Below are 72089 nucleotides of genomic sequence, written 5' to 3'. Positions count from 1 at the left end.
ATCTTCTGGCATAATATAGTCTAAAGAAATGTGGACTTTCTAAACATCCCACAGAACATCACACTGATCCACTCTATTGACAATATTATGCTGGTCAGGACAGATGACCACGAAGTGGCTAGAATATTGGAGGCCTTGGTGAGCACATGCACTCCTACAGATGTGAAATAAAGATAGACACTACAAAGATTCAGGAGCCTAGCACTTCAGTTACATTTTTAGGGTCCAATGTTCAGGAGTGTAAAGGACGTCCACTCCAAAGTAAAAGACAAATTATTGCACCTTCAACTTCCTAGAGTTAAGAAGAAAGCACAATGCCTGATGGACCTCTTCAGGTTCTGGAATCAGCATATTCTGCACATAAGAATACTGCTCAGCTCATACGCTGGGTGATGTGAAAATCTGCCAGTTTTGAGTGAGGTTCAAAGGAGCAAGCTGGGCTGTGGGGCAAGCAGCCCAGCCACTTGGGTCAGACTCTATGTTGGAAGACTATATGCTGTTGGTACCAGTTGTGGGAAAAGATGCCATGCGGAGTTTGTGGCAAGCCCCAGTGGGAGAATCACAACACAGGTCTCTGGTGTTTGGGAACAAGGCCCTGAAATCTGCAGCAGAGAATTATATGCCTTTTGAAAAACAATTCCTGGTGTAAGTTCAGGTAGAGACAGAACAGCTGATGATGGAACCGGTTGGAAGTGCCCATCACGGGTCCTGTCAGAGCCAGCAAGTCTAAGTTTAGGCAGTCCTAGTAAAACACATTATAAGATGAAAGTGTACATCTGAGATTGGGCATGAGCAGGATCAGGGAGTGTAGCAAGCTGTATGAGCAGACGCCCAAAGCACCCATGACTGCTGCACCAGTGCCCCTCCATCAGCTCATGACTATAGCCATACAGGGATCGTATATAACCAGCTGACTAAGGAAAAAAATGTCTGAGCTTGGTTGATGGATGGGTCAGCTCAGAATGTGTGTGCAAACTGAATATAGATGGCAGCCTCACTTAGGGGTGACCTTGACAGTTAGTGGCAAGAGAAAATACTTCCAAGGGGTAGAGCTTGGAAAGTACATCTGGTCATTCACTTTGTGTGAAAAAAAAAGTGGCCTGAAGTTAGAATAAATATAGACTCATGGGCAATGAAGAAGCAGTGGAGTAGAGTAGCTGGAGCAAATGGAAGAAATGATGAAGTAAAAGAGCTGAAAAGAAAATTTTAAAGGGCAGCTTGAGAAGACAAAGTAAAGTATTATAAAGAAATGTGCAAAGACCTGGAGTTAGAAAACCAAAAGGGAGGAACGCACTCAGCATTTCTCAAGATGAAAGAACTGAAGAAAAATTTCAAGCCTTGAGTTGTAATATTGAAGGATTCTATGGGGAAAATATTGAATGGTGCAGGAGGCATCAAAAGAAGATGGAAGGAATATGCAGAGTCACTGTACCAAAAAAAAATTGGTCGATGTTCAACCATTTCAGGAGGTAACATATGATCAAGAACTGGTGGCATTGAAGGAAGAAGTCCAAGCTGCACTGAAAAACAAGCCTTCAGAAATTAAAGAATACTAATTGCGATGTTTTAACAAATGGATGCAACACTAGAAGTGCTCACTCATCTCTGCTAAGAAATTTGGAAAACAGCTACCTGGCCAACCAACTGGAAGAGATCCACATTTGTGCCCATTCCAAAGAAGGGTGATCCAACAGAATACAGAAGTTATAGAACAATATCATTAATATCACACGCAAGTGAAATTTTGCTGAAGATAATTCAAAAATGATTTGCAGCAGTACATTGACAGGGAACTGCCAGAAATTCAAGCTACATTCAGCAGAGGATGGGGAATGAGGGATACCATTGCTGATGTCAGAGGGATCTTGGCTGAAAGCAGAGAATACCAGAAAGATGTTTACCTGTTTTATTGACTATGCAAAGGCATTCAACTGCGTGGATCATAATAAACTATGGATAATATTGTGAAGAATAGGAATTCCAGAACACTGAATTGTGCTCATGAGGAACCTGTACATAGACCAAGAGGCAGTCGTTCAAACCGAACAAGGGGATACTGCATGTTTTAAAGTCAGGAAAAGTGTGCATCAGGGTTGTATCCTTTCACCATACTTATTCAGTCTGCATGCTGAGCAAATAATCAGAGAAGCTGGACTACACTGATGAAGATCAAAGACCACAGCCTTCAGTATGGATTACACCTCAACATAAAGGAAACAAAAATCTTCCCAACTGGACCAATAAGCAACATCATGATAAACGGAGAAAGGATTGAAGTTGTGAAAGATTTCATTTTATTTGGATCCACAATCAATGCCCATGGAAGTAGCAGTCAATAATCAAACAACATACTGCATTGGGTAAATCTGCTGCAAAAGATCTCTTTAAAGTGTAAAAAGCAAAGATGTCACCTTGAGGATTAAGGTGTGCCTGACCCAAGCCATAGGATTTTCAATCGCCTCATATACATGTGAAAGCTGGGCAATGAATAAAGAAGAATTGATGCCTTTGAATTACAGTGTTGGCCAAAAAAAAAATACTGAATGTACCATGGACTACCAGAAGAACGAACAAATCTGTCTTGGAAGAAGTACAGCCAGAATGCTCCTTAAACAGGAGGATGACAAGACTTTGTCTTACCTACTTTGGACATGTTATCAGGAGAGATCAGTTCCTGAAGAAGGACATCATGCTTGGTAAAGTGGAGGGTCAACAAAAAAGAGGAGGACTCTCAACATGATGGATTGACACAGTGGCTGCAACAATGGGCTCAAACATAGCCACAACTGTGAGGATGGCACAGGACTGCGCTGTGTTTTGTTCTGTTGTACACAGGGTCACTATGAGTTGGAACAAAATCAGTGGCACCTAACAACAACAACAACATGGGCAGTGGCAAATGGCCTAATCCAGAAGTTGGCTAAGTTTTTCTTAATGCTGCCAGGTAGTAAATAGTTTAGGCTTGCAGGCCATACAGTCTCTGTCACAACTCTGCCACTGTAGCATGAAAACAGTCGTAGGCAATACATAAATGAATAAGCATGGCTGTGTTTACAAAACCAAGTGGCCAGCCTGCAGGTCTATAGTTTGCCTACCCTGGTCAGAGGAGTTGGAAGGAAAAAGATTGGAAGACTAGAAACAAGGATGTCTCAGATAGAGACACATGGATTTACCTATGGAAGTCAGCCTAAAGTGTGAAGATTTTTGTATCACATTAATGCCCAAAAAAAGGCATACGCCATGGAAGAGGCACTAAACAACCAAATATTAAAAATGACTCAGTCAGCTGACATCAGCTAGTCTCTGTCACTGCAACCCTGAAATTTGTACAATGGACACACAAACAAAGCTATGGTGGCAGAGATGAAAGTTATGCATGGGCCCAGCACATGGACATCTTCTTACTAAGGCTGATCTAGCTAGTGCCGTTGCTGAAAGTTCAACCTGTTAACACAAAAACCAGTTCTGAGCCCCTAATATGACACCATTCCTTAAGGAGACTAACTAGCCATGTGGTGGCAAGTTAACTATATTGGAACCCTGCCATCCTGAAAGTGCCATTCTTATAGAAGCAGAAATATATTGCTGGTATGGGTTTGCCTTTCCTGCCTGCAGGGCTTCAGACCACCACAATCTGAGGTCTTATAAACTGTTTCCTTTTGGCATGGGATCCCACATAACATCACATCAGGCCAAGGGAACCACTTTACATTAAAGCAGATGTGGGAGTCAGCCTAAGACCCAGGGATTCACTGATTGTATCATATACCACACCACATAGAAGCTGCCAGCCTGAAGGAGCATTCAATCAGCCTATCAAGGCACCACTGTAGTGTCTCCTCAAAGGCAATATTCTGAGTAAATATATTGAATCAATGATCTTTATATGATGACGTGTTCCCAATATGAAAAATCTATGGGTCCAGGAACAAAGCAGTGGAGGCAGAAGTAGTCCCACTTACAGTTTATTATTCCTAATGACCCACTGGGGGACTTTGGGCTTCCTACCTGTCTCAGTTACCTAGTGCTGCTGTAACAGAAATACCACAGGTGTTTGGCTTTAAAGAACAGAAATTTATTTTCTCACAGTTAAGGAGGTTTTGTTGTTGTTAGGTGCCGTCGAGTTGGTTTCAACTCATAGTGACCCTATGTACGAAAGAACGAAACACTGCCTAGTTCTGTGCCATCCTCACAATCATTGTTGAGCTTAAGCCCATTGTTGCAGCCACTGTGTCACTCCATCTCCTTGAGGGACTTCCTCTCTTTTGCTGACCCTCTACTTTAGCAAGCATGATGTCCTTCTCCAGGGACTGGTCCCTCCTGACAACATGTCCAAAGTACATGAGGCGTAGTCTTGCCTACCTTGCTTCTAAGGAGCATTCTGGTTGTACTTCTTACAAGACAGATTTGTTCGTTCTTCTCCAACACCACAATTCAAAGGCATCAATTCTTCCGTCTTCCTTATTCATTGTCCAGCTTTCAATGATTTTCAGCAAAATTCTACTTGTGTGTGATATTAATGATATTGTTCAATAATTTCTGCATTAAGTGGGATCACCCTTCTTGAGAATAGGCATAAATATATATGGATCTCTTCCAGTCAGTTGGCCAGGTAGCTGTCTTTCAAATTTCTTGGCATAGACGAGTGAGTACTTCCAGCACTGCATTCGTCTGCTGACACGTCTCAGTTGATATTCCATCAATTCCTGGAGCCTTGTTATTTGCCAATGCCTTCAGTGCAACTTGGACTTCTTCCTTCAGTACTATCGGTTCTTGATCATATGCTACCTCTTGAAATGGTTGAAAGTCAACCAATTCTTTTTGGTATAGTGACTCTGTGTATTCTTTCCATCTTCTTTTGATGCTTCCTATGTTGTTTAAGATTTTCCCCATAGAATCCCTCAAAATTGCAACTCGAGGCTTCAGTTCTTCTGGCCTGAGAAATGCCGAGCGTGTTCTTCCCTTTCGGTTTTCCATCTCCAGGTCTTTGCACATGTCATTATAATACCTTACTTTGTCTTCTAGAGCCACTCTTTGAAATCTTGTGTTCAACTCTTTTACTTCATCATTTCTTCCTTTTGCTTTAGCTACTTGGCATTCAAGTGCAAGTTTCAGAGTCTCTTCTGACATCCATTTTTACTTGGATCCACAATCAATGCCTGTGGTAGCAGTCAAGAAATCAAATGACATATTGCGTTGGGCAAATCTGCTGCAAAAGTCCTCTTTAAAGTGTTGAAAAGCGAGGATGTCACTTTGAGGACTAAGGTGCTCTTGACCCAAGCCATGGTATTTTCCATTGCATCTATGCATGCAAAAGCTGGACAATGAATAAGGAAGACTGAAGAAGAATTGATGTCTTTGAATTACGGTGTCAGCAAAAAATATTAAATTTACCATGGACTACCAGAAGAATGAACAAATCTGTCTTGGAAGTAGTCAGAATACTCCTTAAAAGGGAGGATGGCAAGACTTTGTCTTACCTACTTTAGACATGTTATCAGGAGAGACCAGTCCTTGGTAAAGTGGAGGGTCAGTGAAAACGAGGAAGACCCTCAACAAGATGGATTGACACAGTGGCTGCAACAATGAGCTTGAACACAGCAACAACTGTGAGGATGGCGGAAGATTGGGAAGTGTTTTCTTCTATTGTACATAGGGTTGCTATGAGTCAGAGCCAACTTGACAGCATCTAACGACAACAACAGTCTTTACAGGAGCAAATCACCAGGTCTTTTCCCCCGAGTAGCAGCTGGTGGGTTCAAACTGCAGACCTTTTGGTTAGCAGCTGAGTGCTTAACCATTGCACCACCAGGGCTCCTTGTTGGTTACATCAAAAAAAAAAAAAAAAAAAACCATTGCCGTGGAGTTGATTCCAACTCATAGTAGCCCTACAGGGCAGAGGAGAACTGCCTCATAATGTTTCCAAGGCTGTAAATCTTTACAGAAGCAGCCTGCCACATCTTTCTCCCATGGAGCCACTGTGTAGGTTCGAACTGCCAACCTTTTGGCTAGCATCTGAGTGCTTTAACCACTGCACCACGAGGGCTCCTTATCTGTTACATTGTTGTTATTGTTAGTTGCCGTTGAGTTAGTTCTGACTCATAGCGATCCTATGTACAACAGAATGAAACACTGCCCAGTCCTGCGTCATCCTCAGAATCGTTGCTGTTTGAGTCCATTGTTGCAGCCACCATGTCAATCCATCTTGTTGAGGGTCCTCCTCTTTTCCGATCACCTTCGACCTTACCAAGCATGTCCTTCTCCAGGAATTTGTCCTTCCTGATAATATGTCCAAACTATGAGGGACGAAGTCTCGCCATCCTTGCTTCCAAGGAGCACTCCGGCTGTATTTCTTCCAAGACAGACTTGTTCGTTCTTCTGGCAATCCACAGTACTTTCAGTATTCTTTGCCAACACCATAGTCCAATGGTATCAATTCTTTCTTCAGTCTTCTTTATTCATTGTCCAGCTTTCGCATGCATATGAGGTGACTGAAAATACCATGGCTTGGGTCAGTTGCACTTTAGTCCTCAAAGTGACATCTTTGCTTTTTAACACTTTAAAGAGGTCTTTTGCAACAGATTTGCCCAAATCCAATACATGGTTTGATTTCTTGACTGCTCCATGGGCGTTTATTGTGGATGCAAGTAAAATGAAATCCTTGACAACTTCAATTTTTTCTCGGTTTATCATGATGTTGCTTATTGGTCCAGTTGTGAGGATTTTTGTTTTCTTTATGTTGAGGTGTAATCCATACTGAAGGTTGTAGTCTTTGATCTTCATCAGTAAGTGCTTCAAGTCCTCTTTACTTTCAGCAAGCCAGGTTGTGACATCTGCATATCACAGGTTGTTAATGAGTCTCCCTCAAATCCTGATGCCCCTTTCTTCTTCACATAGTCCAGCTTCTCTGATTATTCGCTCAGCATACCGATTGAATAGGTATGGTGAAAGGATACAACCCTGACGCACACCTTTCCTGATTTTAAACCACACAGTATCCCTTGTTCTGTTTGAATGACTGCCTCTTGATCTATGTACAGGTTCCACATGAACACAATTCAGTGTTCTGGAGTTCCTATTCTTCACAATGTTATCCATAATTTGTTATGATCCACACAGTTGAATGACTTTGCATAGTCAGTAAAACACGGGTAAACATCTTTTTGGTATTCTCTGCTTTCAGCCAGGATCCATCTGACATCAACAACGATATCCCTTGTTCCACATCCTCTTCTGAATCCAGATCTGTTCATAGTAGAAGCTTAATAAAGTTCTGTGAGGGCACAGTGCAGATGGTCAACTGCTATGAATTTAGAGGGTTTTATTGAAGTGTTGTGTTTTAGTGTAAGATTTGTTTCAAAAGGCAGACTGATATTGTTCTGGGAACTTGAATGGTAAAATAAAAATGATCACATACGGCTATGAGTGTGATCGATGTAGCAGAGGTTGGTGCTCTAGCCAGACATCCTTCACTGGGCAAGTGTACACATCCCCAGCTATGAGCGATATAACTGACCCCATTTTCCAGGGAATTTCCCTCGGCTGACTTACTGGGGTAGTTATAAAACCCCTGGGGCTTCCCACAGCCAACGGTTGATGGACTCTGGGTTACAACAGCTGTCCTCCTTGCCTCAAAGGAAGGACAATTCTGCAGCACGGTTCGTGCTCCAGACCCCTCCCCTGTGCATCAGGCCAAGGGCAAACTTTTCCTGAGACCACATCCCTACTTGCCTCTTTACCCTTCTTTCTTTGCTTTCCTCCCTCCTTTAAAGGCATTTGGAAAGCATCCATCAATAAATTATGGTCCTCTGAATTCCTCTCTTGCTCTGCTTCTATGGAACCTGACCTAAGATAGCCAACAATGAGGAAATGTCCCTGAGAGAGGCAGAATCCAGAGAAGTGAACATCACGCTGGCTACAGGTCCATGGGGAGACTGAATTCCTGCTTGAGACAAAGGCTTTGCCTTTATTGACTCTTCTTGACTGAACAGATCCTAAGGGCTGGTGTTAGTCAAACTGTTTCTCAAATTGGGTTCTTCATACTCCAGGGATATGCAATCCCATTATAGCAGTTATTGGAAACCATAGGATAAACCCACATCCTTTCAGAGTGACAAATGTACTAGAAGATTTGGGGGAAATATTTTATATTAGAACAAATGCACATCTATTATTAAGTGGAGCCCTGGTGGCGCAGTGGTTAAGAGCTCAGTTGCTAACCAAAAGGCCAGCAGTTCGAATCCACCAGCTGCTCCTTGGAAACCCTATGGAGCAGTTCTACTCTGTCCTATAGAGTCATTATGAGTTGGAATCGACGGCAATGGGTTTGATTTGGTTTTTTGATTATTATTAAGTAGAGTACAAAATGGGCAAAAGAATTTTAGATAGAGGGGATACTGAGCCTCTGTTAAAGGTGATGGGAAAATTTGGAAGCGGATAATGGTAATGGTTGAACAACATGATAAACATAACGAATGTCATTGAATTGTACACGTGAATAATGATGGAATGGCAAACCATTTGTTACATGTTATTTACAACAATAAAAAAACTATGTACATTTTTGTATTCTATTTGATTTTGTTGTTTATTGTAATGATGTTTTCCCCCAATTTTCCAATAAAAATGATCCTCCAGGAAAATGATGAAACACAAGATCTCAAAAGGCACATCTCAACTGAAGCAGGCAACCGAGGGGCCTCAGGGTCTGAGGTTCTTCTGCTGTAAGGGGGTACTTTTGTGGGAAAATTTGATGAGCTGTAGCAGACAGAGTTGGTGATGGTCACTTTGAACAGGAGAGGGAAACAGGCTCAGTCCCGCAGACGCCAGCAACAAAAGAATGGAAGAGCCTGGAGCAAGCCTGGGCCTTCATGGTTCCATGGTTCTTAGTCCTTCTCCTTATAAAAACCAAACCCGTTGCTGTGGAGTCAATTCCGACTCATAGAGACCCTATAGGGGCGTTCTGTGTGCTAAGCATTTTATGTGCATAAACTCACTTAATCCCAGCAGCACTCTGTGAAGTGGGGACTGTGAGTAAGTAGCCTCATTTTGCATATGTGAAAAGTAAAGTTCAGAGAAGTGAAATAACTCAGCCAAGGTAACTGTAAAAACAACTGAAGTCAAGCAAACATGTGAGTATTCTCATCTATTTCCACATTCTGTGTCTTGTCCACTCCTTGTGCCCCTAGAATGTAGGACGTATAAAAATAGAGAACCAGGAACTTGATATCAATAGAATAAAATGCCATTAAAGTAAAAGAAAAAAAAAAAAAAAAACCTGACCTCTTGCCTGAATTAGAACATTCCATTTCCCACCTTGTACTCCAGTGTTCATTTTATACTTTTATTACCTTGGTTTCGTCTTTTTTAGTTAGATATTTTAAACTGAAAACTTTGACTTCCTTCTTTTATCATTCTATATACACTTCTCTCTTATCACTTATTTAAATTTCTCCCTGTGTATAATCTCTTAGGCCTGGTATGCTAGACAAAAATAAAAGATAAGTTTGAAAATATCAGAGATCTGAACAAGCAGGTTTCACAAGTATAGAAGTTATAAAGAATCTCTTTCTAAAGGTTACATTTTATTTATTTCTTTATTAAAACTTAGCTAAATTTCATGTATACTGTTAATCTGGCTCTAAAAAAGATTTAAATGTTGTTTCAAAAGCCAAAAACCAACCCGTTGCGTTTGAGTTGATTCCAACTTACGGCAATCTGATGTGTTACAGGGTACAAATGAGCTCCATTGGGTTTTCTTGGCTGTAATCTTTAAGGAAGCAGATCACCAGGCCTTTCTTCTGTGGTGCCACTGCATGGGTTCTAACTACCAACCTTAACGGTTAGTAGCAAAGTATAAAGCACTTATGCCACCCAGAGACCTCAAATGCAGTTTCAGGGTCTCCAACACAAGCTCAAATCTATTGCCTGGAATTTTTCAGGAGAAACTATGAGACTGACTTGCCCCCACTATCCCATTGATTTCATCATTTAAAAACTTGTTTAGTACTTTCTACTCTGCTGAGTTGCTGGGCATAAATCCAGGGATATGAGGCATGTATAGTCAGACTCTAAAGATGATTTCTATTCCTTTCTGACTTGTAGTTGACTAAGTCTGTCTCATGTATCAGTGAATGCAGAGTATTCTAGCTTGCATTCTGACATGGGATCTGCTATCACAGTTTCTTGTATGTCATTAAATACTGTGCCCCAATGGATATAAAATATTATTTTTCATAGGTTAGCCAAGATCCTCAGAATCTTTGCGGAAACATGGGTTCTGACATTTAATTTTACATGCATAAAGTACAATAGTTGCACATAATTAAAATCATTTTTTAAACAGATGATTTAAAACACTGTAAAAGTCTTTTCCTTGCCTTTCTGAAAAGTGTCCAATAATTTCAATGACTTTCCAGGGTATCATTGCTTATAATATAAATTGTTTTTATTTTCTGAAATTTGTTTTTCAATATGTAAACTACTCCTAAGCTGTTAATTAAATTTAGCAGAAACTAAAAAAGTTTTCACAATAAAATTTATGCAATCTTTTAGAAATAAAGACATCATATAAGGCTAACAGATTAATTAGGAAGCAGGCTGCAACAATGTGGCAGTTTTAGAGAATCACAAACCAACCATTTTTGCTCTAATTCCATGCATTACTCCAGCAGTCTAGGCCACCTAGAGTGTAAAGCAGTGGTAAAGAAAGTGGTGATGAGGAATCACTCCGCAAATGAATACTTTCAAAGAGAAAACTGAAAAGAAAGAAAGAAGAGGGAGGGAGGAGAGGGAGAAAGGAGGAATGGAGGACAGGAGGAAGGGAGGGATGGAGGGAGGGAAGGAGAAAATGAGAAAAGAAGGGAGAGAGGAAAGGAGCGAGTGAGGGAGGGAAGGAGAGAGAGAGGGAAGGGAGGAGAGAAAAAGGGAGATGAGGGAGGGGAGGAGAGAAAAAGGGAGATGAGGGAGGGAGGGGAGGAAAGAGAGAGAGAGAGAGAGAGAGGGAGGGAGGGAGGCAAAAATCCAAACAACCAAAGTTTCCTTTAACCTCAGTTCAAGTGTTGTTCTACAAAGGACAATAATCCAAGGGAAATCAAAAGCAGTTTCTAAAGAAGCAGATTTCTCCTATTTTGACAAGTAGGAAAGAAACTGTGTTAAAGGAAGCTTTTGCCAATGCATCCACTTCAGATCTTCTGTTTGAGGCCATCATCAGGTCGAGTTAACGGCTGGGGCTTCTGAAAAGCACAGTCTTAGTGGAATCTGAAAGAAGCCATAATGTTCTCACCAATGGCCACATAAATAACCAAGAGGCATGTGGCATCATGGATTTCTGCCCTACTTTCACCACTCACTGGCATTATAACTTTTGTTAAACCACTTAACCATTTGGGGCTTCACTTTTAACATGTTATGGTGACAGACAGACTGGGTTGGAATTCCGGGTCCATCTCTTGTTACTATATGATTTTAAGAAAGATATATAATTTCTATGAACCTATTTCTCCAACCATAGATATGAATAAGACATCAAAAGTTTGTTCAGAAGAAGCCAGATAAAAAAGAGTACATGATGTGTGATTTCATTTATATAAAACTCTATAAAATGCAAATCAATCTGTAAGCCTATCAATGGTCGCTTAGGAAGCAGGGAAGTGGGGAGGGCCAGGAGAGAAAGATTACAAAGTGGCACAAGAAAATTTTTGAGGAGGTGGATATGTTCATGATACTGATTGTAGTGATGGTTTCAAAGGTGCATGCCTATGTCAAAACTTATCAGATTGCACCAAACACATGAAAAGATGCTCAGCATCATTAGCCATCAGAGAGATGTAAATCAAAACCACAATGAGATACAATTTCACTCCGACTAGGATGGCTAAGATCAAAAAACACATACACATACAGAAAATAACAAATGTTGGCAAGGATGTGGGGAAATTGGAGCCCTTACTCATTGCTGGTGGGAATGCAAAATGGTATAACCACTGTGGGAAACAGTGTGGTGGTTCCTCAAAAAACTAAAACTAGAACTACCGTATGACCCAGTAATTCCACTCCTAGGTTGTCTTAGTTATCTACTACTGCTATAACAGAAATACAACAAGTGGATGGCTTTAATAAAGAGAAATTTATTCTCTCACAGTCTAGGAGGCTAGAAGTCCAAATTCAGGGTGTCATCTCCAGGGGAAGGCTTTCTCTCTCTGTCATCTCTGGAGGAAGTTCCTTGTCATCAATCTTCCCTTGATCTAGGAGCTTCTCTGTGCAGGAACCCCAGGTCCAAAGGACACGTTCTGCTCCCAGCACTGCTTTCTGGGTGGTATGAAGTCCCCCTGTCTCTCTGCTGGCTTCTTTTATGTCTCAAAAGAGATTGGCTTAAGACAAAACCTAATCTTATAGATTGAGTCCTGCATCATTAACATGACTGCCTCGAATCCTGCCTCATTGACATCATAGAGGCAGGATTTACAACATGTAGGAAAATCACATCAGATGACAAAATGGTGGGTAATCACACAATACTGGGAATCATGGCCTAATGAAGTTGATAGGTATTTTTGGGGAACACAATTCAATCCATGATATAGGTATATACCCAAAAGCCTTGAAAGCAGAGACTAAGAGATTTGTACACCAACGTTCACTGCAGCACTATTCACAATAGCCAAAAAGTGGAAACAATGTAAATGTCCATCAACAGATGAATGGATAAATAAAATGTGATACATACATACAATGGAATACTACTCAGCCAGTAGGAGAAATGAAGTCTTGATACATGCTACAGTATGGATCGAGCTGGAAGACACCATGCTGAGTGAAATAAGTCAATCACAAATGGACAAACATTGTATGCCCTCACGTATATAAAAACACAAGAAAAGGCAAATGCATAGAGAACAGTTTATTAGTGGTTACCAGGGGCAGGAGGGAGAGGGAAATGGGGGGTTAAAGGTGATGGAAATATTGCATTGATTAAGGGTAGGGTTACACAGCCAATGACTGCAATTATTGTCAATAAGTTGCACACCTGTAAAAAGCTAAATTGGCAAAAGTTGTGTAATATATATATATAAAACAATGACCAAAAAAAGTAAAAAAAAAAAAAAAAGCATAGCTGCTGAGGCTGCTTAGCTATAATAAAAAAACACCTGGGATTTGGTTTCTTGGTTTGGAGATTTAGGGTCATGATTTCATAGGATATCCCAGCTAATTAGCCTAATAACATGTTTAGTGCTTCTCTTCTACCTCCCAGTTTGTTGTGTAGTTCTTGGGGTCTTCCAAGTGGTCATCTAAGGCACAACAACTGGTCTCTTTTTGCCTGGCACAACAGAGTAAGAAGGAGAGTAAGGAATAGGAGAAAGAAATGGAATGTGTGGCTGATTGCCTCCATTAACAACTGCCTCCTTTACCATGAGAGCAGAAGAACTAGATGGTGCCTGACTACAATTACTGAAATTTTGATCAAAGATTCCATAGAAGAATCCTAATCAAAAGGGGGAAAATACAGAACAGAATTTAAAATTCTCATGGACTCCAGACTTCCCAGAGCCATTAAAGTTGGATGAACCCCTGAAACTATTGCCCTGAGATAATCTTTAAACCTTAAATAAAAAATATCCCCTGAATTCTTATTAAAACCAAACAATTAAGTTTAGCTTAACTAACAAAAAATGTCTGCCTTGATCCCCGAGGGACTGAGTTGCTGGATGGAGGGCTCTGGGGACCATGGTCTCGGGGAACATCTAGCTCAATTGGCATGACACTACTTATAAAGATAATGCTCTACATTCTACCTTGGTGAGTAGTGTCTGGGGTCTTAAAAGCCTGTGAGCGGCCATCTAAGATACTCCACTGGTCTCATCTCTTCGGGAGCAAGTGAGAATGAAGAGAACAGGATACAACGAAAAGATTAGTCCAAAGGACTAATTGTCCACAGCTGCCAAGACCTTCACCGGACTGAGTCCAGTACAGCTAGATGGTGCCCGGCTACCACCGCTGACTGCTCTGACCAGGATCACAACAGAGGGTTCTGGACAGAGCTGGAGAAGGATGTAGAGCATAATTCTAACTCACAAAAAAAAAAGAAAAAAAAAAGACCAGATTTACTGGCCTAAAGGAGACTGGAGAAACCCCGAGAGTATGGCCCCCAGACACCCTTTTAGCTCAGTGGTAAAGTTACCTTCGAGGTTCACTGATCAGCCTGCGAGTGGACAGCCCAGTAAAACCATGAGACTAACGAGATACAGGAGTCCAGTGACAAGGCCCAGAAGGCAGAAGGGGAGTAGGAAACTGATGATAGGGAACACAAAGTAGAGTAAGGATATTGTTGATGTGTTGTGAGATTGTTAACCATTGTCATAGGGCAACATTTGTAGTAACTGTTAAATGGGAGACTATTTTGTCCTGTAAGCCTTCATCTTAAGTGAGAATAACAGCACAATTAGAAGAGCGTAGTCAATGTCACTTAAATGTGTATGTAAAAAAAAAAATTTTTTGAAATGGCGTATCTTTGGCTATGTGTATTTTCACAAAAAAAAAAAAAAAGTTGAGAATTTAGAGGGTTAAAATGTTGTGGGGTTGTTAACCAATGTCATAAAACAGCATGTGTGTTACTGTTACATGAGAAACTATCTGTTCTGTAAGCCTTCACCTGAAGTACAATAAAATATTAAAAAAAAAAAAGTCTGCCTTGAGCATTATGCTCTTTTAAGAACTATCTATATGGGATCAAAGTGACAACAGCAACTTGAAAGATTAAATAGGAACCTTATGGGGCAGAGAATTTATGTTAATGGGGAGGAACATCAACAACAAAATAAAACAAAAAATTTAAAAAGAACAAAAAAGAAACTAAAAAAACTTATCAAATTGCATATTTTAAACATGTTCAGTTTATTGTATGTCAATTATACCTCAATAAAGCCATTTTTAAAAAAGATTCAGAGAATTTATGAGATTATACGCAAAACAATTATCATAGTATATGGCACAAGTAGGCCTCAGTATTTCTTCCCTTCCCCTGCCCCATTAACATCAGAGGGCTGTTTGTACTCCATGAGTACAATACCATGGGTATTGTTGTTGTTGTTAGGTGCTATCAAGTCAATTCCAACTCATAGCGACCCCATGTGACAGAGGAGAATTGCCCCATAGGGTTTTCTAGGTGTAATCTTTTTTGTTGTCGTTGTTGAGAATATACACAGCAAAACATACATCAATTCAACAGTTTCTAACATCTACCATTCAGTCACATTGATTATATTCTTCGACTTGTGCAACCATTCTCACTTTCCTTTTTTGAGTTGTTCCTCCCCCATTAACGTACATTCTTTGCCTCATAAGGTTTCTATCTCATCTTTCAGGTTGCTGTTGTCACTTTGATCCCATATAGATAGTTCTGCAAAGAGCATAATGCTCAAGGCAGACATTTTTTGCTAGTTAAGCTAAGCTACTGTTTGGTTTTAATAAGACTTCCGGGGATATTTTTGGTTTAAGGTTTAAATATTTTCTCAGGGTGATCAGAAGAACTAGGTGCCCAACTACCACCAATGACTACCCTGACAGAGAACACAACAGAGAGTCCCTGATGGAGCAGGAGGAAAGTAGGGTGCAGAACTCAAATTCTAGTAAAATGACCAGACTTAATGGTTTGATTGAGCCTGGAGGGACCCCGGAAGACATGGCCCCTGGACTCTCTGTTAGCCCAAAACTAAAACCATTCCCAAGGCCAACTCTTCAGACAAAGATTAGACTGGACTATGGGACATAAAATGATACTCGTGAAGAGTGTTCTTCTTATCTAAAGTAGATATATGAGACTAAATGGGTAGCTCCTGTCCAGAGGTGAGATGAGAGGGTCAGGAGCTGGTTGAATGGACACAGGAAATCCGGGGTGGAAGGGAGGAGTGTGCTGTCACAGTATAGGGAGAGCAACTAGGGTCATATAACAAGGTATGTATAAATTTTTGTATGAGAGATTAACTTGGATTATAAACTTTCACTTAAAGCACAACAATAAAATAAAAAAGATGATAAAAAAAAAAAGATTATCTCAGGGCACTAGTTTAAGGGGTTCATCTAACCTTTATGGTCCACGAAGTCTGGAGTCCATGAAAATTTTAAACTCTGTTCTATATTTTCCCCCTTTTGATCAGGATTCTTCTATAAAATCTTTGATCAAAATTTCAGTAATGGTAGTCAGGCACCATCTAGTTCTTCTGATCTCATGGTAAAAGAGGCAGTTGTTAATGGAGGCAATCAGCCACACATTCCATTTCTTTCTCCTATTCCTTACTCTCCTTCTTCTTCTGTTGCTCTCGGTGAATAGAGGTCAATTGTTGTGCCTTGGATGGCCACTTGCAAGCTTTTCAGACCCTAGGCACTATGCAACAAACTAAGAGGCAGAACAGAAGCACTAAACATGTTATTAGGCCAGTTAACTGGGATGGCCCATGAAACCATGACCCTTCACCTCCAAACAAAGGAACCAAATCCCAAGGTTTCTGGATGTACATAAGCAGCCTCTACAGCTACTCTCTCTCTCTCTCTCTCTCTGTCATTGTTGTAAATAAATCTATCACAGATCTTCTGCCAGTTCAACTTTTTACAAGTGTACAACTTACTGACAGCAAATACAGTAATCAGCTGTTAGGCTATAATCTTTACAGAAGCAGATTGCCACGTCTTTCTCCATGAGTATTATAAATACTAAAATTTTCTCAATAGTTTTGTAGCTTGATCATATTTTCAAATATGAGGTAATATGAAAATATCTTTGCTGCTTATTTAGGATAATATTTCTGTGTTTCTTTTAAATCTCTATGAGAGGCATATTTTACATTATTGGAGTCAGATTATACCTTGGACTTGAGTGCTAATTTCCATTCCATCATTTATTATAACACATCTGCATGTAATTTTTAATGACTGCCCTGTGCCATTCTCATGGGAGAGATAAGAATTATTTTGAAGGAAGAGCTGCCAGGATTTATTGATAGATTACATTTGGGGCATGAGAGAAAGATGACTCAGGGTGATGCTGAGGTTTTTGGCCTGAGCAATTAGAAGCTCAATGAAGGTGACATTTTCTGAGATGGGGAAGAGTGCATCAAGGGCAGATTTGAAGAGGGAGATGACAAATTCAGTTTTGAACGACTTAGGTTTTAAACATCAAAATGGAGATATAGAGTAGGCAGTTGGACACAAGATCAGGGGAGATATCCAACCTGAGATATAAATTTAGGAGTCACTAGCGATCTGCTCCCGTAAAGATTACAGCCTAGGAAACCCTATGGGGCAGTTCTACTCTGTGATATATGGTCGCTCTGAGTCTGAATCAAGTCAGAATCGACTAGACGGCACATAACAACGCAACTAGTGCGTTGGTTAAGCACTCGGCTGCTAAATGAAACGTAGGCGGTTCAAACCCACCCAGTGGCTCTGCGAGAGGAAGACCTGGAGATCTGCTCCCATAAAGATTCCCACTGCCATAAAGCCAACTCTGACTCAAAGTGACCCTACAGGACAGAGTAGAACTGCTCCACAGGGTTTCCAACGCTGTAATTTTTATGCAAGCAGACTGCCACTTCTTTCTCCCACGGAGTGGCTGGTGAGTTCAAACTGTCAACCTTTCAGTTAGTAGTCAAACACTTAACCACTGTGCCGCCACCTTCCCATAAAGATTATAGCCAAGAAAATCCTATGGGCAGTTCTACTCTGTCACATGGGGTCACTATAAGTTGAAACTGATTCAATGGCACCTAACAACAACAACATAAAAATAATATTTACAGCCATGAGCTGGATGACATCACTGAGGACATGAGTACAGATACAGAATACAAGAGGTTGAAGGACCTGAGTTATCCAAAACCAAAACCAAACCCGTCACCGTGGCGTCTCTTTCAACTCATAGTGACCCTGTAGGACAGAACAGAACTGCCTCATAGGCTTTCCAAGGCTGAGCCCTGGTGGCACAGTGGTTAAACGCTCAGCTGCTAACCAAAATGTTGGCGGTTTGAACCTACCAGCCACTCCTTGGGAGAAAGATGTGGCGGTCTTCTTCCGAAAAGACTTACATCCTTGGAAACCCTATGAGGCAGTTCTACTCTGCTCTATGGGGTCTTTATGAGTCAGAATCCACTTGATGGCAATGAGTTTTAATCTTTACAGAAGGAGACTTCTGCATCTTTCTCCTGTAGAGTGGATGGTGAGTGTGAACTGCAACCTCTCTGTTAGCCGCCAAGCACTTAACCATTGCACCACCAGGGCTCCTTGACCTGAGTCATGGGGGTCCTTGAATGTCTAGAAACCCTGGAGATGAGGAGGAATTAGCAAAGGTGATTGAAAAGGAATGTGAGTGAGGAAAAAGGAAATCCATAAGAATGTACTATCTTGGAAACCAAGTGAAGAAAACATTTATGGGAGAGAACAGCTGCTGATCATTCAAGTAAGAGTAGGATGAAAAACATACCTTGAAGTCAGCGGTGACTATATCAAGGGCAGCTTGGTAGAGTGCTGGGAGCAAAGCTATGACTAGAGTGGATTAAAAAGGTTATAATGAATTCTCATTTCTCCAAAGAAGATATACAAACGGCCAATAAAAACACAAAAAGATGCTCAACATCATTAGCCGTTGGTGAAATGCAAATTAAAACCACAATGAAATAGCACTTCACACCCACTAGAATGACTATAATTAAAAAGACAGACAATAACTAGTGTTGGCGAGGATATGGAGAAATTAGAACCCTCATACACTGTTGGTGGGGATGTAAAATGGTATAGTTGCTTTGGAAAACAATCTCACAGGTCTTCAAAAGTTTAAGCATAGAGTTACCATGTGACCCAGAAATTCCATTCTGAGGTATATACCCAAGAGAAATGAAAGCATATGTTTATATGAAAACTTGTACATGAATATTCATAGCAGTTTTATTTATAATAACAATAAATTGTGAAAAAACCAAATGTCCATCAACTGAAAAATGAATAAATAAAATACTATTTGGCAATATAAAGGAACAAAGTACTGATACATGTTACAACATGGCTGAACCTTGAAAATGTTATGCTAAGTGAAAGAAGGCAGTCACAAAGGACCATGTTTTGTATGACTCCATTTGGATGAAATATCTAGAGGCAAATCCATATATAGAGAGAGATTGGTGGCTGCCTTGGGCTGGAGGGGTATGGGAGGATTGGGGAGTGACTGTTAATAGGTACAGGGTTTCTTTTTAGGGTGATGAAAATCTTCTTAAATTGACTGAGGTGATGGTTACACAACCATCTGTGCAATATACTAAATACTCTGTAAATATTACTAAATACCATTGAATTGTATACTTTGAATAAGTGAATTATATGATATTTGAGTATCTCGATATTTAATAACAATATCTTGATGATGATGAAGATACTACCTTGCCTTTTTGAAGGATTTATTTATTTTTTTCCTTGAGAAGAATACAAATTTTCTATTTGTTGGATTTATCTCTAATTGTTTAGATTTATACAATTTTTTCTTTTCTTAATTAATTTCCCTTTAAATTTTAAGATGACTATTTAATGTAACAAAGTCTAAAGTTAAATAATTTCTTAAGGACAATGAAAGAAACTTCAAATACTTTTACTCTTATTGCACTTCCTCCCACCATATACACTGTTACTGTACAGAATATTTTTTGTAATATACTTTCATTGATCTCATAAATTAGATACTGTTATTATACAGATAATATTTATTTGGATTTTCATAAAAGCTTCCACTAAATACTGTTTTCTTCTTTTATCTCAGACCATCCTACTGGATCATTTTCCTTCCTTAATTATATCCTTTAGAAGTTTGTTTTGTGTAGGTCTCTTGGTAGTACACTTACTTTCTGTTTATCTGTAAATGTTTTTCTCACTCTTGTTCTTGAAAGATTGTTTTGCTAGATACACAATTCTAAGATGGTGGTTGTTTTCTCTCAACACTTTGGAAATATTCTTCCATTGTCTTCTGGCTTCCTTGGTTACTGGTGAGGAGACTGCTGTCATTTTTATTTACGTTTTCTTTTTATGGTTGATTCTAAAACCTTCTCTTTGTTCTTGGTGTTCTGCAGTTTCACGACCTTGAGTCTAAGCATAGATTTCTAAATTTGTCCGTCTTTAATTACGATGTGCTCCCATTCTTCTTACAGAGATAGGCATGGGATTTGGTTCTGGCCAGTTAGACTCAAGGGCAGTTTTCAAGGGGTAGGGACTGCAGGTGAAAGTCTGGTAGCTGATAAAAAGAAACAAATATGGTATCTGCTTCTGGCATTATGGCTGACTTGGTGCTCTGAGGGACTCTTCCATTGAAAATCTACTAACATACTGTGTATTAGTTGTCAAGCAGTTGTTGACAACTCATGTCAATCCCACATATGCCAGAGTAGAACTGTGCTCCACAGAATTTCCAATGGCTGATTTTTTTGAAGTATATCTCCAGACCTTTCTTCCAAGATGCCTCTGGGTGGACTCAAAACTCCAACCCTTCAGTAAGTGGATGATTGTTTGCACCACCTAATATACTGCATGTTGTTGTTAGGTGCTGTAGAGTTGGTTCCAACTCATAGCGACCCTACAGGACAGAGCAGAACTGCCCCATACCATTTCCAAGGAGTGGCTAGTGGATTTGAACTGGTAACCTTTTGATTAGCAGCTGAGCTCTTAACACTATTTGAAATATTGTTGGTCTCATAAAAGACAGAGGAGGTCTCCAAGAAACCCCACCCCTTTCCCTCCCCTCTAAAAAGAAAATAGATTTGAGCTGGAGATGGAGCAAGCAAGTACGGAGGTGGAGCTGGAGTAGTGAGCAGTCAGGTTAGGAAGAAAGAAGAGAATAAATTTGGGTTGGGAACCCAGGAGAGTTTGCTACACATATGGCCAAATACTAAAGGAAATATGTGGGAAAATGAAACCATAAATTTCTTAGGGTTGTGGATTTATTTATTTTAATTTAACTTTCTTGGGTGTTCTTTTTTTCTTTTACTTGCTTCATATTCTTAGGCCACCGAAGCCAAATGTCCAGCTAGGACCAAGACACTAGACATCTATGTATTGATTTATTCACTCTGAGGTTTCTGAAAAATGCTTTGTTAGGTCTTAGAACTCAGCAATGTACTCAGGAAAACATTTCTTCATGGTATATTTATAGATTTAAAGAAACATCTGCTTGTCATACTCCTCACAGACTATACTCCTGGTAAAAGAAATATGTACCAAACAGCTCAAAAGCACACTCAGAAACCAATTTTAACTGAGAAATCGTATTTATTATATCCCAGTGACTTAACAAAGGCTTACTAGCCAAAATGAAGGAATTAGAGATAAAAGTAGACTTAACCCAAACTTGTATGTGTCTGGGATATCCCTTTTATTTTCTGCTGCTTAAGTAGGTCCTTGGTATTCTAGTGTTAGAAGAAATCTTAGAGAGATCAAATCTTCATTTTACTGTTGAGGAAACTGAGATTCAAAGAAGTTAATTAACAAGCCTCTGTTCACACCATGGGGTCCCTGTACAGCACAAACAGCTAACGTGTTCAGCTGCTAACTGAAATGCTGCCACTTCAAATCCACTCACAGGCACCATGGAAGAAAGGCCTGGCATGCAACAACAATAACAACCGAAAATATATACGTGTGGTTACATAGTTAGATATGCATGCATATATGTGTATAGAAAGGCACATGTGAGTATATGGGTTTGCATGTATAGGTATATCTGTGTTGTTGTTGTTAGGTGCCGTAGAGTCAATTCCGACTCCTAGCGACCCTATGGACAACAGAACAAAACACTGCCTGGTCCTGCGCCATCCTCACAGTCATTGTTATGCTTAAGCCTGTTGTTGCAGCCACTGTGTCAACCCATCTTGTTGAGGGTCTTCCACTTTTTCAATGACCCTCTACTTTACCAAGCATGATATCCTTCTCCAGGCACTGATCCCTCCTGGTAACATGTCCAAAGTATGTGAGTCGTAGTCTCCCCATCCTTGCTTCTAAGAAGCATTCTGGTTGTACTTCTTCCAAGACAGATTTGTTCGTTCTTTTGGCGGTCCATGGTTATTCAATCTTCTTCACCAACAACACAATTCAAAGGCGTCAATTCTTCTTCGGTCTTCCTTATTCATCATCCAGCTTTCACATGCATTTATGAGGTAATTTAAAACACCATGGCTTGGGTCAGGCACACCTTAGTCTTCAAGGTGACATCTTTGCTTTTCAACACTTTAAAGAAGTCTTTTGCAACAGATTTACACAATGCAATGCATCTTGATTTCTTGACTGTTCCTTCCATGGATGTTGACTGTGGAACCAAGTAAAATGAAATCCTTGACAACTTCAATTTTTTCTCCGTTTATCAGTTGTGAGGACTTTTGTTTTCTTTATGTTGAGGTGAAATCCATATGGAAGGCTGTGGTCTTTGATCTTCATTAGTAAGTGCCTCAAGTACTCTTCAGTCTCAGCAAGCAAGGCTGTGTCATCTGCATATCATAGGTTGTTAACAAGTCTTCCTCCAATCCTGATGTCCTGTTCTTCTTCATGTAGTCCAGTTTCTCAGATTATTTGCTCAGCATACAGACTGAATAGGTATGGTGAAAGAATACAACCCTGATGCACACTTTTCTTAACTTTCAACTACACAGTATCCCCTTGTTCTGTTCGAATGACTGCCTCTTGGTCTATGTACAGGTTCCTCATAAGCACAATTAATGTTCTGGAATTCCCATTGTTAGCAATGTTATCATAATTTGTTATGATCCACAAAGTTGAATGCCTTTGCATAGTCAATAAAACACAGGTAAACATCTTTCTGGTATTCTCTGCCAGAATCCATTTGACATCAGCAATGATATCCCTGGTTCCACGTCTTCTTATGAATCAGGCCTGAATTTCTGGCAGTTCCCTGTCAATATACTGCTGCAGCCACTTTTGAATGATCTTCAGCAAAACTTTACTTGTGTGTGATATTAATGATATTGTTCAATAATTTCTGCATTCACTTGGATCACCTTTCTTGGGGATAGGCACACATATGGATCTCTTCTAGTCAGTTGGCCAGGTAGTTGTCTTCCAAATTTCTTGGCATAGATGAGGGAGCACCTCCAGCAACGCATCCATTTGCTGAAACATCTCAATTGGTATTCCATCAATTCCTGAATCCTTGTTTTTCACGAATGCCTTCAGTGCAGCTTGGACTTCTTCCTTTAGTACCATTGGGTCCTGATCATATGCTACCTCCTGAAATGGTTAAATGTTGACCAATTCTTTTTGGTACAGTGACTCTGTGTATTCCTTCCATCTTCTTTTGATGCTTCCTGGATCGTTTAATATTTTTCCCACAGAATCCTTCATTATTTTAACTCAAGGCTTGAATTTTTTCTTCAGTTCTTTCAGTTTGAGAAACACTGAGCGTGTTATTCCTTTTCGGTTTTCTATCTCCAGGTCTTTGCACGTCGTTGTAATACTTTACTTTGTCTTCTCGAGTTGCCCTTTGAAATCTTCTGTTCAGCTCTTTTACTTCATCATTTCTTCCTTTCGCTTTAACTACTTGATGTTCAAGAGCAAGTTTCAGGGTCTCTTCTGACATCCATTTTTGTCTTTTCTTTCTTTCCTGTCTTTTTAATGACCTCTTGCGTTCTTCATGTATGATGCCCTTGAGGCATTCCACAACTTGTCTGGCCTTTGATCATTAGTGTTCAATGCATAGGTGTATCTGTAGGCATACGTATATACGTGATTATGTGCACTGCATATATATACATGCATATAATAAACTACATAGGTGGCACAGTTATGGATTCTTCCTAGATATAACCAAATACATCACGTGATTGGTTTACTGGGTTTGAAGGCTTGGGACCATAGTCTTGGGGACAACTCGGTCAACTGGCATAACATAGTTCACAAAGATAATGTTCTACATGATAGTCTGGTGAGTAGCATCTGGGGTCTTAAAAGCTTGCGAGCAGCCATCTAAGATACAACTATTGTTCTCTACTCATCTGGAACAAAACAGAATAAAGGAAACCAAAGACTCAAACAAGAAACTAGTCCACAGGACTTACAGACCACATGAACCACAGCCTCATCTAGCCTGAGACTAGAAGAATTAGATAGTGCTTGGCTACCGCTACTGACTGTTCTTACCAGGGATACAATAGAAGGTCTTAGATAGAATAGGAGAAAAATGTCAAACAAAACTCAAATTTCTAAAAAAGTCCAGACTTACTGGACCAATAGAGACTTAGAGGAACTCCCGAGACTATCACCCTACAATACTCTTTGAACTTGGAACTGAAGCCACTCCCAGTGGTCACCTTTCAGCCAAATAATAGATTGGCTTATAAAATAAACAATATCACCTGTGAGGAATGTACTTCCTTAAATAATCAATTATATGAGACCAAACGGTCAACATTTACCCTAAAAGAAAGGTGAGAAGCTAAGGAGCGGCAAGGAGGCTAGATTAATGGAAACAGAACAAACAGAATAGAAATAATGAGAAATGTTGACACATCGTGAAAAATGTAACTAACGTCAGGGAACAACTTGTATAAAAATTGCTAAATGGGAACCTAATTTGCTATGTAAACTTTCACCTAAAACACAATAAAATATTAAAGAAAAAAAAGAAAAGAAAGGCCTAGCAATCTACTTCTGAATAATCAGCCATTGAAAACCCTATGGAGCACAGTTCTACTCTGACACACATGGGGTTGCCATACAGTGGAAGAGACTTGACAGAAACTGATTTGGTTTTTTGGTTCACACCATTAGTGGCTGACCTAGGCCCACCACAGTCCTCTTATTTCCAATTGTACAACTCCACAGGAAAAGTAACTGAGGGACAACAGGCCAAGATCTAGGGATCTATATTTCACTTGTACTGAGTGCACTTCTCATTATCTCCGACCAGTTATATCTTGTTTCTCCTATGTCCTCAGTCCTTCTCTACTTCCTAGAAACATAAAAAAATTTTTATTTTATTGTGGATAGTGCATACTACTTGCAATCCCAAACACAAATAGACAGCAAAAAGCTTGATAAAAAAGATTTAGCGCTTTCTTGTTTCTAAGATGCACCTGTTTTTCATGTTTCATCAGCTTTGAAAAGAGAAATGCCTTAAAATGGATGAGTCCCTTTAATGCATGGAGTCTTTTCTTTTTCCCTGAAAAGCAGCTCTTATGGTTTACCATTAAATGGATGATGCCTTAAAAATTTAGAGAACACAGTATATGTTTACTTGGGTCACTGTTTGTCTTATATCTGTCATCTGCCAACTCCATTCCCAACCCAGGTAAGCATAACATAGTGTCTGGCATATAGCAGGTGCTCAAAAATATTTGTTGGATGAATATATGAAGTCAGGTATAATTCAATGAGAATATACACTGGCTTTCTTCACATTTATCTTTTCTCCCTTCAGATACATTTGTGACCACCTAGTTAATGAACTGCTTTTAGGAAATGGGAGGAAAATTGACTTTACCATGGGAACTAAGTGCTGTAATTTCTTTGCATTATGTATCATTTTTATTGTGCTATTTTTAACTTTAAAATAGCTGATGTCAGAACCTTATTTCTGGGGAAACATTATTGATGGAGGAATTGCCAACTAAATTTCAAAATGTTGAGGAAGTACTCTGTCAATAATTAATGCCAGACTAATTATAAATTCAAACTAGACTCTTAAACGTCAAGGTAGGCCATGTGTATTGGAGAGTCAAGTAAACTTCTCTGGCCCTGGACGTTGTGGAAATCAAAATTTAAGTTATTTCCTCTAAGCTGCTTAGCTTAATCCATATTTCTAGTCGTAATGACTAAGGCTAGGGCTAGGCCTTAGATGGGTGGCACGCAGGAAAATTGAATGTGCAAAAATTTTGAAATCAGAGCTGCAGCTGGGTTCAAATCCTGACTTGGACACTTAGTTGCTGGGTGACTTTTAGGAAATTAAACAGTCTTCCTGAGTCCTCAGTTACTTTTGCGTAAAACCATGGTAAAAATATGTATATCAGAGGGTTAGTATGACGATTCAGTGGGGATACTATATACAACATCCTTTGCATAATAATAAAAGCTAGCAATCTTTCCTTCCTCATGTCCCTCCTTGAGTCACTGATGACTTCAAACAGAAATACCTACTCCTCACAATACTTGGGGAGCACTGCTTCAGTTCTTGAGTATCCTACCTTCATAAACATACTATATATTCTACCCCTTCAACTAGTAAGAGAGCACATTCCGTTATCATAAGAGCAGAATTATCCAATCTTCAGAACTTGTGAATCACTCCTACGATTTTTGTCATGTCCACATAGAACAACAGCATAATTTACTCAGTAAATTTTAAACTTGCCCAAAGATTCAACATCTATGAAACTGCAAATTTGATGTCCTAATTATACATGCCTATACACACACAGTTTTTATGATATGCATCACAGAAAACAAATAACTCTTACATGCTTGTGTTTCACCTGAAATTGTCTCATGCACCACAACTGATGCTTGCAGCATATCAATACAGGAGTCCAAAACAACTATGGGTATTTAAAGCAGAAAAGGATTTAATACAGGGAATTAGATGCTTGTAAAATCACTGCAAGTGTCAAATGACTAAACTCTGAGTTGGATTTCAAGGACTGACTGCCATGACACTGTAGAACCAAACTGCTAAGGAAGCTACAACCTCTGAGATCACCACTGGGACTACTGGACTCAAAAACAAAGTGCCATAGCTGCTATCTAGAATCTGCCACTGCTGCTGCCATCACCAGAACTGCCTTCCCAAGTGCACAAAGCTTGTGAATGGACACTGGACATGGAGTCCAGCCTCCAACTGTGCAGCAACTTCTTCTCAACACCCAGAAAGCTGAAGAACAGATACTGGGATGCTCCTTTAGAAAATCCTTATAACTCCATTATCTTGCTTACCAGCAGGAACAGTCAAAAAAGCAGAAATATGGCTTCTGTCTCACACCCACCTTTCAAATCTCATACACTTACATACATATGGTGGAAATGAACTCATATCAGAAACCCTAGCTGCAAGGGAGTCTGGACAATGCGGCTTTTAGTTCTCCAGCCTCTGAAATACAAGAAGGCACACTGAAAAGGAGGCTGAGTAAACAGTCTGCGATACTGACCATTGACCACAGACCACAGACCACAGACCACATTAAGGAATATACCTTGTTTCAGGGCATTGGAGTTTGCAAGTAAAAGATAGAGAGCAGGGTTCTGACATTTCGCTAACTTCACTATTCCTCATCTGGCCAGTCATCCGTATCTCCAGTGCTCTATTTACTAAGTTCAGTTGGTAATAGCCCATTTACTTTTTATTCTTAACATTCTTGATCAAATTTCTCACTGTGTTTAAGGCCAACATGATCAGAAATCAACTAGAAACTCTTTTTGTTTTTTGAAATTGCACATGGTCAGCATATGATGAGCTACATTATCCGCGTTTCACTAGCTAGTAATTGGAGAGAAACCCTATCACCTGCACACATTAGCAAAAGAGGAGTGCAATGACATTCTGAATGGCAATCCCATTTAAAATCCCAGAGAAAAGTAGGCCACACAAAGAACTAGGGTGTCAACAGACTTCAGACACTAGATCCATAGATTATTTAACTATGGGACAATTGCTCCTGATTCCTACTCTCCCTATTCTCTAGAAACTGGAGGTTGCTATAGCCAACTGGACATATGGAATTGTTTTGCAAATATTTAATACATACTGTATTTACAACATACCCTCTTTGTTGAGTGTTATAAATTGCCACTTGTTTGAGTGACAATTAGAACTGATATTTCTGCTTGAGTCACAAATATGAGGATTGCTATTTTGTCTTGAGTGAGAAAAATAGGGGAAAAGTCAAATTAACAGTCTAGGAAGAAGATTCCTTTTGGTACCAAAAAGAATTGGTCAATGTTCAACCACTTCAGGAGACAGCATGTGATCAAGAATTGATGGTCTTGAAGGAAGAAGTCCCAGATGCACTGAAGACACTGGTGAAAAACAAGGCTCCCAGGAATTGACGGAATACCAACTGAGATTTTTCAACAAACGGATGCAACACTGGTAGCACTCACTTATCTATGCCAAGAAATTTGGAAGACAGCTACCTGGCCAACCAACTGGAACCTCATTGCCATCGAGTCGATTCCGACTCATAGCGACCCTATAGGACAAAGTAGAACTGCCCCATAAAGTTCCCAAGGAGCAGCTGGTGAATTAGAACTGCTGACCTTTTGGTTAGCAGTTGAGCAATTAATCACCACGCCACCAGGGCTCTTACTGGAATAACCAGTGTCTGGTATATAGAAAGAGTGCAGTAATTAATACAGGATTTCTGACTACGGAGGAGTGAAGAAATCAATAAATCCTCTTCCCAAAAAACAATTATAAAACTGGACAAAATTGTCAAAAACTATTACTTTAGGGTTCTGGAAATGAACCAAAGGCAAACAATAAATTGAGAAGCATATATTCACACAAAAAAACCACTGGACTCTGAGTAAGAACAGTGGTTGTCTGTGGCATTTTTGCATGTTCTTGCCTAGGGATGCCTCCATTCTCCACCCTAGTTTGGTCAGCACATAGTTCCACCAAGGTAAGGCTGGCCATGAAAACCAGTGGCAGACAGAGGGCAACGACTTGATTTGGAGTGAAACGCAGGAAATCTATGCCCAGTGGTGAATGGGAAAGGCCTTCAGCTCTCCTAGCCTGAGGTAGGAGTTCCAGTTGGGGCGAGTGGTAGACCAGAGGACTAGCTAGAAGTTTAAATGGGAGCCCTGGAAAATGAAATAGCTATTGAGGGCTTTGATAAACTCTCATCTCTACAGTCTGGGGGCCTGCATGCACACAGACTAGAGACCTGAGATGGCCTAATGGGAAGTAATGAAAACTTCCCACACTTGTAAGGTCCTCCCCATACCAAACACAAATCTAGCAAAGGTAGAAACATTACAGGTTCAAAGTGTCTGATCATAATCTCTGACTAATCCTTGGTTGACCACTAAGCTATGAGACATAGTGGTGACCCTTAGGAAGCCAAGCAATAAAATAAAAATAAGAATTAAAAACAAACACTGAGCAGAGACATCATTGGCTACACCCTGAACGGGTACTCCTGTATGTAGAAAATCTTAAAGAATCAACAACAACAACAACAAAATGACTAGAAGTAATAAGCAAGTTTAGCTAGGTTGCAGAAATACGATAATCAATTGACTGCTGAGGGGACACTGAGCTTCTGTTAAGGGTGATGGAAAAATTCAGGTATGGTTAATGATGATGGCTGAACAATATGATGAATGTAATTAATGTCACTGAGCTGTGCAAGTGAATATTGTAGGAATGGCAAACTTTCTGTTACCTATATAATTGCCACAATAATTTAAAAAGAAAATCAATTGTATTTCTGGGTACCAACTATGAACAACCTGAAAGTGAAATTAAGAAAAAAAATTTCAGTCACAATGGCATCAAAAAGAATAAAGTCATAAATACATTTAATAAAAGAATTCCAAGGCTCATACATTAAAAACCAAAAAATATTACAGAGAAAATTTTAAAAAGATTGAAATAAATGGAGAGATAATTCAGTGTTCATGGCTTGGAAGACTTAATATTGCTAAGATGGCAATTATCCCCAAATTAATATACAGATTCAACTCAATCTCTATGAAAATTCCAGAAGACTTTTTTTTAGAAATTGAGAAGCTGATGTTAAAATTTATATGGAAATTCAAAGGACCTAGAACAGCCAAAACGTTTTTTTTTAATATTGTGATTTAAGTGCAAGTTTACGGTTCAAGTCAGTTTCTCACACAAAAATTTATATACACATTGCAAAGTGACCCTAGCTACTCTCCCTATAATGTGACAGCACACTCTTCCTTTCCACCCCGGATTTCCCGAATCCATTCAACCAGCTCTTGTCCCTTTTTGCTTTCTCATCTCACCTCTGGACAAGAGCTGCCCATTTAGTCTCATGCATCTCTCTTCATGAGTATCATTTTATGTCCCATAGTCCAGTCTAATCTTTGTCTGAAGAGTTGGCTTCAGGAATGGTTTTAGTTCTGGGCTAATGGAGAGTCCAGGGGCCTTGTCTTCTGGTGTCCCTCCAGTCTCAGTCAGACCATTAAGTCTCGTCTTTTTACTAGAATTGGAGTTCTGTACCCTACTTTTCTCCCACTGCATCATGGACTCTCTGTTGTGTTCCCTGTCAGGGCGGTCATTGGTGGTAGCGGGCACCATCTAGTTCTTCTGGTCTCAGGCTGATGAAGTCTCTGGTTTACGTGGCTCTTTCTGTCTCTTGGGCTAATATTTTCCTTGTGTCTTTGGTGTTCTTCATTCCCCTTTGCTCCAGGTGGGTTGGGACAAACTGATGCATCTTAGATGGCCACTTGCAAGCTTTCAAGACCCCAGACGCCACTCACCAAAGTGGGATGCAGAACATTTTCTTAATAAACTTTGTTATGCAAATTGACCTAGATGTCCCCTGGAACCATGGTCCCCAAACCCCTGCCCCTGCTACTCTGTCCCTCAAAGTGCTTGGTTGTATTCAGGAAACTTCTTAGCTTTGGTTTAGTCCAGTTGTGCTGACCTCCCCTGTAGTGTGTGTTGTCCTTCCCTTCACCTAAGATAATTCTTATCTACTATACAGTTAGTGAATACTCCTCTCCCTCCCTCCCCATCCTCATAACCATTAAAGAATGTTTTATGTGTTTAAACCATTTCTTGAGTTCTTATAATAGTGGCCTCATACAATATTTGTCCTTTTGCTGACTGACTAATTTCACTCAGCATAACGCCGTCCGGATTCATCCATGTATGTTTCACAGATGCATTGTTGTTCTTTATCATTGTGTAGTATTCCATTGTGTGAATATACCATAATTTGTTTATCCATTCATCTGTTGATGGGCACCTAGGTTGTTTCTATCTTTTTGCCATTGTCAACAGTGCTACATTGAACATGGGTGTGCATATATCTATTCGTGTGACAGCTCTTATTTCTCTAGGATATGTTCCAAGGAACAGGATTGCTGGATCATATGCTACTTCTTTTTCTAGCTTTTTAAGGAAGTGCCAAATTGATCTGCAAAGTGGTTGTACCATTTTATATTCCCACGAGCAATGTATAAGTGTTCCAGTCTCTCCACAACCTCTCCAACATTTATTATTTTCTGTTTTTTGGATTAATGCTAGCCTTGTTGGGGTGAGATGGTATCTCATTGTAGTTTTGATTTGTATTTCTCTAATGGCTAATGATCATGAGCATTTCCTCATGTATCTGGTAGGCGTGTGAATGTCTTCTTTGGTGAAGTGCCTGTTCATATCCTTTGCACATCTTTTAACTGGGTTATTTGTCTTTTTGTTGTTGAGGTTTTGCAGTATCTTGCAGATTTTAGAGATTAGATGCTGATTGGATTTGTCATAGCCAAAAATTTTTTCCCAGTCTGTAGGCTGTCTTTTTACTCTTTTGGGGAAGTCTTTTGATGCAGCCAAAACAATTTTTAAATCAAAAACAAAGTTGAAGAATTTACCTCTATCCTGCTTCAAAACTTCATATAAAGTAATAGTAATCCAGACAGTGGTATAAAAATAGACAAATATCTGACAGTGGTATAAAAATAGACAAATAACTGGATGGGAAAGAATTAACAATCCAGAAATAAAAAACTCACAGCTAACATCATACTCAATGGAGAAAGAATGAGAGCTTTCTCATTTAGATCAGGAGCAAGATAGGGATGCCAACTCTCACAACTACCATTTAACATCCTAGTCAAAGTAATTAGTCTAGAAAAGAAAATTAAAGGTATCCAACTTGGGAAGGAAAAAGCAGATGACATGATCCTACACATAGAAAACCCCAAAGATTCTACAAGAGAGCTATCAGAACTAATAAATGAATTTAGCAAAGTGGCTGGGTACAAGGTCAACACATAAAAATCAGTTGGATTTCATGACTTCGAGAGGGACTGAGAGAGAGCAGACACATCCCAGACTCGTTGGAAGACAAGGCTCAGGTCTTGCCAGGCCAACTTTAGACATGTCTGACACAAGTGACAGTCATGCGGATCTAACATGCTTCTAGGATGAAGCTTCAGTAGAGGACAGCAGCTTGGTGATGCAGACTCTACTGGCAGTGACCCAGAACTTGCAGGTTTCAGAGGCACCCAAGGCCTCAAAGACACCAGAGGTCTCACAGACCTGAAGGTCTCAAATGCTCCAGGGGTTTTAAAGGCCACAGAGATCTCAAAGGCCACAGGGGTCTCAAAGGCCCAAGAGGCTCAGGAGGCAGCTGTCATCCCAGACCTCATCTACCACTCAGCTGATTGATATCCAGGTTGTGGCAGCTGAAAACAAGAGTCCAGCAGTTGACACCAAAATGCAGAATGCTGACCTGCAGGCTGTGCCAATGCCTGGAACTGAGACCAAAAAAGTCAGCTGTGTGGCTGATACCCAGGTCAATACAAAGGCCCTGGAGACTGAGGCTGCTGCTTCTCAGGCTCCCACAGATGAACCTGAGCCTGAGGGTGCAGCTGCTGAGACTCAGGAGACTCAGGATACTCGGCCCAAGGTCAAGGCCGAGAATGCTCGAAAGGTGAAGCACCTGAATGGGGAAGAGGATGGCAGCAATGATCAGAGTCAGGCTTCTGGAAACACAGGTGGCCGAAGGGTCTCAAAGGCCCTAATGGCCTCAATGGCCTGCAGGGCCTCAAGGGGCCCCATAGCCTTTTGGGCCCACAGGGCCTCAAGGACTCGGTTGCCTGCTTGGGCCCGTAGAGCCTTGCTGTCCCTGAGGTCACCTAAGGCCTGGAAAGGCAAGGCTTGCCATTGAGCTGTCCAGCTCCAGTCATCCCAGGAAACTGAAATACCACCACCTCGGGATGTGGCCCTTTTGCAAGGAAGGGCAAATGATTTGATGAAGTACCTGCTGGTTAAAGACCAGATGAAGAACCCTATCAAGCGCTCAGACATGCTGAAGGACATCATAAAAGAACACACTGATGTGTACCCTGAAATCATTGAACAAGCAGGCTATTCCTTGGAGAAGGTTTCTGGAATCCAGTTGAAGGAAACTGATAAGAATGACCACTTGTACACTCTCTTCAGCACTCTAGAACCCACTGATATAGGCATACTGGGAATGACCAAGGACTCCCCCAAACTGGGTCTCCTTATGATGCTTCTTAGCATCATCTTCATGAATGGAAATCCGTCCAGTGAGGCTGTCATCTGGGAGGTGCTGCGCAAGTTAGGGCTGCGCCCTGGGGTACATCACTCACTCTTCGGAGGTGTGAAAAGCTCATTACTGATGAATTTGTGAAGCAGAAGTACCTGGATTATACTAGAGTCCCCAGTAGCAATCCCCCTGAGTATGAGTTCTTCTGGGGCCTGCGTTCCTACTATGAGACCCAGCAAGATGAAAGTCCTCAAGTTTGCACGCAAGGTACAAAAGAAGGATCCCAAGGAATGGGCAGCTGAGTACCGAGAGGTGATGGAAGCAGATTTGAAGGCTGCAGTTGAGGCTGCCACTGAAGCCAAGGCGAGGGCTGAGATTAGAGCTCAAATGGGTATTGGGCTCGGCTCTGAGAATGCTGCTGGGCCCTGCAACTGGGATGAAGCTGATATTGGACCCTGGGCCAAACCCCGGATCCAAGCAGGAGCTGAAGCTAAAGCTAAAGCCCAAGAGAGTGGTGGTACCAGTGCTGGTGCCAGCGGAAGTTCCAGTGGTGGCTTCAATGTCAGTTTAAGCCTGACTGCCACCTGCACATCTGGCCTCCTTGCTGGCCTCAGTGGAGCTGGCACCAGCAGCAGCAGCAGCTCTGGTGCCTGTGGTTTCTCCTACAAATCAGATTTCAGATATTGCTAATCCCAGCAGTCTTTTTCTTCGAGCCAGGGTGTATCCTCAGAAACCTACTCAAGATAGCACTCTATGCAGCCGCTATCAATCAACTGAAGTTGACACTCTACATTAAATGTATTTGTCGTTAAAAAGAAAAAAAAAATCAGCTGGATTTCTATACATTTGCAATGACCAAGTGGAAAAGGAAATTAAGGAAACCTTACTATTTATAACAGCATCCAAAAGAATAAACACCTGCCTATCAGGAATAAGAAGAGCCCTGGTGGTGCAGTGATTAAAACACTGGGCTGCTAACCAAAAGGTCAGTGGTTTGGACCCACTAGCTGCTCCATTGCAGAAAGATATGGCAGTCTGCTTCCATCAAGATTTACAGCTCTGAAAACCCTACGGGGCAGTTCTACTCTGTCCTACAGGGTCAGTATGAGTCCGAATCAACTTGATGGCAATGGGTTTGGTTTTGTTTTTTTTTTTTTTGTATCATGAATAAATTTAACCAGAAACGTGAAAGACTTGTACACAGAAAACTATAAAACATTACTAAAAGAAATTAAAGACTAAACAAATGGAATGACATTCCATGTTTGTGGACTAGAAGGCTTAATATAGTTAAGACGTCAATACTACCCAAAGCAATCTACATATTTATGCAATTTCCATTAAATTCTAATAACCTTCTTTGCAGAAATGGAAGAGACAATTATATGGAAGGGCAGAGACCCCGAATAGCTGAAGTGATCTTGAAGAAGAAGGATAAGGTATATTGAGGACTCAATATAGCACTTTTTGCAATAGCCAAAAGGTGGAAACAATCAAAATGTCCATCAACAGATGAATGGATGAACAAAATGTGGTAGATAAATACAGTGAAATATAACATAGCCCTAAAGAGAAATGAAGTCCTGATATATGCAACAATATAGATGATTCTTGAAAATATTATGCTGAGTGAAATAAGTAGTCACAAAAGGACAGATACTATATAATCTCACTTATATAAAATAAGAAAATATATAGAAACCAAAGTTTATTAATGGTTACCAGAGGTGGGAGGGAGGGTGGAAGGGGTTTTTGCTTAGGAAGCCTTGAATTTATGTTAATGGTGAGTGGAATAATTTGGAAAAGGATAACGATAATGGTTGCACAACATGAAGAATGCAATCAATGTAAATGAATTATATGTGTAAAAACTGTTGAATTGGTGAGTGTTTTGTTGTGTGTATTCTCACCACAACTGAAAAAAAAAGGAAAGGGATGGAGAAAGATAAACCATTCTAACACTAATCAAAAGAAAGCTAGAGTAGCTATATTAATTTTAGGCAAAGTGGACTTCAGAGCTAGGAGAATTATTAGGGATAAAGAGGGGGCATTACATAACGATAAAAACCAAATCTACTGCTATCAAGTCAATTCCAACTCATAGTGACCATATAGGGTTTCCAAGGCTGTAAATCTCTATGGAAGAAGACTGCCACATCTTTCTCTCGAAGAGCCACTGGTGGTTTTGAACTGCTGATCTTTCAGTTAGCTATTGATCACTTTAATCACTGTACCACCAAGGCTCCTTTACACAATGATAAAGAGGTCAATTCTACAAGAAACATAATAATCCTTAAGGTGTATGCATCTAACAACAGAGCATCAAACTACATGAGGTAAAAACTGATAGAACTGCAAGAAGAAATAAACAAATCCACCATTATTGTAAGAGGTTTCAACACCTCCCAAACAGCAATTAACAGATCCAGCAGGCACAAAATCAGCAAGGATATAGTAGAATCTAATTGACATGAATATAATACTTTATCCAACAACAGCAGAATATACATTCTTCTCAAGCTCACATGGAACATTCACCAAGATAAACCACATTCTGAGCCATAAAACACACCTTAACAAATTTAAACAAACAGAAATCATACAAAGAATGCTCAGATCACAAAATATTTGGAGATTAGACAACACACTCCTAAAAAACACATGAGTCAAAGAAGAAGTATCAACAGAAACTAAAGAATATTTTAAACTAAATGAAAATTAAAATGCAACTTATCAAAATTTGTGGGATGCAGTGAGAGCAATGCTGTGAAGGAAATTTACAGCATTAAATGCACACATTAGAAATGCACACAAAACCAATAATCTAAGCTTGCTTCCCTTTAGGAAACCTGAAAAAGAAGAGCAAATTAATCGAAAATAAACATAACAAAAGAAATAATAAAACATTAGAGCAGTGGAATAAAACCAGAAATCAATAATAGTAGGAAAACTGGAAATTTCACAAAAATGTGAAAACTAAACAACAAGTGGATCAAAGAAGAAACCACAAGTGAAATCACAAAATACTAGAGATGAATGAGAATGAAAGCACAATATACCAAAACCAATGGGATGCTGCAAAGGCAGTAATCAGAGAAAAATTTATAACTATAAGCCCCTACAATAAAAAAGAAGAAACAGCCCAAATCAATAACCTAACTTTACATTTCAAGAAACTATAAAAGGAAGAACAAAGAACCAGAAGAGAAAAAAAATATGTATCAGAGTACAGATAAACAAAATAGAGAATAAACGCACTGCTGTTGAGTTGATTCCGACAGAGTAGAACTGCCCCATAGGGTTTCCTAGGCTGTAATCTTTACAGAAGTGGACTGCCACATCTTTCTCCCGCGGAGAAATGCTTAACCACTGTGCCACCAGCGCTCCTCAAATAGAGAACAGAAAAGCAATAGAGACAATCAACAAAACCAAAAGTTGATTCTTTGACAAAATCAACAAAATTGACAACCTTCTAGCCACACTGACAAAGAAAAAAAGAGAGAAGGCACTAGTAACTAAAATAAAAAATGACAGTGGTGATATTACTACCAACCTTACAGAAATCAAAAGGATTGTAAGAGAATACTATGCACAATTGTATGGCAGCCTAGATGAAAGAGATAAATTTCTAGAAACATACAAACTAACAAATTGACTCAAGAAGAAATAGAAAATCTCACCAAAAACCTCTCAACAAAGAAAAGTCTAGGACCAGATGGATTCATTGGGGGAATTTTATCAAACATTTAAAGAAGAATTAGTACCAATTCTTTCAAAGTATTCCAAAAAATAGAGGAGGAGAGAGTACTTTGTAACTCATTCTGTGAGGCCAGCATTACCCTGATACAAGGAAATGAAAGAAAACTACAGACCAGTATCTCTTATAGATGTAAAACTCCACAATAAAATACTAGCAAACTGAATCCAAATGCATATTAAGAGGATTATACATCATGACCAAGCGGGGTTCATCCCAGGAACACAAGGTGGTTTGACGTAAAAAAATCAATCAATGTAAATATATACCACATTAATAGAACAAAGGGGAAAAATACATGATCATCTCAATTGACGCAGAAAAAGCATTCAGCAAAATCCAACACCCTTTCGTGATAAAAATACTCAGCAAACTAGGAATAGAAGAGAAATTCCTCAATGGGGTAAAGGGCATTTATGAATAACTTACAGGGAATATCATACTCAATGGTGAGTTACTTAAAGTTTTCCTCCTAAAATAAGGAACAAGACAAGGATGCCCACTTTCACCACTACTCATATTAAAACGTCAATTCTACGCTATCTATAGATACAATGCAATTCCTATTAAAATTCCAAGGTTTTTTTTTAATCAAGAATGGAAAAGGTGATTCTCAAATTCATATGGAATTGCAAGGGGCTACCAATACCCAAAAAAACAAAAAAAAAAAACTGGGGGGAAAAAAAAAGTACAAAGTAGAACTCATACTTTCCGAATTCAAAGCATATTACACTACAAACATTGTACTGAAAGTCCTAACCAGAGCAATTAGGCAAGAAAAAGAAATCAAAGGTATCCAGTCAGAAAAGAAAAATTAAAAAAAAAAAAAAATCTCTGTTTTGTAGATGAGATAATACTATTTATAGAAATCCCAAAGATTCCACAAGAAAGCTATTAGAACTAATAAATGTATTATGTTGATTGATTTTCTTATGTTGAACCATCCTTGCATACCTAGTATGAATCTCACTTGGTCATGGTGTATTATTTTTTTGATATGATGCTGAATTCTGTTGGCTAGAATTTTGTTGAGAATTTTTGCATCTATATTCATGAAAGATATTGGTCTGTAATTTTTTTTGTGGTTTCTTTGCCTGCTCTGATGTCAGGGTCACTGTCATGGATTGAATTATGTCCCCCCAAAAATGTGTGTATTAATTTGGCTGGGCCATGATTCACAGTATTGTGTGGTTGTCCTCCATTTTGTGATTCTAATTTTATGTTAAAGAAGATTCGTGCGGGATTGTCATACCATTACTAAAGTCACTTCCCTGATCCAATGTAAAAGGAGTTTCCCTGGGGTGTGGACTGCACCACCTTTTATCTTACAAGAGATAAAAGGAAAGGGAAGCAAGTAGAGAGTTGGGGACCTCATACCACCAAGAAAGCAGCACTGGGAGGAGAGTATGTCCTTTGGACCTGAGTGTGTCCTTTGGACCTAGGCAGACAAGCTCCTAGTCCAGGGGAAGATTGATGACGAGGACCTTCCTCCAGAGCCAAGAGACAGAGAAAGACTTCCCCTGGAGCTGATGCCCTGAATTTGGACTTCTAGCCTATTAGACCATGAGAAAATAAATTTCTCTTTGTTAAAGCCATCCACTTGTGGTATTTCTGTTACGGCAGCAGTAGATAACTAAGACAGTTATGCTGGCTTCGTAGAATGAATTTGGGAGTATTCTTTCCTTTTCTATGCCCTGAAATAGATTGGTTAGTACTCCTGTGAGCTCTTCTCTTAACATTTGGTAGAATTCTCCAGTGAAGCCATCCAGGCCAGGGCTTCTTTTTGTTGGGAGTTTTTTTTTTTTTTAAACCTCTTCTCTTGTTATAGGTCTGTTCAGTTTTCTACCTCAGTTTGTGTTAGTTTAGGTAGGTAGTGAGTTTCTAGAAATTTCTCCATTTTCGCTAGGTTTTCAAATTTGTTGGAGTCCAATTTTTCATAGTATTCTGTTATGATCCTTTTTTATTTCAGTTGATTCTGTTTTAATGTCACCCATATCATTTATTTGGGTTATTTGCTTCTCCTGCTTTTCTTTTGTCAATATGGCCAGTGGTTTGTCGATTTTATCAATACTTTCAAAGAACCTACTTATGGTTTTAATGATTCTATTGTTTTTCTGTTCTGTTTCATTTATTTCTGCTCTAATCTTTATTATTTCCTTTCTTCTGGTGACTATGGGCTTCTTTTGCTGCTCTCTTTCTATTTGTTATAGAGTTAATGTTTTCATTTTGGCCCTTTCTTTTTTTTTTGGTCTGTGTGCTTACTGCTATAAATCAACCTCTGACAGCATTGCTTTTGCTGTATCCCAAAGGTTTTGGTATGTTGTGTTTTCATTCTCATTTGATTTGAGGAATATTTTGATTTCATCTATTACCCAGTGATTTTTAAACAAGGTGTTATTCACTTTCCATGTATTTGATTTTTGCCCCTTGCTCTTCCTGTTATTGATTTCTACTTTTATTGCACTGTAATCAGAGAAATGCTTTGTATCATTTTGATGTTTTGGATTTTATTAAGGCTTGCTTTGTGGCCTAAAATGTAGTCTATTCTGGAAAATGATCCATGTGCATTGGAAAAGAAAGTATACTTTGCTCTTGTTGGGTGGGGTGTTCTGTATATGCCTATGAGGTGGAGTTGGTTGATTGTGGCATTCAGATCTTCTGTATCGTCATTGAGTTTCTTTCTAGTTGTTATGTCCTTTACCAAAAGTGGTGTGTTGAAGTCTCCTACTATTATTGTGGAACTATTTCTGTTTTCAATGCTGTTAGTTTCATATATTTTGAAGTCTTGTCATTGAGTGCATATATATTTATTATGGTTATGTCCTCTTGGTGGATTAGCCTTTTAATCATTATATAATGTCCTTCCTTATCTTTTATGATGGATTTTGCCTTAAAGTCTGTTTTATCAGAGATTAATATTTCCACTCCTTCTCTTTTTTGGCTATTGTTTGCTTGATATATATTTTTCCATCCTTTGAGTTTTAGTTTATTTATGTCTTTGTGTCTAAGGTGTGTCTCTTGTAGACAGCATATTGACAGGTTGTTTTTTTTATCCATTCTGTCACTCTCTGTCTGTTTACTGGCACATTTAAGTCATTTACATTCAGTGTGATTATCGACAGGTATGAGTTTACTGCTGTCATTTTGTTGTGCTTTTTTGTAGTGTTGATGGTTTCTTTGTTCCAACTAATTTTCTGTGTTGAGTTTTTTTTGTTTGGATTCTCTTTTCATTTCTTTCATTGTTGTTGATTTTGTGTTCACTGAGTCTTTTTCTTTTTTCTTTTGATGAGTAGGTTTGTTAACTTTGTGGTTACCTTGAAATTTACCTTTACCTTCCTAGGTTTAAAGCAAACTTTTATTCCTTGATATTGCCTTGACTTCCTCTCCATATGGAAAGTTCTATATCTACACCATTTATTTCTCCTTTTTGTTTTGACATCATCATCATTTATAGAGTCACATCTCTGGTTCCCTGTTTTCAGTCTTTTAGCTTTGTTTTATTTTTGAGAATTCTTTATCTGGGTTGGTATCTGGGTTATGCTGTCCTGTGTCCTAATCTCAGGTTGTTATCTGATATTGTTGTTTCTCTGTCCTAAGCATTCCCTTTAAAATTTCTTATTTATTTATTTATTTATTTTTTATTGTACTTCAGGTGAAGGCTTACAGAACAAATAGTTTCCCATGAAACAGTAGTACACATGTTGTTTTATGACATTGGTTAACAACCCCACAACACATTAACCCTCTAACTCCTTTAATATTTCTTGTAAGATTGTTCTGGTTTTTACAAATTCTCTTAATTTACATTTATCTGGAAATGTCCTAAATTTGCCATCATATTTGAGAGACAATTTTGCTGGTTCCCCTTTGTAGGTGCCTTTTCATTTTTCCCAAGCTGCTCTTGGCTCAGGGGCTCTGGGGCACAGTGGGTGAGGTGATTGCACTTAACTTTCTCAGGACAGGAAGCACTCCTGTCTGGCTCTGGATGTGGGTGCAGAGTAACTCCTGCTGGGCTGCACCAGGTGATGGGGACTTTGGCTGGGAACACTGTTTGCTTTGTCTCAATATGGCCATGCTGTGCAGGTTCAGCTGGCAGGGCACAGGCGATCCATATTTCTCCATGTCTGCTGTTTTTGTATAGTCTCTCCTTCCACTTGGCACTCAGTCCAGTTTTTCAGCCTTGACTTTGATGCCCAGGGTTCCAAGGTTGTCATCTATATCCGAATCACTTGTTTTCTAGGGTCTTTGTTGTAAGAGGAACATTATGATGCCACCATCTCAGATCACCTCCCCATTTGAAGACTAAATATCATAAAATATCAGTTCTATCCAAAGCAATCTACAGATACAACAAAATTCCTATTAAAATTCTAACAGCTTTCTTTTTGTAGAAATGGAAAAGGTGATTCTTAAATTCACATGGAATTGCAAGGGGCCCAGAATGGTCAAAACAGCTTGGGGAAAAAAAAAAAGAACAATGTAGAACTCACATGTCCCAAATTCAAAGCACATGATAAAACTATAATAATCAAAACAGTGTGGCACAGGCATAAGGATAGACATATAGACTGAAAGAATGGAATTCAAAATCAGAAATAAACTCATACATTTGTGACTAACTGACTTTCAGTAAGGCTGCCAAATCCATTTAATAGAGAAAGAATAGTCTCTCCAACAAACAGTGTTGGGACAATTGGATTTCCACACATAAAAGAATGAAATTGAACCCATATCTCATGGCATATATAAAAATTAATTCAAAATGGATCAGTGACCTAAATATAAGAGCTAAAGTCATAAGACTCTTAGAATAAAACATAGGGGTAAAGCTTCAGGATCTTTTAGGCAATGGATTCTTACATATGACACCAAAGGCATGAGAAAAAAGAGGAAAAAAAAACTGGACTTTTTCAAAATTAAAAACTTTTGGCCATCAAGGGATATTATCGAGAAAGTGAAAAGATAATCTACAGAAAGGGAGAAAATATTTGGAAACCATATGTTAGATAAGTGTTTAATACTCAGGATATATAAAGAATTCTTAAAACTCAACAACAAAAAGATAAACAACCCAATTTAAAAATGGGCAAAGGACTTTAATAGACATTTTACCAAAGAAGATATACAAATGGACAACAAGCACATGAAAAGATGCCCATTAAAACCACAAAGAGATACTACCTCATACCCACTAGGAGGGCTATTATAAGAAAAACAAAATATATAAACAAACAAAAACAGAAAATTACAAGTCTTGTTGAGAATGTGAAGAAATTGGAATCCCGGAGTGTTGCTGGTAGGAATGTACAATGGTGCAGCCACTGTGGAAAACAGTTCGGCAGGTCTTATAAAAGTTAAACAAAAAATTACCATATAACCCAGCAATTCCACTCATAGATATATACCCCTAAAAAACTGAAAGTAGTGACTCAAATAGATATATGTACACCAATGTCCATTGCAGCATTATTCACAAGAGCCAAAAGGTAGAAAAAACACAATGCGCTCATCAAGAGATAAACGGACAGACAAAATGTGATATATATACATGCAAAGGCGTATTAGTCACCTATAAAGAGAAAGGAAGTTCTGATACATGCCACCACATGAACGAACCTTGAAAATGATACACTAAGTGAAATAAGACAGATGCAAAAGGACAAATATTATATGATCCTGTTGTTGTTGTTAGGTGTCATCGAGTTGGTTCCGACTCATAGCGATCCTATGTACAACAGAATGAAACACTGCCCAGTCCTATGCCATCCTCACAATTACTGCTATGCTTGAGCCCATTGTTGCAGCCGGCATGTCAATCCATCTCATTGACAGTATTCCTCTTTTTCGCTGATCCTCTGTTATCCCAAACATGATGCCCTTCTCCAGGGACTGGTTCCTCCTGATAACGTGTCTAAAGTACAAAAGACGAAGTCTCAACATCAATGTTTCTAAGGAGCATTCTGGTTGTGCTTCTTCCAAGACAGATTTGTTTGTTCTACTGGCAGTCCATGGTATATTCGATATTCTTCGCCAACACCGTAATTCAAAGGCATCAGCTCTTCTTCGGTCTTCCTTATTTATTGTTCAGCTTTCACATGCATCAGCAAATGAAGGTACCGAAAGATTGACTCCATCCATGTCATTAAGGTCAACTCTACTTTGAGGAGGCAGCTCTTCCCAGTCATATCTTAAGTGCCTTCCAACCTGAGGGGCTCATCTTTCGGCACTATATCAGATAATATTTCCCTGCTATTCATAAGGTTTGACCTGGCCAATTTTTTTTGGAAGTAGATTGCCAGGTCCCTCTTCCTAGTCTGTCTTAGTCTGGAAGCTCTGCTGAAACCTGTCCACCATGGGTGACCCTGATGGTATTTGAAATACCGGTGGCATAGCTTCCAGCATCACAGCAACATGCAAGCTACCACAGTACAACAAACTGACAGACAGTGGTGATGTACGATCTTGCTTACATGAAATATCTAGAATAGGTAAACCCATCGAGACAAAAGAAGATTACTGGTTACTAGGAGACTGGCAGGGAGGAATGAAGAGTTAAAAAAAAAAAAAAAAAGAGCAGAAATCAATGAAACTGAAATCAGGAAATTAATAGAGAGAATCCATGAAACAAAAGACTGGTTCTTTGAAAAGCTTAATAAAATTGATAAACCTGTAGCCAGGCTAACCAAGAAAAAAGAAAAGACAAAAGCTATCTAATATGAGAAATGAGAACGGGTCATTACTACTGAGGCCATGGATATTAAAAGAATAAATGAATATGACGAAATACTCAATGCCTAGAAAATTGAAAAAATAGATGAAATGGACCAATTCCTTGAAAAGCACAATACACCAAAACTCACACAAGAAGAAATAGATAATTTGAACAGGTCTTGAATCAATATTAATAACCTCCAAAACAGAAAGCCCCAGGCCCAAATGTTTCTAACAAATATTTAGGAAGAAATGATACCAATTCTCTGTCATCTGTTCTAGAAAACAGAAGCAGAGGGAACACTTCCTAACTCATTCTATGAGGCCAGCATTACCCTAATACTGTACCAAAACCACACCAAGGCATTACAATAAAGGAAAACTATAGACCAATATCTCTCATTACATAGATGCAAAAATCCTCAACAAAAGATTAGTAGATCAAATCAACAATGTATAAAATAAATTATACACCATAACCAAGTGAGATTTATTCCAGGCATGCAAGGGTGGCTCAACATTTGAAAATCAATTAATGTAATCCATCACATTAACAGGCTGAAGAAAAATCACATGGTCATATCTATAGATGTAGAAAAAGCATTTGACAAAACACAGCACCCATTCATAATAAAAATTCTCAGCAAACTAAGAGTAGAGAGTAATTTAATAAAGAATATTTACAAAAAACCTACAGCTAATGTCATACTTAATGGTGAGAAACTAGTTGCTTTTCCCTAAGATCGAGAACAAAGCATGGATGTCCCTGTTACCATTCCTATTCAATATCATACTGGAAGTTCTAGCTAATTCAGTAAGACAAGAAAAGGAAATAAAAGATACACAGATTGGGAAGATAGGAAATTGTCTTTGTTCACAGATGTTATAATTGTCCAAGCAGAAAATCACAAAGAATTGACAATAAAACTGGAACTAAGAAGTGATCATAGCAAGGTTAAATGATCTAAGGTTAATACACAAAAGTCCATTGCTTTCCTATGTACCAGCAGTAAACAACTGGAATTTGAAATTAAAAATACAACATCATTTATATTAGCACCAAAAAGGAAAAAAAGAAAGAAAGAAGTACTCAGGTATAACTTTAACCAAATATGAAATAAGTATATAATCTATACGAGAAAAACCACACAACTCTGATGAAAGAAACCAAAGAAGATCTAAACAAATGGAGTTATTCTTTGTTCATGAATAGGTAGATTCTTTCAATAATTGTTACATTGGGTTCCGAACTTGATCTATAGATACAATGCAATCTCAGTCAAAATTCTAGCAAGTTACTTTGTGGATATCAACAAACTGATTTTAAAGTTTATATGGACGGGCAAAAGACCCATAATAGCCAACACAATCCTGAACAACAAAGCTGGAGGACTGACACTACCTAACTTCAAGACTTACTATAAAACTACAGTGATCAAGACAGTGTGGTATTGATTAAAAAACAGACAAACAGATCAATCAAACAGAATAGACAGCTCAGAAATAGACCCATACAAATATAGTCAAATTATCTTTGACAAAAGAGCAAATGCAATCCAACAGAGAAAGGACTGTCTTTTCAACAAAGATGCTAGAACCAGCCACCAACATGTTAAAAAAAGAACCTAGAAATAGTAACTTACACCTTTCACAAAAATTAACTCAAAATGGATAATAGACCTAAATGCAAAATGACACAACTTCTAGAAGATAACACAGGAGAAAATTTAGATGACCTTGGGTTGGGTAATGAAACCATGAAACCAATGAGCCATGAAACCAACCTTAGGATCACCAACCTCCTGTCATCTATTTAAAGAAAACAATAAGTATCCTTGTGCTTTACGTCATTCTTAGTTGGAGATTGTGTTCTTTGCAGAGGTAGTATAATATGGTGATCAAAAATGCAGACTCAGACTGCCTGGGATCAATTCCAGCACTCATTATTTGGGTAACCATAGGTAACGGATTTAATTTTTCTAATCCTCATTTGTAAAATGGGGATTATAATGGTTACCTACCTCATAACCTTATAATGGTTACTTTGTTATGATGATTAGTAAGAGTTAATATATTAAAGTACATAGAACCAGTGCCTGGCACACTGTAAGCAGTCAATAAGTGTTAGCTATGATTGTTGCTGCTAAAAGCACATTCACTAATACACACAGAGAACTCATATAAATGTTGAATTGTTCCAATTATTAAGTGCTTTCTTATATAAGCTTACACTCGTTTGTCCTGTACTCTTATGTAATCACAAAGATTATTCCCTCCTTCTTCCAATTATTGAGCATAGCTATAATGCAATCACCCTCCTACCCCTTCTGCCCAACAAACCCTTTTCTTCTCCACTTTATATATTCTCAATTTCCTCAATTATTTTTGTTGACTATTTTGGCTGTGTTCATCTGCAAGCTCTCCAATTTATCAATGTCTCTTTTGAAGTGTGGTTTTCAGAATTTTGAGTTGAAAAGTATTCACTGAGTTCTTATTACATACCAGGCACTAGGCACCATAATCCAGTTATAGTTTGGCCAATTCAATGGGTGGAATTTCCTCCTCTGATTAGATCATGAATATTATATTAGTCTAGCCAAAAGAGAGCAAATATCTCGTTATCATTGCCATTTTCCTTTCCCATACTCATGGCAGACATCACTAATCAATCACAGCAGGTTTTCTTCACCAGACTCAGGAACCTTCCCAAGGCAGTAACCCAGGAAGCCATTAGGATTAAAATTAAACTCTATTTTTCACTCTTAGTATAGATGAAGATTGCATTAGGTTTATATCCAAGTTATGAACAGCTACAACATTTGACTCTTTTTCTCATGAATTGCTCACAAAGTCGGGTCTACCCCATTAATACATGTTTGATTGTTTTAAAGTGTTTTTCCTTATGATCTTTATTTGTATATTCATTTTTAAATGGTTATGAAAGTGTTGTGACTTGTTTTTCACTTGATGTTTTTGTATATTACATACTCTTTGTAAATATATAATCAAGGAAAAAGTTAATATAATGGTGAACTATACTATGATAACTGACTTACACATTGTTATGGACTAAATTATGTCCCCCAAAAATATGTGTTGTAAATCCTAACCTCTAAGCCTGTGGTTACCATCCAGTTTGGGAATATGTCGTCTCTGTTATGTTAATGAGACAGGATTAGTGTTGTTGTGAGGTGCTGTCAAGTTGGTTCTGACTCATAGCGACCCTATGCACCACAGAACGAAACACTGCCCAGTCCTGCGCCATGCTCACAATCATTGTTATACTTGAGCCCACTGTTGCTGCCACTGTGTCAATCCATCTCATTGAGGGTCTTCCTCTTTTTCACTGACCCTGTACTTTACCAAGCATGATGTCCTTCTCCAGGGACTGATCCCTCCTGACAACATGTCCAAAGTCTATGAGACGCAGTCTCGCCATCCTTGCTTCTAAGAAGCATTCTGGTTGTACTTTTTCCAAAAGAGATTTGTTTGTTCTTTTGGCAGTCCATGGTATATTCAATATTCTTCGCCAACAGCACAATTCAAATGCGTCAATTCTTCTTTGGTCTTCCTTATTCATTGTTCAGCTTTGGCATGCGTACGAGGTGATTGAAAATACCATGGCTTGGGTCAGGCACACCTTAGTCTTCAAAGTGATATCTTTGCTTTTCAACATTTTAAAGAGGTCTTTTGCAGCAGATTTGCCTTATGCAATACACCGTCTGATTTCTTGATTGCTGCTTCCATGGGTGTTGATTGTGGATCCAAGTAAAATGAAATCCCTGACAACTTCAATCTTTTCTCCATTTATCATGATGTTGCTTATTGGTCCAGTTGTGAGGATTTTTGTTTTCTTTATGTTGAGGTGTAATCCATACTGAAGGCTGTGGTCTTTGATTTTCATCAATAAGTGCTTCAAGTCCTCTTCCCTTTTAGCAAGCCAGGCTGTGTCATTTGCATAACGCAGGTTGTTAATGAGTCTTCCTCCAATCCTGATGCCCCTTTCTTCTTCATATAGTCCAGCTTCTCGGATTATTTGCTCAGCATACAGATTGAATACGTATGGTGAAAGGATGCAACCCTGACACACATCTTCCCTGACTTTAAACCACACAGTATCCCCTTGCTCTGTCTGAATAACTGCCTCTTCATCTGTGTACAGGTTCCTCACGAGCACAATTAACTGTTCTGGAATTCCCATTCTTCAAAGTGTTATCCATAATTTGTTATGATCCACATAGTTGAATGCCTTTGCATAGTCAGTAAAACACAGGTAAACATCTTTCTGGTATTCTCTGCTTTCAGCCAGGATCCACCTGACATCAGGAATGATATCCCTGGTTCCACGTCCTCTTCTGAATCTGGCCTGAATTTCTGGCAGTTCCCTGTCGACATACATGCAGCCACTTTTGAATGATCTTCAGCAAAATTTTACTTGCGTGTGATATTAATGATATTGTTCGATAATTTCCACATTCGGTTGGATCACCTTTCTTGGGAATAGGCATAAATATGGGTCTCTTCCTGTCGGTTGGCCAGGTAGCTGTCTTCCAAATTTCTTGGCACAGATGAGTGAGCACATCCAGCACTGCATCCATTTGTTGAAACATCTCAATTGATATTCCGTCAATTCCTGAAACCTTGTTTTTCGCCAGTGCCTTCTGTGCAGCTTGGACTTCTTCCTTCAGTACCATCGGTTCCTGATCATATGCCACCTCTTGAAATGGTTGAACACTGACCAATATTTTCCTGGAATAATGACTCTGCATCGTTTAATATTTTCCCCATAGAATCCTTCACTATTGTAACTCGAGGCTTGAATTTTTTCTTCAGTTTTTTCAGCTTGAGGAATGTCGAGCATGTTCTTCTCTTTTGGTTTTCTATCTCCATCTCTTTGCACGTCATTATAATACTTTACTTTGTCTTCTCCAGCCACCCTTTGAAATCTTCCGTTCAGTTCTTTCACTTCATCATTTCTTCCTTCTGCTTTAGCTACTCGACGATCAAGAGCAAGTTTCAGAGGCTCTTCTGACATCCATTTTGATCTTTTCTTTCTTTCCTGTCTTTTTAATCACCTCTTGCTTTCTTCATGTATGATGTACTTGATGTCATTACACAACCCGTCTGGTCTTCTGTCATTAGTGTTCAACGCGTCAAATCTATTCTTGAGATGGTCTCTAAATTCACGTGGGATATATTCAAGGTGGTACTTTGGCTCTCGTGGACTTGTTCTAATTTTCTTCAGTTTCAGCTTGAACTTGCATATGAGCAACTGATGGTCTGTTCCAGTCAGCCCTGCCCTTGTTCTGACTGATGATATTGAGCTTTTCCATGGTCTCTTTCCACAGATGTAGTCAATTTGGTTCCTGTGTATTCCATCTGGCGAGATCCATGTGTATAGTCATCGTTTATGTTGGTGAAAAAAGGTATTTGCAATTAAGAGGTCACTCAGTGGTCTTGCAAAATTCTATGACGTGATCTCCGGCATCATTTCTACCACCAAGGCCATATTTTCCAACTACCGATCCTTCTTCTTTGTTTCCAAGTTTTGTATTCCAATCACCAGTAATTATCAATACATCCTGATTGCATGTTCTATCAATTTCAGACTGAAGAAGTTGGTATAAATCTTCAATTTCTTCATCTTTGGCCTTAGTGGTTCGTATGTAAATTTGAAAATAGTCATATTAACTAGTCTTCCTTGTAGGCGTATGGATATTATCCTATCACTGACAGTGCTGTAGTTCAGGTTAGATCTTGAAATGTTCTTTTTGACGATGAATGCAACGCCATTCCTCAAGTTTTCATTCCCGGCATAGTAGACCATATGGTTGTCTGATTCAAAACGGCCAATATCAGTCCACTTCAGCTCACTAATGCCTAGGATATCGATGTTTATGCGTTCCCTTTCATTTTTGACGATTTCCAATTTTCCTAGATTTATACTTCGGACATTCCATGTTCCAATTATTAATGGATGTTTGCATCTGTTTCTTCTCATTTTGAGTCATGCCACATCAGCAAATGAAGATCCCGAAAGCTTGACTCCATCCATGTCATTAAGGTCAAATCTACTTTGAGGCAGCAGCTCCTCCCTAGTTGTCTTTTGAGTTCCTTCCAACCTGGGGGGCTCATCTTCCAGCACTATATCAGACAATGTTCCGCTGCTATTCATAAGGTTTTCACTGGCTAATTCTTTTCAGAAGTAGACTGCTGGGGTCCTTCTTCCTAGTCTTAGTCTGGAAGCTCAGCTGAAACGTGTCTGCCATGGGTGACCCTGCTGGTATCTGAATACCAGTTGCATAGCTTCCAATATCACAGCAACATGCAAGCCCTCACAGTACGACAAACAGACAGACACGTGGGGGAGGATTAGTGTAAGGTGTTCATAAATCAATCTTTTTTGAGATATAAAAGAGATTAAACAAGCAAGCCAGTAAACCTGTTAACTTTGTGATGAACATCAAAGACTACAGCATTCAGTATGGACTACATCTCAACATAAAGAAAACAAAAATCTTCACAAGTGGACCAATAAGCAACATCAGGATAAACAGAGAAAAGACTGAAGTTGTCAAGGACTTCATTTTACTTGGATTCACAATCAACCCCCATGGAAGCAGCAGTCAAGAAATCAAACGGTGTATTGCATTGGGCAAATCTGCTGCAAAAGACCTTTAAAGTGTTACAAAACAAAGATGTCACTCTGAGGATGTCTGACCCAAGCCATAGTATTTTCCATTGCCTCATATGCCTGTGAAAGCTGGACAACGAATAAGGAAGACTGAAGAAGAACTGATGCCTTTGAATTGTGGTGTTGGTGAACAATATTGAATACACTGTGGACTGCCAGAAGAACAAACAAATCCGTCTTGGAAGAAGTACAGCCAGAATGCTCCTTAGAAGCAAGGATGACGAGTCTTTGTCTCACGTACTTTGGACGTGTTATCAGGAGGGACCAGTCCCTGAGAAGGACATCATGCTTGGTAAAGCAGAGGGTCATCGAAAAAGAGGAAGACCCTCAAGGAGATGGATTGACACAGTGGCTGCAACAATGCATTGAAACATTGTAACGATTGTGAGGATGGTGCAGAATTGGGCAGCTTTTCATTCTGTTGTACGTGGGGTCACTATAAGCCAGAACCAATTCAACAGCACCTAACAACAACAACAAAATTCACCTATCAAGTCCTCCTTACTAGTATTTTTTTCTCTCGTTTTCTGTGTGAAGATCTTTTTTTCTGATGGTAAAAAATGGAAAGAAAATATAAATGGAATGTAGTGGAATCATGGATGGAGAATGAGTGTTTACAGCCTGATTCACCAGGGCTCACTTTTCAGTTTTACTTTTCTAACTGTGACCTTAAGTAAATTAATTTCTGTAAGCCTTGAATTGGAGGAACCCTGGTGGTACAATGGTTAAGTACTCAGCTGCTAACCAAAAGTTTGGTGGTTCAAACCCACCCAACAGCTCCATGGGAAAAAGACCTGGTGTGTTAGCTATCTAATGCTGCTATAACAGAAATACCACAAGTGGGTGGCCTTAACGAACAGAAATTTATGTTCTCACAGTTTATGAGGCTACAAGTCTGAATTCAGGGTGCCAGCTCTAGAGGAAGGCTTTCTCTCCCTGTTGGCACTCTGGGAAGATCCTGTCTCTTTACAGCTCCTGTTTCCTGGTTCCTTGGAGATCTCATGTGGCATGGCATCTATCTGTCCCCAACTCTGCTTGCTTGCTTCCTTGCTTGCTCAATCTTCTATTCTCAAATCTCAAAAGAGATTGACTTAAAATACTACCTACACTAATACTTCCTCATTAACATAACAAAGAAAACCCATTCTCAGATGGGATTATAAACACAGGTATAAACCAAAAAACCAAACCCATTGCCACTGAGTCAATTCCAACTCATAGGTACAGGCAGTCCCCGACTTATGACGGGGTTCCATAAGGCTAATAATCGTTTTTTTTTTTTTAACTTTCATTATTATTGCCTTTTATTATCAGTATCTTTATAAATCTGATCTTTATTTGTCTTTGGAAGTTGGCATGAGAATGATGACATCAGCAAACTATGTGCTGCAACACTGTATGTAATCCATATTACTAACAATAAGATGTACCAAAAAAAGGATGGTCCTAAATGCAGTTCGGTGTAACTCGAATAATCCTAAATCAGGGACTACCTGTATAGGGGTTAGATTTTCAACACATATTTCTGGGGGACACAATTCATTCCATAACACCTGGTGATCTGTTTCCATAAAGATTACAGCCTAGAAAACCCTATGGGTCAGTTCTACTCTGTCATATGGGGTTGCTATGAGTGGGAATCAACCGGACGGCACCCAACAACAAGCCTTGGATTCTCATCTCTAAAATGACGCTAATAAATTTCTCCACTGGATTCTCTATGGATTAAATGAGATGACACACAAAGCATCTGATGCACTTTAGAGGCAATAACTAAAATAATGTAGATTTCCTCCCTTCCCTCTGTCAACTTTGGACCCTAAACTATCAGTCTAGTCCTCCATCATCATCACCATTTTGTTCTGAGCATATTTTTAAAAATACCCAACCTTCCAGCTTCTTTAGCATTTCTACCAGCCCCAAGTCATTCTGACGCGTTAGCTTTTCTGGCACTATTCTTACTGATTTTTGCCACTCTTAATTCATTCTTTGGCATAAGCTTTTTCTCTCCATCTTTTGAATATGCTGTTGGGGGTTGGGGGTGGAACCCACCTCCTATCATTAGAAAAATGTGTTTACTTTAATTGCCATCCCACTCTCCACTGGGATTATTCTACTGTGAACTCAGAATATTTTTCGAAGGCTCACATTTTTAAAAAAATGCTTTTCCTTTTACAGCCTCTTTTCTGGAGAGCATATCTATCTCTTCTCTGGATCTGTTTGTTAAAGTCTCCGACTGCCTGCCTTCTCTGTGCCTTGTATATGGCCACATCCCCCAGGTTTCCACCGTTTCTTCATAACCACTTCTTCCTGGGAGTCACATTACATCAGCATTACTAATGCATTCTGTTATAAACAGATTCTTTTTTATTCAAGTCAGTCAAATTAAAAACGAACCTCAGTACTGGTTTGATTGAACATGGAGAATGAATTGCCTAAGGTCAAATGCAAACCGCTGAGAGACTTGAAGAATATATATTTATAGTCATATTTAATTATATACCTGTTGAATTTCAGCTTTTTCTCAATGCTTCAGAGAACCATAGCTTCCAGGTGACTAGGAGGATAAAAAGGGAGGGGGGTCCAGAAACTCCGCAAAAAATGAAAGACTGCATCAAAAGAACTGCTGAATACACTCAAGGAACACCCACCAGCAAAATCCACCTCCACCACCACCAGATTATCTCACCAGCAAGCGAGACTGCAAGGTTTGGGCCTCGGCCGTACCACTTGGCGCTGCGCATGGGGGGTTCATGCCTATTTGGCTGCACCTCGTCGTTTTCCCATCGCTTGGTTTTGCCCCCGCTCCCCCTGCGCAAGTCCCACAGTGCGTCAGGCCGGCGCTTTATAGTGTCAGCCTGGGCGGCTCCGCTTGCTGTTTTGCCTGTTCTCACGATTGTGGCTTCTCTTGCTCTTCTCGAAGATGCAGCTCAAACCGATGGAGATTAACCCCGAGGTGAGCGCCAGGTGCAGGTAAAACTCTGGCTAGGTAGCTGTATCATGGACCGATTTTATTTTTTTCCTTTGTATTTGCCTTTCAGATGCTGAACAAAGTGAGTGGCGTCTCGCGTTGCCTCTGTCCACGTCCCCCGGGAGCGCCGAGGCGGAGGCGCCCACGGGCTCCGGCTGCTTTGCGGAGACGGAGCCTCGCCCTGCGCTCTCCCCCTGCATTTGGGTGGTGACTCTGCGAAACCTGTCGGGGGCGGGGGATAGGGATGGAAGAGGCTGCGCTCAGTTGCCGGCGCCAGGCCGAGCTCCGGAGGGCGTGGCGCTGGCCGCTCGGACTCGGGTGCCCAGCTTCACGGGAGCCACGTGTGGGCAGCGCCTGGGCCGCGCTTTGTGCTGTGTCATTGCGCGAGAAGGGGTGGGGGGAGCGGGGCGGGGCTCGGACTTCTCCCAAGGTCGGGTGGGGGCGCAGAACGCGCGCGAAGCGGTCCCGCCTTCGGAGTAGGTGCTCGTGACTTGCCTGTTCCCGTGCGCCTGGCCTCGTCTCTTCTCCGCAGGTGCTGGCCCGGTTAGGGGTCGCCGGCCAGTGGCGCTTCGTGGATGTGCTGGGGCTGGAGGAGGAGACTCTGGGCTCTCTGCCAGCGCCTGCCTGCGCCCTCCTGCTGCTCTTTCCCCTGACGGCTCAGGTAGGGCGTGGGGCCTGGCAGTGCGTACTACTCCCGAACCTGAGTGAGGCGTGGAGGGCTGTAGACTTGGCTCTCCTCCCCACGGGGCATAAAGGTTGCGCCGCCGGGAAGGGAGGAGCCTCCGCTTTCGTGATAACCTACTGTTTAGGACGCCTGTTGTAATAGCATTCACTGCCTTTTCACTTAATCCAGCCAGCGTTGCCTTAAATTTGGAAGAGAAGTAGCGTCTCAGTTTTGTCCTCCCAAATATCTAGGGAAATAAGTCATCGTACTCCTGAGTTCGCTTAAACCTAGATAGTCTGTAACACCAAGAGCCTTTTCTGAGCCTTCCACGCCCAGGAATAGCTGGCTGGTTGTTCCTTTCAGGGCTGTGACCTACCTATCAGCTCATTGTTTGGTTCTCAGACTCCCACCTTGCCATAAAATGGAGGGGAATGGGCGTGCCTAAATCCCTAGGAAACAATAGGTTCTCTAATTCTGCACCTCCACTGCCTGCAAGGGCTGGGTTTCCAGGTGGACTTGGGATTTTTTCCATTCACCCTTCCCCTCTGCAGTCCCCCTTATATCTCCTATAACATGCGCACTGGTTTTTAGGCTCTTGAATGTGTCTTTTAAGCTTAATATTTGTGTATGGTTTCTGTGTGGGTCTTTCCACCCTCTCTTACCCTCTTTCGTTTCAGACTTTGTAGCTGTAAGAAATGGGTGAGGGTATTAGAGCAGTCTTGGAAACACCTTTTCATTTCCCTTTAGATGATCCACCTCCTGCAGGTGTGCATGGATATAGATACCTCATAGCCTGAGAACCAAGTATAAAAAGGTAGCTGGGATAATTGTTGTCTTATGATGTATGGAATCCCAACTATGTAGCATGACATTGCCTGATCATATGCTTAGCAAAACTTGGGGCATTAGCATTTGGGGCATCACTCCAAACCACCGAGTGAGCTTTACTGAAGCACCATCCTAACGCTGGATATCCTAGATGCATCCTCAGCATAAATCAATCCCTGTGGAATTTCCAGGCCTTCCTCATGGTAAATGGGCTAAATGTGGATTAAAAATCCCTATTAAAGCTATTATATTCCCACTGATAAATTTTTATTGCTAAAACCTCTGTTTAGGCAAAAAGGGAGCCATCAAATAATCGCCAGTCACAATTTGTCTCTCCTTTTGACCAAATCAAGGGCAGCCTCTGTTTCACTTGAGTGTCTCGGCAGAGCTTTCTTATTAGAGGAACCATGATGACTCAGGTTTTGAGCAGCACTTAAGAGGCAAGGCCTCCGGGAGGCAGTAGTGCAGCGTGTTTTGCCTTTCAAAAGCTCGCTGGTCTCCTTTTGCTGGATCAAGCAGCTCTTGTTAGAGAACATTCTGGTTTGAATGGCTTATGTTTGAAAGAACTCCAGTTCATTCCATCGGATTTATTGAGCACCTATTCAGCTAAATAAAACACCTACTGGGCTAAACACGGAAGCAAATTCAAAGAAAAGTTGAGGTGTATAGACTGATTTCCAAACAAGCTAATATTAATTTAGAAAGCATCTGATTTAACTCTGGGAACATTATGAAATCCTAAATGGACCACTTCTAAAACATTAATTTTAAGTCACAGTGAAATAGTTACAGAAGTGTCTCCATGCAGGAGCTCTAAAGGACCATGCTATCCACCCCTCCTCTTTAATTAACCTAGAAAAGTGAAAATTCTTGTCAATGAGCAACAATTCAAGGATCTGGTAGATACGATGCTAGAACTTCCTACTAATTGGAGTTTAAGTTCTGGTGCCTATGGCCAGTTGTGGAATGATGCAGATCTTAAATCAGCAGAAGAGACCTTGTTCTCTGATTGTGCCACAGAGCAGGCTTAAACTCAAACTTCAATGCCATGCGTAGTAATGCAAAGCTACTAGAATTGGAAATATGCTTCTGGTATTCTGTCTGAATCTTGCTAGTTATGAGAAATTGGTTTCTGTATCATTAACAAAAAAAAAACAACCCATTGCCATCGAGTCGATCCTGACTCATAGTGACCCTATAGGACAGATGGAATTGCCCTGTAGGGTTTCCAAGGAGTGGCTGGTGGACTCGAACTGCCGACCTTTTGGTTAGCAGACAAGCTTTTAACCACTGTGCCACCAGGACTTTCTATAGTATTAGCACCCTGGTTTTTGACTGAGAAGTCATACTATCAAGGTCTTTAAAACTGGTTAGTGAAAGGTCCAGACAAGCACGCTAAGTTACCTTGCAAAAGACTAAAACCATCTTCTAGTCCCGTTTGTTTACTAGTCTCCCCCTACCCTCCAAATTGCTAATCTGTCCTCAACCTGTATAGCTGGCAAGGCCAAACAAGTGTCACATCTACCTCTTGTAGGATGAGAAGTTTTTGTAAAAAGCACTGCCAGATACCCTAGACCAATTGTCTTTCCCTACTACCCCCCCCCAATAAAAAAAAAGGAAAGAGTTAATTTCTTTGAATTGCTCCTTGAACAGTTAAGCTTTGTTTCGTTTATTTATTTAAGAGCAGTATACTTGGACAGGGAAGCCCTGGTGGTGCAGTGATTAAGCATTCAGCTGCTAACCAAAAAAAAGGTTCAGCAGTTCGAATCTACCAGCCGCTCCTTGGAAACTGTGGGGCAGTTCTGCTGTGTCCTATAGGGTCACTGTGAGTTGGCATCAACTGGCTGGCAATGGGTTTGGTGGGTTTGGATACTTGGGCAGGGTGAAAGTAGCGCTTTGAAGAACAGTGAGGTATAAACTAGCTGGTATTCTTATTGGGCATTAAATTGACCAAGCTTGATCGGGATACCGAAATACTGTCGTTAGTGTTAAAGAAAATAATGAGTTGGTCTGTTTTTCTGACTTCATGACACCATCCGTTTGGAGCTAAAAGGTTGCTGTGGCGTCTAGACAAGGCCTTGGACAATGTCCAAGGCAGTTACTGCACTGCAGCATCAGGGTGGAGTCTCAGAAGCTCAGAACCCCACCGGGCTAGTGTGAGTGTGGGAGGCAGACAGGCCAGTCTCTGGGTACTGGCCAGCAGCTAGAATCAAGGCTCCTGGTCACACATCCCGCTTGCTTTTCTGTTTAGGTGGTAGAACTTGCTGTGCTGCCATCTGTTCTTTGCGTTTTTACTTTGAAATAGAAAAATGTCTGTTACATTCACAGCATGAGAATTTCAGGAAAAAACAGATTGAAGAACTGAAGGGACAAGAAGTTAGTCCTAAAGTGTATTTCATGAAGCAGACCATTGGGAACTCCTGTGGTACAATCGGACTTATACATGCAGTGGCCAATAATCAGGACAAACTGGAGTTTGGTAAGTGTGGGTTTTCAGGCCTACCCCCCTCTAGTTATGTTTTGAATGGGAAGTTAAGAAAGCACAGTTAACTGGAACTCTTCATTCCAAAAGCCCCCAGGTTCTATTCAGCAAAGTTATTGCCTTAAAAGTACTTGAAACCTGCTTAGCCGCAGCTACTACTTATCTAAGGAACCCTGGTGGCACAATGGTTAAGCGCTCAGCTATTAATCAGAAGGTTGGCAGTTCCAACCCACCCAGCAGTTCCGAGGAAGAAAAGCCTGGCGATCTGCTTTCATAAACATTAGAGCCAAGGGAACTCTGGGGCAGTTCACCTCCATCACATGGGGTTGCTGTGAGTCATAATCAACTCAGTAGCACCCAACAACTTATCTAAATGTAAACCAGTGGGTGAATTCTTATTATTTGTCTTTTTTGAGAGAAGGAAACTTATTTGCCAAGAAGCATAGTTTGGCATTATCCACCTGGCGTGGACGTGTGGGTAATAAACAGTTTTGTACTGCCTCTTGTATGTGCTCTTCCAGTTTGCAGACGGCCTAAATGGGGTAGGGGCAGGGGGAGAACTTGAGGGCTAATTATTGTAGTGACTTTTAGATTTTTCTCATTTCATTCTTAATGATCATGAAGCATTAGAGATGATATCAAGACAAAGTATCAACGGTTAGACTCTGTCTTGTAATGGTTCTTTGTCTCAACAACAGGAGAACTGACATAGCGTAGAGTAGGTTAGTCACTGTGGGAAGGTTCTTGCAGGTAAGCATAGCAGCAGGTCGAAACTGTGGAAGAGCCAGCTGTGAACAAAATCAGGTGAGGGCCATTAGCCCTGATGGTTGCTGTGGAGAATACAGAAGAAATGAGTCTCAGCCCTTACACTTGTCAGAGGAACAATCAGTAGCATTAAAATATCTTAAAGTAACATAGCCATTGCGTGTAATTTAAGCCAGGGGTCAGCAAACTCCTTTATAGAGGCCCGGAGAGTAAATATTTTAGACTTTGAGGACCATACAGTCTCTGCTGTTGTAGAGCAAAAGAAACAATAGACAAGATGTAAACAAATAGATGTGGCTGTGTTCTAATAAAATTTTATTTCCAAAATAAGCAGCAGTAGTTTGCTAACTTCTGACTGAAGACAATGGGTGGTGATGTTAAAAATTGAATAACTTCAACTGGTAGTCCATGCTTCTAACAGGGCAAATACTGTTTGTTTGTCTTTTTATAAGGTAAGTGTGGCCAACGTTCTACTCTTGATATACTTTGAAAATTAAATGGCTTCTCTGGCCATAACCATCCAGATCTTCTAGGTTGTCTTTTCAAATATTGGCTTGCCTGAGCCATATTAAAAGTTGTAGCTTGATTTCTTTCCAGTTCTTTGCTAAGTCTCACTCCACTTAGAGTACTGCCATCTTGGTGACCCAGGGATACTGTAACACTTTTGTCACTATGGTAATGATGGTGTCAGAGACTTATTCTGAGTCATAGTCCACCTCATAAAGTGAAGAGGATTTCTGTCACTTCCAATTTTTGAATGGTCGTCATTTAACAGTTTTTTTTTTTTTTAAAGTTTAGAGTTGGAAATTCAAATTAAGGTCTTTTAAAATATAAATTGTTGTTGCGGTGTAATCAGTGTCTTCCTAGCTTTATTCACATTGAACAAAAACAAAAAACAAAATGTTTATACCAACAGTCAGTTGTTCCTAGGCTGGGCTATTTAGTGCTTTACATTTTTATTTAAGATCTTTATGTTAATGTCTGTCTAGATAACTGAATTACTGAGATTGAAGTTTCCACTCTGAAATAAAAATCTTGGATTGAGAACTGTTTCCATGAAAATGTTATTGTAGGGTCATGAATGCAATAAATATTAATTGTGCATTGTGCTTGGTGCTGTAGATACAGCAATAGGCAAGGCAGCCATGTCCTTATGGCGTGAAAAATCTCACAAATGATGTGTTACAAATAGATAAGTGCTGTGAGAAAGTGATAAGCTGAGATGTGAAGATGAGTGGGAAATGGCCAGACGAATGGGGGTTGGGGTGGCAGGGAGCAGAGGCAAGAAAGAGCTTTGCACAGGAGGAATGGAGAAGGCCACTCTGGCCGAATGTAGTGAGTTAGGAAAGGGCTGGGGAAGAAGGGACAGCTCATACATATCGCGAGAGGCTATATTAAGGATTCAGGTTGATAAACTTGACCAGTTGTGCAATGGCTTAAGTCAACAATAAATGTGAACTGATTTGCGTTATCATATCTATAACTAATACATGCATTTGTATTTAAAAGAGAATGGGTCAGTCCTGAAACAGTTTCTTTCTGAAACGGAGAAGATGTCCCCTGAAGACAGAGCAAAATGCTTTGAAAAGAATGAGGTAGGAGTCGAACTTCACAGAGCATTGCTTTTAAACAATCTTGGATATTTTTGTGCTAATTATTTTCTCCTTTTTTGCAGGCCATTCAGGCAGCCCATGATGCTGTGGCACTGGAAGGCCAGTGTCGGGTGAGTGCAAATACAAATCAGAGCCAGGCAGTCCAGGTGCCACCTGTGTTTTTACTGAAATACGCATGTGAACCTTTTACGGGAACCCAGCAAATGGTACTCACCCAAGGCCAATTAATGCCAGAAAATTCTATCTAAAATTTCTACCTGCGTTCTGTCTAAAATTCAATGATCCTTTGACTAGACCTGTTCCTAAAAATGACTCTTCAGAAATCTAGTGGGCAGTTGACATAGTCTTTAGTAAATTCAAAGAATAGTATTTTGCTCAGATCCCAGTGAGTCTTAAGGAGTGATTGAGCATGTCAAATATTCTTCTCACCCATTGTTTTGGGGAGAGTAAGATACACCGACAAGGACTGACCATTTCTGGAGGTCTTAAAGGTACTATAATCTGAACAGAACCTCCAAGTCAATTGCTGCGTTAGATTAAAGTCAGTGTTGTTGTGTGCCGTTGAGTTGATTCCAATTCATAGTGGCCCCATGTGACAGAGCAGAGCTGCCCCATAGGGTTTTCTTGACTGTAATCTTTACAGAAGCAGATCACTAGGCCTTTCTCCCACAGAGCCACTGGGTGGGCTTGAACCACTAGCCTTTCAGTTAGCAGTCATGCACTTAACCGTTTGTGCCACAAAGGTTCCTGTTAAAGTCAGTATCCTTAAAACTACAGTTGGCTCTGCCACTTTCCAGCCTTGATCTTAATCCTTAATGCTTATACTCCTTAAGCCTTAACTGTCTTCTCAGTAAAAAGTGTGCAATAGTAGCTACCTCATAGAGTTGTTCTCACAGTTATACCGTATCTACCCTGATGAGCTCAGACTGGGACCTAGTGTGGAAATACACAAATATTAGGTGTAATAATTTTAACTAAATTATAAGCAAGTTGGCTCAAGCATATTGCACTCAAATAATGAGAGGCCTTATTTTTAACAAGTTCGACTTATAAAAAACTCACTTTAAAAAACAAATTCTTACTCTTTTCAGGTAGATGACAAAGTGAACTTTCATTTTATTCTGTTCAACAACGTGGATGGCCACCTCTATGAACTTGGTATGTTTCACTCGATTTCTGGAATCTGATAATGGTTTCATGTATTCTTCAGGCTTGGTACATGGCTTTATGGCTGTTAGCATCATTGTTAATGAAGTCAAAACAACAGGGTATTTTTGGGGGGTATTGTTTTTTTCATTTATTTATTTTTATTTTTGGTGAAAGTATACACAACACCACATACGCTGCTTCAGCAGTTTCTACACATATATGGTTCAGTAACACTGATTACATTCTGCAAGTCGTGCCACCTTTCTCAACAACCTTTTCCAAACGATTTCACCATCATTAATACAAACTCACTTCCCCCCTAAGCTTCTCTTCTATCCTTCCCAGCTGCTGTTGTCCATTTGATCACATATAGTCAGTTCTTTAAAAGAGTATAATGCTTAATGCAGACATTCTTTTCTAATTAGGCTAAGCTACTGTTTGGTTCTAAGATGACTTATGGGAGTATTTAGTCCTTTTATCATACCCAGAACATCCCCCGCAGGCAGCTGACTTAGGAAATGAATGCCTTTAGTCACAAACCAGTAAAGAGTAGACTGGCACCTGTTCAGGGATGACATTTTCACACTTACTCTTCCTGTTTCATCTAGCATTAGCAGTAATTGGTCTCTAGCATCATCTTTTTCAGGCACAGAACACTTTTAGAAAAAGATCGATGCTTGAATATGACCGTGTTTGTGTAAAAGGAATTTGGATGTGTCAGGGTGATTTCTGTTAACTGACTCAGGGCAACAGGAAAGATGATCCATTTTGGAACATTCATCCCCTTTGTGTTAATGGGGAAAGACTTGGCAGCTGTGTTGTCTCAAGGCACTACAGACACTCCCTGTGGGCAAACAAGGGCAAAGGAGACTTGGGATCCGTCAGCAGTCACTGAAGAGCAAGTGAAATCTCAAGGATGCCTTCTTAACCTCCACTCTCCTGACCACAGAGGCTGTGTCTGACATTTGCTATGTGGTCCTTACCTGGCGATGGGGCACAGGCCCCCATATCGGTAGCTGGGTTGGGCTTGTTTGACCTTACAGATTAGGATTGCCTGGGAAGGACATAGAGGAACATTTGAACACCATAACCAGTCTTCCCTATGTGGAAGTAGCAGTGGTATTCAGAAGAGTCTAAAGCTCTCTGGGCTGGGCAAACAGAGTAGTCAGAATATGTGCAGAGAAAATTGACACGCTGGCTTCTTTGTTATAGATGGACGAATGCCTTTTCCAGTAAACCATGGCACCAGTTCACAGGACTCCCTACTGCAGGTAATCTTTGGAATCCATCTCTCTCTTCTAGGGACCACATTTTTTTTAGCCAAATTGTCTATTTTAAAGTGCTGACACTTTTGTATGACCAGCACCAATGGCCCAGGTTAGTAGCAGTCTTCAGGACTTAAAGATCATCTTAAGTAATTCTGTCTACATTGTTTTATAGCCTCTGGTTTTAAACAGGATCCTTCAGAGCAGCCTTGACTAATCTGTATTATGTGTTGTCTTTAACCCACAGTTAGAATTAGCTGGAAGCCAATGCTTTACTTCATTGTGTGATTAAGGCGACCATTGTCCAGTTTTCAGATTACATCAGTAGTCAGTAACAGCAATCTGAGCCTTTGCTGATTCCTCTCAAGACAGCTGGATTTGGCTCAGACTTCTAGATAGTGTACTAGGGATTCTGGTTAGGCAGTTAAGTTCAGGAGTTTTTTCTTCCCATATGGCCCACTGTTCCAGAACTAGAGTAGCAGATTCAAAACATGCTTTATGAGAACTGCAGCATCCAGGATCACTGTGTAACCTGCCTAGTACAAGTGACCATTGAAACTTCTTAATTTTAGATGAAAGTTCGTAGAGTACTCTTGGCCTTTTCATCCTAGAAATAAGTCTGTAGAGTTAAATTAATTTGCTGTTTGTCTTAGGCTAGGTTCTCTAGAGAAGCAAAACGAGTAAAGCATATAAGTACATACAGAGATTTATATCAAGGAAGTGGCTCATGCAGTTGTAGAGGCTGGAACATCCCAAGTCCATGGATTGAGATAGAGGCATCTCCTGATTCACGTAGCCGCAGGGACTGACAAGCCCAAAATCGGCAGGTCAGAGGGCAGGGCTCTTGCTCACAGGCTGCGAAGATCAACGAATCCCAGGATTGGCAGCCAAAGTCCACAGGTAAGCTGCTAGCCCAAGTCCTGAGAACTGGGGGTCAGGCAAACAGGAGCCAGCTGCAGGATCCAGAGTGAGCAAAAGCCCAAAGTGTCCACTTATATATGATGCAGGCCACATGCCCAAGGAAACTCCCTTTCAACTGATTGGCTACTCACAGCAGATCCCATCATGGAGGTGATCACATTATATCAGATATTACCATGGAAGTGATCACAATATCATACAACTATCAGACCACTGAGAATCATGGCCCAGCCAAGTTGTCACCCAAACTTAACCCTCACACAGTTATATGACAGAAAATTGCTAAATTATGATAAATGCAAAATGATGTTAAAGTATAACTATTTCATTTGTAGTTGTAACAGCTAATCTTTTTTGAGCACTTACTGTGTGCTAGGCCAGGAGTTGGCAAACTTTTGTATAAAGGGCCAGATAGTAAATATTTTAGGCTTTATGGGACATAGGTTCTCTGTTGCAGCTACGCAACTCTGCCTTTTATACACCCACTCATTTATCGACATGGTCGTTATGCAAAAATCAGCATCATTATACAAAAATTGGCTTTATGCAAAAATGGAGGATGACCGCATCATTATATAACTGCCAGATTGCATCATTATATACTGCCAAATCACGAGAATCATGGCCCAGCCAAGCTGGCATATAACCTTAATCATCACAGCCAGTGTTACTCTAGCCTTGCACCTCGATGTTCGTTACTGCCAGATGTACATCATTAATATTCAGAATAGTTGGAAAGTAGTTTTTTGCTATTGTAAATAGAAAATGTCAGATAATGAGATAGTCAGTAAGTGAGGAGTAGGTGTAGTTCCAAAGCCATTATACCTTCAAAGCAACCTAGACAATATACAAATGAATGGACATGGCTGCGTTCCAATAAAAGTTGATGTACAAAAACATGCAGCAGGCTGGATTGGTGCCTTAATTTGTCACCGTCTATGCTAGACAGTATTCTAAGTGATTTATATCTATTATAGAATCATTTTAATGACGCTATATAATAGGTATTATTACCCCCATTTACAGATGAGGAAACTGAATTGCAAGAGAGGTTAAGTAATGCCCAAGGTCAGTCACTTAAGTAGGAAAGCCAATGGTTGAAATTTAGAGTCTGCTTTTAGAGTCTGCTCTTAGGAACTGTGCAATACTATACCTTTCTTAATAATAGACCTGCCCTTGGAACATCATGGGCCTGATAACCCTAAAGTGCTAGTGGATTAAATTAACCCACTCTAGGAAGAAGCATCACTTTCTCTAGTCTGCCCAGATTCATTTAAGTTAATTCTTATATATGCGAGGGGTGTATGGGAATAGTAATATGGAATGAGAGAGACCTGAGAAGAGAGGTTGGAAGGATTTGCATTAGAGAGTCAGAATAAACAACAGGCAGAATTACTGGACTTAACCCATTTAGGGGAAGGACTGGACCTTCTAACAAAGCTTCTAAAGCGCATACTAACGTGCATCTAATTCTATATTCATACTATAAAATGTGCCTCATACACATTACCCGTTGCCGTTGATTCCGACTCACAGCAATCCTATAAGACAGAGTAGAACTGCCCCATGGGGTTTCCAAGGCTGTAATCCTCATGGAAGCAGACTGCCACTTCTTTCTCTCGTGGAGCGGCTGGTGGGTTTGAACCACCAACCTTTCGTTTATCGGCTGAGTGCTTAACCACTGCGCCACCTCACATAGGATAACTCAAACTGTTAGGAGTAGAATTATTTAAACCCTAGAATTTGGTAAATAACTAACATTGGGATCAATTTTCTGTTACCAACCTTTGTGATCTAGGTCTTGGTATTAGTACCGCATGTCATTCTACCCTCAGTAGTTAAGAATCTGTTACTAGTCTGTACCTGAAATGTCACATGTTTACTTTAAACCTTAAGGCTGTTTTGTAAAATGTCTACTTAGTAGAAATTTGTTTCTACTCTGGAAATTTCTGAGGAGAACTTTTCTCTTATGCCCCTTTATGGGAGAGAGATCAATTTCCTGTCTTGTTTACATTTGAGGAAAAGAATTAATAGTTCTCTTGCCAAACTAGGCACCAGGCACAAAATGGGGAGAAACCCAGAGCTATTCGTTAGAAGCAGTAAAGGAGTCAAGGCGTCTAAAAAGCCACATCTGCGATGTGGGTCCCTGTTTTTCCTCTGCCTGATTGCGTTCTCTTCCTCAAGCCCTAGGAGGAAAGGTCACTTTCTATAGTCTACTCTCCTCACCTACCTGAGATTAGTTAAAGGTAATTCCTATGTATACAAGGGGTGTATGGTAATAGGAATATGGAGTGAGAGGTAGACCTGGAGAAGCGAGGGTGGGAGGGATTTGCGTGAGAGAGTCAGAATAAAGAACAGAGGCAGAATTGCTGGACTTGACCCATTTGGGTCAAGGTTAATGGAAGATTTAGAATCGACCAGGGTGAACTTCTGAGCATTAATAGGCCTTAGAGGTACTTTCCCCTTGAAACTTTCATTTTGAGCTGTTGCTGTTGGGATATTAATGATACTCCTCTTTTCAGGATGCTGCCAAGGTCTGCAGAGAATTCACTGAGCGTGAGCAAGGGGAGGTCCGCTTTTCCGCCGTGGCCCTCTGCAAGGCAGCCTGATGCTCTATGAGAGGGATTTAAATACCCTACTGGAGGATTTAACTTTTCCCCTCTTCCCTTCAACGTGAAAACATTTACCTATCAATGCAGTCTGAAATGCTTCAGTACTTGTAAAGCACAGCTGTTCTTCAGTTCTGCGGAAATACTCATACCCTCAACCACACCCAAGCACTAGCAGAGCTCCACTGTTGATTTAAGCAAGGCTTGGTGTAAGCTTCAGATGGCAAAGCATTTCCCCCAGCTCCTCTATCGTATGTCTTGTACCTTGGTATCTACTGCTTTAAATGGCTACTTTGGTTTGTCTGTAAGTTAATGCCTTGGATGTGGTTTAATTGTTACTAAAAGGAATAAAACTTTTCTGCTGATAAGAGAGAAGCCTATGGTGGTTTTTACTTTCTCTTTTACACTTAATGTGTCTCAGATTTTTATATTAATATATAAATATCTCCTCCATAAAAGCGGTTCACACAGTGCAGGTAGAGAAATTGTCATGGAACTATTACTGGTTTAGGGTATCTTTAGACTTTCTTCCATGTATTTATATTCCTGTGTATACCTGTAGACCTATTGCTGTTGAGTCAATTCCAACTGATAGTTCCTCTCTGAGACAGAGTAGAACCGCCCCATAGGGTTTCCAAGGTGCGGCTGGTGGATTCCAACTGCTGACCTTTTGATTAGCAGCCGAGCTCTAACTGTGCCATCAGGGCTCCATGTGTGTACCTGTAGAAACTTAGAAAAAATTTTAAATAGACTGTATTTTAAAGCAGTTTTAGATTTAGAACAATTGAGACGGTAATAGAGTTCCCATATATACCATATAGCCCCTCACGCAGTTTCCTCTATTATTAATGTGTTAGTATGGAACATTTGTTACAATTAATGAACCATTATTGATACATTAGAAGTCCTGGCAGCAAAGTGGTTAAGACCTCAAGCTGTTAACTAAAAAGTTGGCAGTTCAAGTCCACCAGCTGTTCTTTGGAAACCCTATGGGGCAGTTCTCTGTCCTATATGGTCGCTATAAGTTGGAATCAACGGCACCCAACAGCAACATTGATCCATTATTATTAACTAAAGTCTGTAGTCAGATTTCCTTAGGTTTTACCTAATGTCTTTCTGTTCTAGGATCCCATGGTATGTTTACTTGTCTCCTTAGGTTCCCCTTAGCTGTGACAATTTCTCAGATTTGTTTTGATGACTTTGACAGTTTTGAGAAGTACTAGTCAGGTACTTTGTAGGATGTCCCACTATTGGAATTTTTCTCATGACTAAACTGGGTTTATAGGTTTTTGGAAGGAGCCCTGGTGGCATAGTGGTTAAATGCTCGACTACTAACTGAAAGGTGGGCGGTTCGAACCCACCAGTGCTCCAAGGGAGAAAGATGTGGTAGTCTGCTTCCGTAAAGATTACAGCCTTGGAAACCCTGTGAGGGAGTTCTCTGTCCCACAGGGTAGCTGTGAGTCATTCGACTCGAAGGCAGTCAGTTTATGGGTTTTGGGGAGGGAGATCTCAGAGGTAAAGTGCCATTTTCATCACATAGCAAGGGTATGTATTATCAGCATGGTTTATCACTGCCGATATTGACCTTGATCACCTTGCTGAGGTAGTGTTTCTCGGGATTTTCCATGTCAAGTTACTCGCCCTACCTCCCTTTCTACACTATACTCTTTGGAAGAAAGTCACTGTTTGCAGTCCACGCTTAAGGATTGTTTCTCTTCCTTGAGAGCAGAGTATCTGCCTAAATTATTTGGAATTTTGCACAGATTTGTCTCTTCTCCCTTACTCATTTATTCAATCATGTATATCAGTGTGAAGTCATGGATGTTTAGTTGATACTTTGGGTTATATCCAATACTATCATTTTCTTGCTCAAGTTGTTCCAGCTTTGACCATTGGGAGCTCTTCTAATTGGCGCCTGTCCTCTCAACATAACCCCATCAATGTAGGGTTGTTTTTGAGCACTTAGTTTTTAGAAACTAGTTTTTAGTTAATAAACCTGACAATCTTTGAACCTTCTTCACTTACAGACTTGAATTAAAGATTAAATAAGAACAATTGATAAAATAGAACAAGTTTCTAATTGCATGAAATAAAGGCAGTGGGGTTTCCCCTGCCTTAATTGCAATTATCACGTAAAAACCGTTTCCTGTCAGTTGCAAGGAATCCAGTTAACTTGGATTTCAGCTACCTTGATCAAAATTTTTAGCTCTGATTATTCTATGATGATAATACTTCTGATTGCCTCTTCCAATTGAATATTTTTGTTCCTAGGAAGAAAGTGGTGTCTACTACTGACATCGTTTTAATGTAAAACATCAAATATATACTGATTCAGATTATTCCAGTTGCTTTGAGTTGAAGCTGTTGTTAGGTGCCATCGAGTCAACTCTGACGCGTAGCAACCCCATGTGACAGAGTAGAGCTGCCCCCGTAGGGTTTTCTAGGCTTTAACCTTTCTGGGAGCAGATGGCCAGGTCTTTCTCCCACGGAGCCACTGGGTGAGTTCAAACCATGAAGCTTTCGGTTAGCAGCCAAGCACTTAACCATTGTGCCACCAGGGCTCCTGTTAAGTTGAAGCTAGTGGGATGCATTTTAAAATCTAACTTGGCGAGTGACCTACATACACTCACCTTGAAGGTTCGAACAGAACAAGGGGATACTGCATGGTTTAAAGTCAGGAAAGGGGTGCATCAGGGTTGTATCGTTTCACCATACTTAGTCTGTATGCTGAGCAAATAATCCCAGAAGCTGGACCGTATGAAGAAGCACATGGCATCATGATTGGAGGAAGACTCATTAACAACCTGCAATATGCAGGTGACACAACCTTGCTTGCTGAAAGTGAAGAGGACTTGAAGGACTTACTGATGAAGATCAAAGAGCACAGCCTTCAGTATGAATTACACCTCAACATAAAACAGAAATCCTCACAAGTGGACCAATAAGCAACATTGTGGTAAACGGAGAAAAGATTGAAGTTGTTAAGGATTTCATTTTACTTGGATCCAAACTCAACACCCATGGAAGCAGCAGTCAAGAATTCAAACAACGCAATGCATTGGGCAAATCTACTGCAAAAGATCTTTAAAAGCAAAGATGTCACCTTGAAGACTAAGGTGCGTCTGACCCAAGCCATGATGTTTTCAATCGCCTCATATGCATGCTAGACGATGAATAAGGAAGACTGAAGAAGAATGGACACATTTGAATTGTGGTGTTGGCAAAGAGTATTAAATACACATGGACTGCCAAAAGAACGAACAAATCTGTCTGGAAAGAAGTACAACCAGATGCTCCTTACAAGCAAGGATGTCAAGACTACGTCTCATATACTTTGGACATGTTATCAGGGGTGATCAGTTCCTGGAGAAGGACGTCATGCTTGGTAAAGTGGAAGGTTAGTGAAAAAGAGCAAGACCCTCAACAAGATGGATTGACACAGTGGCTGCAACAATGAGCTCAAGCATAACGATGATTGTGAGGGTAGCGCAGGACTGGACAGTGTTTCGTTCTGTTGTACATAGGATCACTATGAGTTGGAACTGACTTGATGGCACCTAGCAACAACCTTGAAGGTTGACTTCAACCAACCAACCCACTGCTGTTAAGTAGATTCTGACTAATAGCGACCCTATAGGACAGAGTAGAACTGCCCCATAGGGTTTCCAAGGCTGTAAATGTTTACAGAAGGAGACTGCCACATCTTTCTCCCACGGAGCAGCTGGTGGGTTCAAACCGCCCACGTTTTGGTTAGCAGCAGAGCACTTTAACTACTGTGCCACCAGGGCTCCTTTTAAGTTGACCCTAGTGGGATGCATTTTAAACTCTAACTTGGTGTGTGCCCTTATACACAAGGTGGTGTGCTCACCTTGAAGGTTGACTTAGGGGAAGAGAAAATAAGACTTCTTCCTGCTTATAGGAGCTGTTGAAAAGATTGTTTTTGGCATCAGAAATACAAATTATACCACTAGAAAGAGCTGTAAGACTTTATGTTTCATATATTTAAAAAAAAAAAAAACCCACTTCTGTCGAGTCAATTCCAACTCATAGCGACCCTATACGACAGAGTAGAACTGCCCCATGGGGTTTTCAAAGAGCAGCCGGTGGATTTGAACTGCTGACCTTTTGGTTAGCAGCTGAATGCTTAACCACTGCACTACCAGGCCTCCATTTCATATATGAGAAATTATTTATTTTTAAGATTTTTTTTTTAATTGTATTTTAGGTGAAGGTTTACAGAACAAATAGTTTCTCATTAAACAGTCAGTACACATATTGTTTTGTGCCATTCGTTAACAACCCCACAACATGTCAAGCCCCTCCCTTCTCAACCTTTTTTTTGGTGAAAATATACATAGCCCAAGATACACCATTTCAAAAATTTCTACATGCACAGTTCAGTGACATCAATTACGTTCTTCCAGTTGTGCTGCTTTTCTGACTTTAGATGAAGGTTTATAGAACAAAATAGTTTCTCATTAAACAGTACACATGTTGCCCTATGACAATGGTTAACAACCCTACGACATGTCAACACTGTCCTTACTCAACCTTGGGTTCCCTATCACCAGCTGTCCTGTCCCCTTGTGCCTTCTAGTCCTTGTCCCTGGACTGCTGTGCCTCATTAGTCCCATTTGGTTTTATGGGGCTGTCCAATCCCTGGCTGATGGTGAACCTCGGAAGTGACTTTACCACTGAGCTAAAAGGGTGTCTGGAGGCCATACTCTTGGGGTTTCTCCAGACTCTTTCAGGCCAGTAAATCTGGTCTTTCTTTTGTGTGTTAGAATTTTGTTCTACATCCTTCTCCAGCTCTGTCGAGAACCCTCAGTTGTGATCCTGGTCAGAGCAGTCAGTGGTGGTAGCCGGGCACCATCTAGCCGTACTGGACTCAGTCTGGTGGAGGCCTTGGTAGCTGTGGTCCATTAGTCCTTTGGACTAATCTTTTCCTTGTATCCTGTTCTCTTCATTCTCCCTTGCTCCTGAAGGGGTGAGACCAGTGGAGTATCTTAGATGGCTGCTCACAGGCTTTTAAGACCCCAGACGCTACTCAACAAGGTAGAATGTAGAGCATTGTCTTTATAAACTGTGTTATGCCAGTTGAGCTAGATGTTCCCCGAGACCGTGGTCCCCACAGCCCTCCGCCCAGCAATTCAGTCCCTCAGGGAGTTTAGATGTGTCTGTGGAGCTTCCATGACCTTTCCTTGTACCAGTTGTGCTGCGAGAAACGTATTTATTAAAGAACAAACCTCATAGAAGGTTATACAATAGCTAATGTGCGTGCTTGATTGCAGCCCTGGAGGCACCGAGAAACTTCAGTTTGACTGAAGAAACAGGCACGGAGTTTAGGTTACATGCCCAGATTTGCATGGCTAATCACTATGGAGGAGCCCTGGTGGCACAGTGGTTAAGAGCTCAGCTGCTAACCAAAAGGTCTGTAGTTGGAGCCCACCAGCCACTCCTTGGAAACACTATGGAGCAGTTCTATTCTGTCCTATAGGGTTGCTGTGAGTCAGAATCGACTTGAAGGCAATGGGTTTGTTGTTTTTTTTTTAAATCAGTATGGAAATCAGGATATAAATCATACGATAGCCTAGGTGGCTATCCTAGGTTGGGAGTCAGTATAATAGGCTTTAGAGTTTATCAAGCCTGTCTTTGATTTCCACCTCTGCCTTTTGGTAACATTGGGCAAAAGAATTAACCTTCTCCCATCTGTTCATTTTTTCATGTTAAACACAGAGTGAGGATGTCTGGTGATGGCCTGGCCTCGAGAAGTTTCCATCTAGACTGTCATCTCTTCCCCACTGCTCTTCCTGGGGCCTTGTAACACACAGCCCCAGAGGGTACCATCCCTTTTGTGTTCCATGTGAAGGCAGTATGTCCTGGAGTTATGCAATTCAGAGGCCCTTGTTTCCCCAACAAGTCCCCTTAAACGACATCTTGGATTAGTCAATTGGTTATTCCCTAAATGTTACTAGTATGGCGATGAAGGTGACTTTGTAGTGTTTCAACAGGCAAAGTCATCTGATTCTAAGTTTCTCCCTTTTTTAAAAGTTCATTGCCAAGACCCTAAATGTCTAGTTGAGGAGTAAAGTAAGTTGTGCATCTATTCAGTATCGTACTGGGTCTGTCTTAAAGACCCAGGAATATGGAAAAATTTTCATGCATGAAATGTGTGGTAGTTTTATAATATGTGTATTTGTTTAGAAAAGACAGGACAGTAATAGCTAAGTGTTTACTATGTTCTAAGTGTTTTACACATTTTACTTAGTCCTCATATGAGGTTGTTATCCCCATTTTATAGATAGAAAACTAAAGCACAGATAAGCTTAAGCAACTTGCCCAAAGTCATTCGACTGGTAAGTGATATTGCTGATATTCAAACGCAAGCAGACTGGCTCTAAGAGCCCATAATATTAATGATTACAGGCAT

The 72089-nt window shown here is 40.2% G+C and overlaps 1 protein-coding gene and 1 pseudogene across 1 annotated transcript; both read left to right on the top strand.

Moving 5' to 3' along the window:
* The first annotated feature begins 32093 nt into the window (after positions 1–32093).
* LOC101360520 (melanoma-associated antigen D2 pseudogene) lies at positions 32094–33920 on the top strand (annotated as a pseudogene).
* Positions 33921–53308: 19388 nt separating this feature from the next.
* Positions 53309–65659, top strand: UCHL1 (ubiquitin C-terminal hydrolase L1). Its single transcript, XM_004384653.1, has 9 exons — positions 53309–53348; positions 53434–53445; positions 53896–54024; positions 57184–57334; positions 59612–59697; positions 59778–59825; positions 60807–60873; positions 62077–62135; positions 65573–65659. Exons 1-9 carry the CDS (start codon positions 53316–53318, stop codon positions 65657–65659), a joined length of 672 nt encoding a protein of 223 aa, XP_004384710.1. The 5' UTR covers positions 53309–53315.
* Positions 65660–72089: the final 6430 nt, after the last annotated feature.

The sequence above is a fragment of the Trichechus manatus genome, unplaced genomic scaffold, assembly GCF_000243295.1.
Source record: "Trichechus manatus latirostris isolate Lorelei unplaced genomic scaffold, TriManLat1.0 scaffold00126, whole genome shotgun sequence".
NCBI classification, from domain to species: domain Eukaryota; kingdom Metazoa; phylum Chordata; class Mammalia; order Sirenia; family Trichechidae; genus Trichechus; species Trichechus manatus.
Note: the sequence above shows the minus strand (reverse complement) of the source record. Positions and strands in the feature narration are given on the sequence as shown.

Excerpts from the sequence above, each read along its gene's own strand:
- UCHL1 (XM_004384653.1), top strand. The coding sequence starts at position 53,316 with ATGCAGCTCAAACCGATGGAGATTAACCCCGAG. Across the intron at positions 59,826-60,806 it reads CACTGGAAGGCCAGTGTCGG|GTAGATGACAAAGTGAACTT; the intron begins GTGAGTGCAAAT and ends TACTCTTTTCAG. Across the intron at positions 62,136-65,572 it reads CACAGGACTCCCTACTGCAG|GATGCTGCCAAGGTCTGCAG; the intron begins GTAATCTTTGGA and ends TCCTCTTTTCAG.